The 59,505-nt window shown below is 40.1% G+C and overlaps 2 protein-coding genes across 2 annotated transcripts; one reads left to right on the top strand and one right to left on the bottom strand.

Moving 5' to 3' along the window:
• Window positions 1–23,504: 23,504 nt before the first annotated feature.
• On the bottom strand, window positions 23,505–27,576 carry LOC134286336 (uncharacterized protein K02A2.6-like). Its single transcript, XM_062847941.1, has 3 exons — window positions 26,973–27,576; window positions 25,010–26,915; window positions 23,505–23,897 (listed from the first exon to the last, which is right to left on the bottom strand). The coding sequence occupies exons 1-3, from the start codon at window positions 27,089–27,091 to the stop codon at window positions 23,505–23,507; spliced, it is 2,418 nt and encodes an 805-aa protein (XP_062703925.1). The 5' UTR covers window positions 27,092–27,576.
• Window positions 27,577–31,734: 4,158 nt separating this feature from the next.
• Window positions 31,735–53,734, top strand: LOC115264939 (ubiquitin carboxyl-terminal hydrolase 3-like). Its single transcript, XM_029869088.2, has 7 exons — window positions 31,735–32,400; window positions 43,725–43,866; window positions 45,246–45,843; window positions 45,900–46,400; window positions 46,461–46,603; window positions 46,671–46,817; window positions 52,148–53,734. Exons 1-7 carry the CDS (start codon window positions 32,232–32,234, stop codon window positions 52,365–52,367), a joined length of 1,920 nt encoding a protein of 639 aa, XP_029724948.2. The 5' UTR covers window positions 31,735–32,231; the 3' UTR covers window positions 52,368–53,734.
• Window positions 53,735–59,505: the final 5,771 nt, after the last annotated feature.

Genomic DNA, 59,505 nt, shown 5'->3' with positions numbered 1-59,505 from the left:
AATGTCCAAACAGTAAGTTCATTTTATCCGTCAAGGTAACTTTATCTCAAACAGCTAATTGTATGTTGCACAATAAGGAACAGAATACCAGACACCATAAATGACAGTTTGTGTAATCCATGTCAAGCAGTGACACTATATCATACTATCCAGGCATTGTTGAAGTATATGGAGGTTCCAATTCCTACACAATGGTAGCAATATATCTCCACATTCTATCAAATGGTTAGCTACTCTATTAGCGCAGCACACTTACATCTATACGTCTCACTATTCATTACTTTTTCTCGACAATTTGGCAAACAGTTGTACATGTTTGTATTGATGAGAGGCACCAATATTTGTTTTTCTTTGCAAAGCCTGTTGCAAAGTGCTAAACTGTTAATGAAAAAAAGCAAAAAGCAGATTTCGCAATTATGACCGGTAACCGGTTGGAAAATCCAGCTGAAACGGGGACATATTCCGCCATAAAAGCACTTTCTCGGAAGCGGAGTCGATCTACAATGCTGCCTTGACCTGGAGTAGAATCGAAGGTAAGTTTTCGTTTCCCAACTGGACAATTTTTAATTAATTTCCCGTGTGGAATTTACAGGTTTCAGGTCGCAAACATTTATAATCATCTCGTTCTCTGCAGCCGCTTGAGGAAAACGCCAAACAATTTCAGCACTTTTATCCATAGGGCAAGGCAAAGGTTAGCGAGTTTTGTTGAGTTATTGCTGGCACGGCCTCCGGAAGTATGCTGCTGGAGTATACGGAAACAATCAAGAGGAACTGGAAATCAAGCTCCAAGGAGGAATCCGTGAATGAAGAAAACGGGTGATGTGCATATCCGTACACTGAGGATATTTTCCGTATAACTATTATGTGTGAAACTACATATTTTTTTGCAATTTGTCATCACCTTTAAAAAGTATGTTTGGAAACATAAATTTTATAAATTTTCTTACACATGAAATTTATGCATGAAATCAAATAAAATTTATTGACGTGATGAATAAAATTTATGTTTGAGCTTTATGACATTTATGCATAAGCGGTATATACAAATTATGTGTCAACTTTACATAAAAATCATTATTCGAGCCATAAACAAACGAAAACAAATAATTTTATCAAAATATTATTAATCGTTTATTGGAACAAGTGAAAATAAATAATACAAACTACATATAATTGTAGCCATTTTTTCTTATCCCGCTGCTTTTAACGCTGTATATAGTGTCGTGTAATTCCGGCCTAGGTTCCAGCCACGGAAAGAGGCAAGGCTGGGGGGATGTTGTTTCTCACCACCGTCGTTCCAGGGGATGCTATTTCCCACGAAGTTTTTCTGTTCCTTGATCTTGTGTACGGCTGTCCCATTCTGAGGATGATTCTGAAAAAAAATAAAAATAAACCATTTGAGAAATAACAGTGGCATCAATAGCAATTATCTTAAATTACCTGATAGATATCTTTAGGAGAAAAAAATCCGGATACTGGGACCGTTCGCAGTGCGGTACACCTGTCGTCGAAGTGGGTACGCTGGTAATGAACTTCTCATCTCGCCGTCCCTTTTGTCTCTTAACCGAGAATTAAAGGACAAAGTGTCCTCGATGGGGTAGGCAGCCGATGGCGGATCCGGAGGAGATAACGCTGCTAAAATCCTTAAACTCGTTGATCTCCGGACTGCTGGTGCTTCCTCTGGATTCCGCTCTTGTCTTCCAATACCGCTTTGATGGTTGTCCCCAGCTTATCCTCCGAAGCTACTGCAAGCTGGCCGGCCTTCGCATGATGATTTCCTGAAAATAATTCAAAATGTTCATATATTGGCTAACAATTAATAAGAAATTAACTTTACCTTCCACTCTGGCTGTAATGGCGTTTGCAGAATTTTCAGCCGTTGCAAACTTGGTTAGAAACCGTGTCTGAACCGGGTCTAATCCCATCATTATAATTATGTGTGAACTTCTATAATTTTTAACTATAACGAAATCCGTTATAATTGTTATGTTTGCGCGAACATAAACGATATAAAGACGAACATACTACTTATTGATCAACGCATACAGTATAAAATGCTCGACATAGTGTTTATAGCCACACACATAAAAACAATACTTCTGGAGTCTTATGAATTATATGGTTGGCAACTACATACTCTTTAAGTTTGAAATTTTTTCGGTGTACCGTGATTTGAAAAACTGATCGGCTCAAGTAGCAGCAGTCAGCCCGCCAGCCCATACATCTGGATTCAGGAACGGTTTATTCAACGGAAGTCGGAGTTGTGTTTAATGACTGCAATCAGGTGAAATATCCATCCAGTACGACACGCTCTGACGGGGAGAGAGGGGTTCCAAATGGTGAGGGGTGGTCGAGTCGGGAAGTTAAAATATGCCATGGAATTATTGAGAGTTATTGTACCTGAAGTAAAATATTTCTAGACGTATTCACTTGCTTCACTGATTCTTATTTAATTTGTTCCCTTTTTCACTTACTATCACAGAGAACAGACATCCAAGTCCAGTTCCGAAACTGTGTAAGGAATTTAACGGCCATTTGAAATCGGCAACACAAGTGGCAATAGCGTGGCGCTGCAATCGGTTAATTTCCCATACTAATTTAATTCACCACTTGAAATGTTTCAATTCACCACTGACTGTGGCAATATGGTGTTTGGCGGCGTTAATGTTTTCATCGTATATTGGTTTGCAACCTTACTCAAGTGAAGATTCAAATCCTTACACAACTTTCTGAATGAAATTTGTTATAGCCTGGATGTCTGTTCTCTGTGTTACTATTAACACAAAAGAACAGTACAAAGTAATGTACATAACTAAATATGTACAATACGGTTTACAGGTATTCTACAGTGAATAACTATAAATCACCAGTATCACATACATTATTCGCTTTTTTCCAAATTTATGGTTCAACTGTTCTCTTACTATTAGCTATGCAGTGAATTGTTCGAAAAACTGGATAATATATTGACTGTATCCTTTACTGTATTGCGAAAAATTTGTTCGAGAAAACGAGCGATTTTTTATGGTAACCAATCTTAACCGCCTATTCTACATACTGTAAATTGCCGGCTTACCATTTATCAAACTGGTAAATCTATACATGGAATGGTTATCTTACTGTTATCTCGGACAGTCTGAGAATTGATTAAAAAACAATTGTTTATGGTCATCTACAGTATAAGATACATTACATTAACAGTTCGTGATTATGCGGGACCGTGTTACCCATTCATGAAAGATGAATACAGTAACAAATTTTGAAAACGACGTATAATCAATGCTACACCATTGATTATACGTCGTTTTCAAAATGTGTTACTGAATAAAGGTTCATAATTGAGTCATTTTATGTAAACATTGATTGGCGTTGCGTTCATTTCTCTCTAAAAGTGAGACGTTATGTAGAAACAGCAGCGCCATCATGACACATGCGAGGACAGTCCGAACCACACTGCACTTTCAAAATGTTAGTTAAATCGTGCGACGATTACGATTTGAGTAGCATATCTGTTTGTCTGTGACGCAAGATCATTTTATAACCAAAAAGTTTAATCAATCTTGCATCTTGTCAGTTTAATTTGAAGAAGAGAGGGTCGACGAAGAGAAATCGATCATGTTACTTTTGCCCTTATTAAACTCAGTTTAGAAATCTGAAATTCAATGCAAAGAGTTACGCTAAACATATCGGCAGAAGTAATTAAAGCAAGAAGCAGCAATGGAAGTTTTATCGAGAAGTGCAGCAACAATTGGGTTGTTTAGCGAATTAAATATTACCATTTTCTTTAGTTTAATCGAAAGAGCTCATTTTTCTGAGTCTAAGGTGATTTTATTGCGTTCCAATTCCATTGTTTTGATGGTTAAATTAACAAAAAAAAAATTCAATTTCCGTGGATAGAATGACAGTTCAATTGGCTTTGTTAACGGTGTTGAGATAATTCGATATTCTGAATCTGCATGTCAAACTGAGCCGAAATCCAAATTTTCATGAATTTTGAAGCCCGGGAACCAATTTAAAAATCAATTTGAAGTTTGTATGGGAGCGATTTGTCGAATCACCCCTCGTCGGATTTTGTACTGGGCGGAGCTGTCAAACAGTTGCCCAGCTGTCAAAAGGTGATTTCAAAAAATTGCTTTGAAATTGATTTTAGGTACCAAAATAAGGTTCTAAAATTCTGAAAAAAATCATAGTGGCTCAGAAAAAGGTGCTCTTTCATATAAAAGCAAAAAATCAATATATTTTTTAAAATTTAAAAACCTAATTGATAAAGTGACAGTTCGCCCCGAACAAAAAATTTTCCCCATACAAACTTTAAATGCATTTTGAAAATAGTTCCCGGGCACCAAAAATGATGAAATTTTGGATTTCGACTTATTTTTGGAAGGTGATTCTGCCACCGACTAAACCGACGTGCCACTCGATTCCGAGACTTGACCGAAAACATTACACGGTAAATTCAAATTGCAGTGATTGCTAGTGTCAAATTGAGAGTGACGTTTAGCCCGTCATGACATTTATACAGCCGGCGTCGCGGCGTCTTGATCAAACGCTGTGTAAACAAAAACACGTGATGGCCAGTATTGTCAATCTATAGCAAGGATGGAAATCTAGTGATCATGATAGGATCCCAAATGTGTCGCGGTTGGAAGGCATCGCGCGATCATAGCAACAACGATAGAATTTTGTCGTCAAGCATTCATAGCAAACCATGCACCGCGAATAATGAATCGCTCGGCATGTGCGGTCGCGATGCGATCGTTATCATGAAGCCGGAATGATAAATTTCAATTATCAATCACTTTTTGTGCATTCTTGTTACTGAATCTTCACGATATGTATATGAGTGTAATATTCCTGGTCATGAATTGGGGTTCCGGGTGCATAAGTGGCATTAATCGTGATGAATAAAGTTTATCGCGACTTGTAACATGATCCGATAACGATAGATCCCGCGATAAAGCGTGTATCAGATGCATTGATTGTTCTGTGATGCGGGCACAATGCGAGGGTGTCGCATCATGCTACCGCATGAGCAACAGCTATCTTTGATTGTTCGTATCGTGTATCATTTATCGTTAGAAGTGATTTTCTTCCATCCTTGATCTATCCAGCTTTTTACGCTATGATGAGGGGTGATTTATTTTTGACAGGTGCTGCCGACAGCCCTTGCAGCATCACAGCAACCGAAAATTTCAGTTCACTGCTCCCGAATTGTCAAAAATTTTCACCATCCATGTTACCATTGTTACCATCAGCAAATAATCAGTTGACACCAAGGAACATTTGTTATGGACACAATCAACCCATCACCAAACCGGTAGAATTAGGAACGTTACCTGCATCAATTCCGTAGGGGTCGGTCACGGATCAAGCGTGGCCTGGAGGACACAGTTCTGTGAACTCCGCAAACTCCTGAAATCGTTGACAGATTCCAGGCTATACATTCGTATTAGATTTCTGACAAACTCAGATTTTCGTTACGATCTTGATAGGATTACTGGCAAGGTCCTTCTTAGATTCCTGATGCAATCGTTGATGGATACCGTCCAGCACATCCTGTTAGACCTAGAACCACCCAACTAGGATGAATCTCCCTTAAGTCTGTTGGTGGTTTTGAATTAATTTGTTCATGGTTTTGGGTTGGTGTTTAGAGTTTGACTCACAAATATAACTAACTTATTCCTTCCTGTACATTCGCTACTCATGTGGGCGGATTCAGGTGCATAATTTCTTCAAAGCAATAATCTTTCCTTCCATGTTTCCTTCCTTTGAAAAAAAAAAAATATATGCGACGGAAGTTACTCAGTAGTCAAGCTCTTGGTTGGCTATCAGCTTCGAATTCCCTGCTCTGTATAATTCAGAGATTTGATTTGTCATATTGGGGTGCTGCTATCGTGCGCCTCAAGCTACTCAAACGAGCTTTTCACTGTAATTTTGAAAGGGAATTAAACTTTGTTCGATATTAGTAAGGATATTGAATTCTCAACATTCCAACATTCTCTAAGCTTGTTTTGTTGTGAAGGTAACAATGGTAACAATAGGGGAAAATTTTTGACAATTCGAAAGCAGTGAACTGAAATTTTCAGATAGTATGATGCTGCAAGGGCTGTCGGCAGCACCTGTCAAAAATGAATCACCCCTCATCACAGCGTAAAAAGCTGGATAGCTTCACTTTGCCTCAGAATGGAGCATTACGGCAATTACGGGATGCTTAAGAATTTTAGGAAGCAATTAAGGATGTTATGTATATCAAATGTCCCAGCCTGATAATAAATCTAAACGTTGGTGGCATCTGCACACTATTGGGTGCACTACTGTGATAATTTGAAAATCCACTGAATCATCATTTACCAGCAAAATTTCACACTAATCAAACTTATTTTGTATACCTGTCGTGCATCCGACGCTCCTGTCATGAACTCAACCGAACTTGTGTATGCCAGCCGCTGCGAAGTCGTGTGCGAAATTCGACTGTGATCATAATGAATTTCGGCCGAGTCTAAATGGGTGCATATGTCGCAATACATTCCCATCGGATTATGCCAGCATCGCGACAATGATGCTGCTCCTGCTACCGTTTTAGTGACGCTGACTGGGCTGACTACTATTTCAACTTCTATTTGAAAAAAAAGAGAATCTCCCAGAAGTCAATACTTATATGAATTAGGCCTAATAATAAATTGTGCTTCCCGAAAATTAAGATATGAAATTGTGTTCTGATAAAATCAGCAGAGTGGCTGCAGTATGACGAAGGCATGACCACCGAAGACGGCGACGCCGCGGAATGAGCCTCTGCACGAATCTGGCGTACTGCTCACTCCCACAAAAAAACTAGAAAACAGTTCGCACAGTAAAAGTCAAATGTGACTGTTACTGTGCGCGCTGTTTTCAAATTTTCTGTGGGAGTGAGCAGGACAGGGCAAATTGGTGCAGAGGCTCATACAAACAAACACTCTACGTTTAAACCAATCAAAGTATGCAATTCTGTAAGATTATTGAGTCTTTAACGCTCCTAAAAAGTTTTGTTTTGAACATAGTTCATGAATCTATCTTTTCTTAGTTTATCATGAGAAATTTTGGTAATTATTATGAAATAAACAGCATTATCCAATGTTTAAAAAATCTGTTCATTCTAGCACACCTATGGGTGGCAATATTTAAGAGTGTACGAAATATTTCGGCCAAAATAGTTCTGAACCAAAATCAACAGATGGCGCTAGTTTTCAACGGTTTTTATTTTAAAATTTTGGACGAAAATTTCATGAACCTTTGCATTAGGGAACGTTCAAAAATTACGTCCAACATTTGGGGGAGGGGGGGGTCTAGAAAAGTGTGACAGTACGTGTATTGGGTGTAGGGAAATTGCGTGACAGAGGGGGGGGGGGTCTAGAAATCCCGAAAAACGATGGACGTAATTTTTGAATCTTCCCTTAGCTGGCATGTCGGTTCGTCGGTGATTCTGCTATCAGATGCGGATCTGGACAACAAATTTTGGGCAGAAGCAGTAGCGGTTGCATCGCACGTGGTCAACCGATCACCGACAAAGGGACTGTCGGTAACCCCCGAGGAGAAGTTTTCTCACCGACGAACCGACGTGACAGTGGTGATTCAAAACTGTCCCCCCCCCAAATTTAACGGTCGACCAGCGGAGCGAGCGAACGCTTCTGTCAAATCAGCGCAGACACGAACCTCTTCCTATATGAATACACGGGGGTTTGGAATCATGCTATCAAAACAACGCAAGCCGTTATAGAGGAGGCGGTAGTGGCTATTTTTCATCATGGCGTCGGGGACAACAAATTTGAAATTATTTGTTCTAGCTGTCACGTCGGTTCGTCGGTGGTTTTCTGGCAAGCAGCCGGGCGTGTCCCATCTTCGTATATTCGGAGCCAAGGTAATGGTGCATGTGCCGAAAGAGAAGAGAAAGAAATGGGACAAGAAGTCGGAAGCGTGCATCTTCGTTGGCTACAGTGAAGGCTCCAAGGCGTACAGGGTGTACAACGAGAGAACCAAGAAAGTCTAAGTCAGCCGAGATGTGATTTTCCTAGACGAAGGTCAAGCACAGCACAAGACGACGAGAGGTGAGCGAGAACCGAATGCGGAAGGAAGCGAACTGGTGATTCAGACCGAGCCAGCCGAAGACGACGATGAAGCCGAGGGCGCCGTTGGCGGCGAGAATCTCCTTGACGAGTCGGTCTACAGCGATGCAGATTCGATCATCGATGAAGAACCCCAACCTTCCGTGCTCCCTCCACAATCAGAGGACCCACAATTGTTGGTAAGGCGCAGTGCGAGGGAGCACACCAGCGGCGTCATAGTCGCAATTTTTTCCGCAGTCAAGTTCGCAGATTGTGAACAATCCTCGGTACTCACTTTACGTAATTTATGTTTAGTCCCTTACTGTCGTCATCAGTGTAACACGCTAAATAAAATTTACACAAAAGGCAATTTACACGGAAAAAAAATACACGGTTATGAATATTTATTGGGTACCGGACTGGACACCGAAAATTTGATCGTTTTCTTTGGTACATCGAGGTCTTGAAATTAGTCTATGAGCACACTATCCCAGGCAAGTATCGTGATTATATTATGAGCTGTAGCACTTTTCCTGAGATAGTTTCCCAACCCGAACAGATTTCCGATGGAGCGGCGGATGAACCGGACACGTTCCGAGAAGCGGTCACCCGGCATGACAGCGATCGTTGGAAAGGAGCAATGGTGGAGGAGTATCGAGCGTTGATGAACAATCAAACTTGGGAGCTAACCGATCAGCCAGAAGGAAGGAAAGCTCTCCGCTGCAAGTGGGTGTATAAGGTGAAGACGAACCCCGATGGATCCACCGAGAGATATAAGGCCCGCCTCGTAATCAAAGGCTACTCTCAAGTCAAGGGCGTCGATTATGAAGAGACGTACTCGCCGATGGTCCGGTATGCCACTATCCGCAATCTGATGTCGTTAGCCGCTAGTCTGGACCTGAAGATACATCAGATGGATGCAGTGACCGCGTTTCTGCAAGGTGAACTAGGAGAGGAAGCCATATACATGCAGCAACCGGAGGGTTTCGTCGATCCCAGATGTCCGAGGAAGGTCTGCAAGTTAAAGAAAGCGTTATACGGACTGAAACAAGCCAGCAGAATCTGGAACCAGAAACTTGATGGTGAACTGAAGCGGTTTGGACTGGCACGATCGAAGTATGACACGTGCGTCTACTATCGCATTGAAAATGGAACAATCCTGATTGTGGCCGTGTATGTCGACGACCTTCTGATATTCTCGAATAACCAGCACTGGGTCGACGAATTAAAGAAGCAACTGGCAGAGAAGTTTTTGATGAAGGATCTCGGATTGGCCAGCAGAGTCCTTGGAATCCGATTGACGCGTCAGAAGGACAACGTTTGTTTGGACCAGGAGCACTATGTACAGCAGTTGCTAGAACGTTTCGGCATGGAAGACTATGTTCCTGTGGCGACCCCGGCGGACCCCAACCAAAGATTGACGAAGCAGATGAGCCCTAGTACCGATGAAGAACGAAGGCAGATGCAGAACATCCCGTTCCGTGAGTTGGTAGGAGGTCTCCAATTCCTGGCGCAAGGCACGCGTCCGGACATTTGTTTCGCCGTTAATCAAGTTGGCCAGTTCTGTAGCAACCCAGGAAAAGCGCATTGGATAGCCGCAAAGCGTATTTTGCGGTACCTTAAAGGAACGCGAGATCTACAGCTCATCTACAGCAAGGAAGCAGATGAACATTTCGTCGGATTCAGCGATGCGGACTGGGGCAACGATGTTGAGACGCGACGTTCCATCACTGGATATGTTTTCATGAAATCAGGCGGACCGATTTCGTGGAGCTGTCGACGACAGTCTACAGTGGCCTTGTCAACAACGGAAGCCGAATACATGGCTGTATCGGCAGCAGCACAAGAAGCAATCTGGTGGCGAGGACTACGACAAGAGCTATCTGGAGTATCCGAGAAGAACACCGTGTGTTGCGACAACAAAAGCGCGATCCACCTAGCTGGGAAAGAAGTCGGTTATTCACCACGGAGTAAGCATATAGACATTCGTCATCATTTCGTGCGTGAGAAGGTCGAAGAAAACATAATCGGATTGGCACACGTTGGAAGTCGTCAGCAAGTAGCCGATTTACTAACCAAGGCCGTACCGGTTCCCAAATTCGAAGCCGTCAGACGAACCATTGGAGTAGGAAGGATTCTCGGTTAAGGGGGGATGTTGGCGTAGTAACCTTAGAATGTAATAGATCATAGTAAGCCATTGTTAGATTAGCACTAAATAAATTCATTCTCTTCTGTCATACAAAGTGGTTACCTTAGCAACTGCTACGGCCCATAACCTATTGGGACAAAAGAGTAATAACATAGACTAATTTCAACCCGGATAAAAACTAACCATAGGGTGTATGGTGAAAACCATTTCTGCACCATACAGTGTACCAGCTACAATAAAGTGTATTGTGATGAAATGGTTCGCTATACTATACATTTACATTGGATTTTTATGTAACAATATATTATACTGTTTTTCTTACGTTTGAACCATTCACTTTTCCGAAACATTATTTTTCCATGAATTTTTTATTATTTCTGGTGTTCGATTTGAATAGGTCGTATGTTTGCTGTGATTCATATGCAGATTCGACCTATTCAAATCGAACACCAGATTTATTCAGTTTAACATTTTTTCCGTGCTTTGTTTTGTTGATGTTTGTGACTTTTTTGATGCAAAGGAAAGCTTTCATAGGAAAGAGAAAAAAGTGAATAAGTTGAAACATCAATTGAAAATCAATAACATGTTTATATCAGTGGTAAACCAAATGTCCTATCCTAAGAACTGTAGGTCCAAGCAGGTCCAAGAGATATGGCGGGCTAGGTGTGTAGAGTGCGATGAGAGAAATACGAATGTAGGCCAACCCGGAATGATGCAGGTCAGATTACCGTAAATCAGTGGATGAGTTTAACATCAACACTATTATTTCTGCATTTGCATTTAGGGGAATTTTCTCCTCTTCTCTCATGTGAACTTGCCTTCGACCACAATCGAATCAAATGCGATTGACAAACTTTATCTTTGACGTAGAGCCATCTTTAACACATGGACTGGACTGAACACTGAAATGACTTTTAATATAGGTTCGTCTGCGGGTTCGCTTTTTAACCTAACTTATACTTGCATCGAACTTGACAGTTTTCTCATGAGTTGTTATGTATTTCCGTGTATTTCGAACTTTAGTCAAACTGGAGCCTCAATATTGCAATAACGGTTAAGCACGCTGTAATGATACTTATGTACCTCGTCACCCACTTCATGCAACTACATTAGTGGTCTAATATTGCTTTTTTCACTGAAAATTTTCCTTGCTTCGCTGAACAACATGACGTTTTCTTCCAGCGAAGGCTTACGCGATACAGAAAATCGCTGAATTTCACACTAACACTGCAGAAAATCTGTCAACAATAACTCAATACACATGCATTTTCAGCGAAAAGATCTATTTGCGTGACAACAATCCACTTCCATGACTACCGAGCGGCCGCCGTCAAATATCAGGATTGCCAACTGTCTGGCGACTGCTGTCAGTTTTCTTTGTCGCCGAATCTGGCGCTGGGTCTTCGGCGCGGAAACCCAAAGGTGGGAATAAAATTTTGGGGTTTGCGCGCAATAATGCTTAGCGCGCTCGGCATAGTTACATCATGCCGCTCAAAGTGTTGCCACAAATGGTCGGCGGTCAGTCAGACCGGACCATCTGTTTTTCAATGATTTCGTGAAAATGTCCTGCAAGCACTTGCAATTTCAAACCTCTGGCATTATTTTCAAAAATACTATTATTCTTTTATGTAATGACACATCAGCACCAAAAAAACGTCGAAAAGTTCAGGTTTAGCGAATTCCTCAGCTTGTCTTTACCTGCCCGAAAAATCGCGTAGTCCACTCTGACTGAACGCCGACCAAATAATGCTTAGTTTGCGAAACCCGGTTATCTGGCTGGTGGGGCATGGGAGCCTAAGCTTCAACTGTTAATGCAATCAGAGACTACTCCACGGACTACTCAGACCTCGACTCAGACTTAGACGTGCGCGATCCGATATATGAAGGGTTATCCAAAACGCTCTGGAGAATTCCCAAAGCGCATTCTCATAATGCTAGTAAGCCTATAATGCCATTAACACTTATGTGGCCGGCAGGGTACCCGGGTACCTTTTTCAATTTCAAATTTCGATATTTTAATGGTTATTGAGACTAGGATGTTGGAAATCTGTTAGATCTTAGAACTCGTGAATATACATCTATTACTGGGGTTGACCAAATTTTAAAGTGAGGAGGGGCAGGGGGAGGGGCTCCTGCATTTTTTTATTACGTGGAAGGCCGGCAGGGTACCCGGGTACCCACGAAATTGAAATGATCATATCTCCGTCAATTTCTCATCGATTTTGGAAATTTTTAGCTCATTCAATTCAGAAACTCATCATCTATCGGGAAAATATTTGGTTAGACCGATCTAATCACCGTGGTTTTCGGAAAATCCATATTTTTGGGAGCATGTCCTTATACCATATTGAAACCCACATTGTTAAGGCTAGGATACCTTAAAGTGTTTATGGTCAACCATGGCCGCACGGGAAGCGTGTTCCGAAATCACAGTTTCAAAGTCAACACGTTTTATGATTCCCTGCCGGTCAGATACAATATGCCAAAGCAATTTTACGATGCTTGGTACCGAAATTGCTACTAACCTACCGAAAATCCCGTATATTCTATTGTATAAAAACACGGATCCGGAAATCCGGATTTTCCGGTACCTATAGTGATCGGTATCAGGTATCAGGTATCAGAAGGCCGGCTCCAGAGGCACGTTATCCTCCATTTGGGACATTTGTGCCATCGCCAAAATAACAGCCTATTTCATCATCTACCTGAGGGAAAAGGAAGGAAAAAAGGATTTGGATGGGGATGAGGACAGGTAGGGAAATAGGAAAAATACCCTGGAAGAGGGTACTAACGCACAAGCGTACCACAATGGGTTCAAACAGCGCCCTGAAAAGGGCACTGTAATAACGCATAAAGCGAAAGAGAGCCTATAGCTCTTTACCACAGCGGGTTAAGAACAACAGAATATCCTGAAGATTCAGGTTTCTGAAGTCAGTTTCACTTAATAAGTGTTTACCGAATACTCGGAAACGCAGTTGCGCGAAAACTGGACAGTTACATATCAAATGATACGAAGTTCCATAATCGGATTCACAGCTATCACAGGCAAATGAATCAGCTTGCTGAATATTCGCCATGTGATAGCTGAGTCGGCAGTGGCCAGTCAATGCTTTGACCAGCATGCTGCAATTCTGCTTAGACAGATTAGTTAGATACTTCGCCACCCGTAGAGATGGCTCAGCACTATACAATTTGGTTTGACGACATGACTCCAAACTATTCCAATATTGTCTGTGTTGAGTGACAGCCCAGGTGTGAATCTGAAGCTTAATCCAACACTTCGATATCGGAATAGCTGGCTCAGGGCCAATGAAGTCATGTGATGCTCCAGAGCGAGCTAGCTCATCAGCCAATTCATTTCCAGCGATGGAAGAATGACCAGGTACCCATAGAAGGTGAACAGCGTTTGCTGAATTCAGCTCCTCGATTTGAGTTCGACAAGCGATAACTATCTTCGACCTGGAGTTGGCCGAAGCAAGTGCTTTAATAGCAGCCTGGCTATCTGAACAGAAGTATATTACTTTGCCCATTACGTGCTGCTGAAGTGCTGATTGCACTCCGCACATAAGAGCAAAGATTTCGGCCTGAAAAACGGTACAGTGTCTACCAAGTGAATAAGACTGATACAGCCTTAGCTCACGAGAATAAACACCAGCACCTGCTCGACCTTCGAGAAGGGAGCCATCAGTGTAACATACGATGCCGTCTGAAATACTTCTTTCCAGATAACCAGATGTCCACTCTTCCCGGGAAGGGAATTTCGTGGAAAATGTCCTATATGGAAAATTACAAGCAATTGTAAGATCACTTGGAGCAAGGACAATTTTGTCCCAATTCACCAAAAGTGGAAACAACGAGGTGTGTGTTGAACTGCGGTTCACAGGAGTTTCCTCTAGTAGACCGAGTACCCGTAACCGGTAAGTGCAAGAAAGGGCTTCTTGTTTGAGATGAATGTGTAGTGGGGCAACGTCAAAGAGAACTTCTAGCGCTGCCGTAGGAGTTGAAGAGAACGCTCCAGACATCGCCATTAAGCACATCCTTTGGAGATGGCCTAATTTTGATTGGACCGTTCTCACTTCACCCTTTTGCCACCACACAAGACATCCATAAGCCAATATTGGCCGAACCACAGTTGTGTAAATCCATTTGATATACTTGGGTTTTAGACCCCAAGTTGTACCAAAAGTACGCCGGCATTGCCCGAAGGCCATACAAGCTTTCTTGATTCTGAACTCAATGTGAGGTGTCCAGGAAAGCTTGGAATCAAGAATGACTCCAACGTACTTTACCTGTTCAGTCACATCGATTTCAGAATCAAAGAGACGCAAAGGTCGAACGCCATTACGGTTTCGCCTTTCCGTGAAAAGAACAATAGATGTTTTACTCGGATTAACCGAAAGGCCATATTGGCGACACCAACCCTCAACTACCAGAAGGGCGTTTTGCATCAGGTCGAAAAGGGTGCTGATGCACATACCAACTAACAATGTTAGGTAGTCGTCGGCAAAACCATAAGTAGGAAAACCGCTATTATTGAGTTGCCTCAATAGCGTATCTGCTACGAGATTCCACAAAAGCGGTGATAAGACTCCCCCTTGGGGGCATCCACAAACACTCAATTTCCTAATCCCTGCTAGACGCAATGTCGAGAAGAGATATCGGTTTTTGAGCATTTGGTGAATCCAATTGGAAATCATTGGAGATATACCATGACTCCGTGCGGCTTCCAATATGGCAGCGAAAGGCACGTTGTCAAAGGCACCCTCGATATCTAAGAAAACACCCAAACAAGATTGCTTTTGAGCGAATGCTTTCTCGATATCGTAAACAACATTGTGTAAAAGAGTCACAGTGGACTTACCAGATTGGTAGGCATGTTGGTTCACATGAAGAGGCACGTTGGCCAGATGAACATCACGGATATGATGATCCACAATGCGTTCTAAGCATTTCAGAAGAAAAGAGGTCAAACTGATAGGTCTGAAACTCTTTGCTTCTTCATACGACGCACGACCCACTTTCGGAATAAACTTTACAGTAATATCCCTCCAGGATTTGGGAATATACCCTGTAGCAAAACTGCAAACAAGTAGTTTTTTCAAAACATGTTTGAAATAATCAAATCCCTTCTGAAGCAAAATAGGATAAATCCCATCTGCCCCAGGAGATTTGAAAGGAGCAAAGCTATTAAGAGCCCACTCAATCGATTCTATAGTTACAATACTCCGAGCCGAAGCTAAAGAATCATAACTACAAGAAAAGACATCAGGATCATCCGAAGATGTAATATCCACACATCCAGGGAAGTGTGTGCTGAATAAGCATTCCAGAACTTCCTCATCAGAGGAAGTCAGATCGCCATTTGGCAAACGAAGTTCGTTCACCCGAAAATCCTTAGATTTCGCAAGGATTTTGTTTAACCGACTGACTTCATTCAAGCTGGAAACATTTGTACAAAGGTTTTTCCAGCCGGATCGTTCAGCAGACCGGAGAGCTTTCCTGTAGGCCTTGCGAGCCGACCTGAAAGCCTCCGAACCAGCCGAACGTCGTCTGTTCCAACTCTTTCTACATTGTTTCCTGAGTTTCGCCAGATCAGAGTTCCACCAAGGGGTTCCTCTTGTGATCCTCACAGACCGTAGAGGGCATGCTTCTTCAAAAGCTTCCATGATGAAGGTCGTTGTAGTAGCAACGGCATCATCTAAATCACTTGGAGTGTCAATGGATGGTGAATATCCATGAAATTTGGCTGCAACCAAATCAGTATAAAGATCCCAGTTTGTTGACCGAGGATTCCTGAAACGCAATGTTTGCGAAGTAACATTTAAATGTTCAAAAAAGATATAGCGATGGTCAGATAAAGATTCTTCATCTGACACATGCCAATTGGTCAGCTCGTGACTAATTCTGCTAGAGCAAAGCGTTATATCTAACACTTCCTCTCTAGCAGATACCATGAAGGTTGGGCGGTTGCCTACACTGCAAAAACTGCAAATATTTATTTCATATTTCGTACACATATATTTTTGCAATTTGTCTAGACAAATACTGTTTATGTGTGACACACATAACGAACTGTTTTTTTGTATTTATCGTTCTGATGTGTGATTACACATAAAAACAATACAGAATAACAAATATAATCAATAGATGTGCTCAAATGGTTTTTATATGAGAGAATAGAAGTTTTACCGGGGATTAATGTTGCAAGTTTGATCCCAAAAACTGTATAATTGATTTTAAAGCAAAGCCAAGAGCTCATTTGAAAAGAGCCAAACATAGTAATGCACGGAAATTATGGTTGATTGTTAACCATCCAGTGAGTGACCAATCGGTCAACTTTGCAGCTCCGGCTCCGAGTGATGCTTCGAACTGTGAAAACTCTTGAAAATCCCCGAGTTTCCAATGAGTTTTCCATTTCAAGCGATTGAGGACGACTTTTCCATGCTCCAGTGCATATAGCCGCTATGATTTTGGTACAATAACTTCACTGGGAGTTGCAACTCTTGCAGCACCTTTTTTCTGTAAACGCCTTCCAGTCGCCATTTTTTCACTTTGCACTTCGCGGACGGCTGACACAGACGCCATGCATTGTTATTATGTGTGTACACACATATATTTTTGCTATGGGTGTTAACACATAACAACTATTTGTGAAACTAATCTAAAGCATGGACAACAAATATGTTGATCATATTTTAGGTTATAAAATGTATGTGTGGGAACGTCAATTGGATCGATGTGAATTTTCACATAGAATAAATATTTGCAGTTTTTTCAGTGTATGTTAAGTAATGCAAGATCTGTACTACTTAAGTACTCCATCAAACTGGAGCCTCTCAAGTTAATGTCTGAGCTGCCCCAGATGATATGGTGAGCATTAGCATCACTGCCAACAATTAGCGGAAGGCCTTTTGAAGTGCAGTATGCGATGACTTGTTTGAAAGCATCCGTAGGGGATGGTTCATCATGTGGTAAATACACAGAACAATAGACGTATTTCCTGTTGAGGTTTCCAACAGATACATCAATTGTGATAGCACATACATCTCTGGTGGTTAGTTCAGAGATGAGTGTAGCAACTATTGCGTTGTTGACAAGCACACAGGCTCGAGGCATGACACGCGAGTTTGCCATTTCATGTTTACTGAAAGTGGCAAACACCGGGTTCTCAAGGTTTCCTAGATAGAAATTTCCCTTACGAAAGTAAGGTTCTTGTACCAAGGCCACTTGGGCTGTACCATTTTGCATAAGTCTGCAAAGATTGATCGTTGCTGTTCTTTTATGCTGAAGATTGATCTGAGCTATCCTAACCGTAGCCACTACCCAAACTAGGTAAGATTAAACTCTTCGCAACAGCAGCACAACAAAGAAAAGCAACAATAAAACCAAATCGGTATCGATTGGAAAACGCCAAAGGCGAGGATACACATAATACACTGTGTAAATCGCATAATGCGAAACCATATAGGTGAAAATTTAAACTAATTAACAACATCTTCATAATCCCGCCCTTATTTAGCCTCAAGTGAGACTAAAGAAGGGCAGCTGATTGTCTCGGAGAAACACAAGGTCCACTGCACCATTGCTCCGGTTAGCACAGTAAGGGCTACATACTGTGGAGGGCGCCCTGGTACTCCACAGGCTCCGTTAGCGGTTAGGTTTTTATTAGACCCCCCTAGCCATTCATTCCTAGGCGCGGTTAGCATAAAGCCGCATCACACCATGAATTAGGGGTCACCTGTTGGTGGATTCTTACCACCGGAACAGGCGGTCCGTAGTGTTATTCTTAGCCAATTGAGACAATCGCTACCGACACTACACAGCTATCTAGGCTGATCGAGAAAAGAAGTTAATATTGATGATCAACTTCATACGGACTCGAACAGCCTCAACTGTAAATGCAATCAGAGACTACTCCACGGACTACTCAGACCTCGACTCAGACTTAGACGTGCGCGATCCGATATATGAAGGGTTATCCAAAACGCTCTGGAGAATTCCCAAAGCGCATTCTCATAATGCTAGTAAGCCTATAATGCCATTAACACTTATGTGGCCGGCAGGGTACCCGGGTACCTTTTTCAATTTCAAATTTCGATATTTTAATGGTTATTGAGACTAGGATGTTGGAAATCTGTTAGATCTTAGAACTCGTGAATATACATCTATTACTGGGGTTGACCAAATTTTAAAGTGAGGAGGGGCAGGGGGAGGGGCTCCTGCATTTTTTTATTACGTGGAAGGCCGGCAGGGTACCCGGGTACCCACGAAATTGAAATGATCATATCTCCGTCAATTTCTCATCGATTTTGGAAATTTTTAGCTCATTCAATTCAGAAACTCATCATCTATCGGGAAAATATTTGGTTAGACCGATCTAATCACCGTGGTTTTCGGAAAATCCATATTTTTGGGAGCATGTCCTTATACCATATTGAAACCCACATTGTTAAGGCTAGGATACCTTAAAGTGTTTATGGTCAACCATGGCCGCACGGGAAGCGTGTTCCGAAATCACAGTTTCAAAGTCAACACGTTTTATGATTCCCTGCCGGTCAGATACAATATGCCAAAGCAATTTTACGATGCTTGGTACCGAAATTGCTACTAACCTACCGAAAATCCCGTATATTCTATTGTATAAAAACACGGATCCGGAAATCCGGATTTTCCGGTACCTATAGTGATCGGACCGGTCCAACCAAATACGATCTCGTTAGATAATGAGTTTCTGAGTTGAATGAGGCAAAAACTTTTAAAATCGGTGGAAAAATCGCTGAGATATGATCATTTCCATTGCGTGGGTACCCGGGTACCCTGCCGGCCTTCTACGGGTGTTTTTTTTTGCTGGCCACACTACGGTTAACAGGAGGAAAATGACAAGATGTTATAAATAATGTTATGTTATATTTTACATGGTAATGTAATGTAAACCAATACAACATAACAAAAGAGAACCATTCCAAAACCATTTAATTAAATGTATAACCAGTGGTGAAACTACAATTAAAAACAATATATTTACGGTACATTTTGTTGTTTGAAACCATACGTGTACCATACAATGTACGGTTTATTAAAACCCACGTATCAGTATTTATAACAATTCATTTACAATATAATGTATGGTTTTGCAAAAAAATATATATGGAGAAAAATATTTTTTTATACTGTTACGATACTTAACAACCCGTATAGTATATTGTAAAAATCTTATTTACAATTTACTGTATGGTGTTCTACATTACATTTTATTGTTTTTGTATTTTTATTTTTACAGTGGTTTCTATTGCAAAAATATGGTTTTAAATAGTACTGTTACAATACAACGTTCGATTTTTCTACTGTATTTTTTATTCGGGAAGACCTCGATGTACCAAAGAAAACCATTAAATTTTCTGTGTCCAGTCTGGTATCCAATAAATATTCATTACCGTGTATTTTTTTCCGTGTATATTGCCTTTTGTGTAAATTATATTTAGCGTGTTACACCGATCTGACAGCTCTGACAGTAAGGGACTAAACATAAATTACGTCAAGTGGGTACCGAGGATTGTTCACAATCTGCGAACTTGACTGCGAAAAAAATCGCGACCATGACGCCGCTGGTAATAACGTCTACTCGGTTTGGTATGACAGAAGAGAATGAATTTATTTAGTGCTAATCTAACAATGGCTTACTATGATCTATTACATTCTAAGGTTACTACGCCAACAGATTCCGATTATGCAATAATCTGGATACCCCTAAAGAACCCAATTGTTTCATCACAAGCATGAGCACTTGAAAGCAGAAATAATTAAATTTTATCTTTTTACTAAACTTACATATGCCGTCAATTTCTCGATAAAAAAAAAACAAATAATTTCAATTGATTTGCTGAATAAGTGCTCTGAATATATTGCAACTTGCTTTGCTTTTTCCAGCTTTTTACGCTAGCCTGCTATAAACTTTGAATCAGCCCTCTAACATTTCTTGCCGCCACTATAAATTATATTTTGGTTCAATCGAAGCAAGCTTAGCGATGTTTAAAATCCGCATAATCACTAACTGTAACTGCAGCGTTTCTCATACTGTTGATGACTATTAACTATTGTAATTAAACCATTTCTCAGACTACCCGAGATAAAAGCAAGATAACCATTCCATGTACAGATTTGCCAGTTTGACAAATGGTAATCCACCGAATAACAGTATGTGGAATAGGTGGTTAAGATCGGTGAGACGTCTGTTTCTAATTTATTTAACTGATTCAACTGATAAAGAATATTAGACAAAGTGTATCTCGATGATTTTCATATCCATGTGTAACGGTTTCGTGTTACGAGGTCAGATTGGTATCAACTGCATCCACTTAAGCGCCAAGCAAGCACTTCCAATCGGCTTGCATGTGGATCAGCTTGAGTATCCCGGCCAGACTCCTCAAGGCGAGTCCTTGTCACAAGTTAAGATCAATTCCGAACCTACCGTGCAACAGTTAACTGTTCAAATCGCATACCCAGAACCAACGAACGATGGGGCAAATCTCTGACGAAAACCAACTGAACCAATGATCAAGTTTTCTCTCCTCTTTCGATTAATTTACTAGTATGTGCCATAAAACGGTTCTAAATCTATTCAGGGTGAAAACATCTTATAATGAGGTAGGGGGTAATAAAATCTTACACTCTAGTTATCTCTTATTCCCTAATGCGTGCACGCTTCTTCGACCAAAAATGGGTCTATGGGTGTTCAATGCGAACGATTATCATATACAAAAAAAAACCAAAACGATCTGACCTGCTTGCAGCCGTGAGGGTCCTGGCTGTATCCTTGCGATGTTGCCGTCACTCCGGTGGACTACCGGTCGATCCGTACACGTGACACCGTGCGCGGTACCGTCTCTCTGCTCACTCGTGATGCCGGGTCGGAGAGGGTTCGGCTCTCGGCTAGCGAAGTAATTCGAGCAGTCCGATCGCTCGACCGGGGATGCTGTCAGTCGAACTACGATGACGGGCTATCACACCACCATATGTGCTTATCACTCGTGGCTACGAGCCGTTCTCGTGTTGCTAACACCGATCGATGGGGTTCGACAAGCGGGGTGGTGATGGGCGGTGCCAATGCGCTCACGTGGTGTGAATCTCCCTTCGAGACCGATGGAGCGATATTCGGTTAGTAGCGTCCGAATTCCTCCGGAAGGCGTGGATTCCTTCGGCCCAGGGTGCGCGAGGGTCGAATACTGGCGCGGACGACGAGGCGAGCCTACAAGTCGCCGAGCTTCTGACTCGTCCCTAGAGACAGCGTGGCTGGTCGCTATCCCCTACACCCTACACTAGCACCTTCGCTTGAAGGATAGTAGTGCCCTTCAAGGAAAAAGATATAATAAACGTTCGCATTAACAACGGTTGTCTTACTAGGATTCACATGTGGTCACAGTTACATTATAACGGGTCATTACCTGAGCCTCGAGGGAGGTATTACACGTGCAGTACACTTTTCTTAGTTTTTTTTTCGTTCAGACCATTTAATTCCAGGTTTCTTCTGCGAGAATTGTTAAAAATAGGAAACAGATTGAACAATTATCTACTGGTACACTTTTCAGTCCTAGGTCACTCACAATGTCTGATTAAAACTTTTCGCTACCGGGCCAACTTTTGCTTTCTTAAATTCCACCTTACGTTTCTCAAACTGAAATTACAATTTAGATTTAATCCTGGATTTAATGAATTTTCTCTTAATAGTCACAATCTGGGCTTACACAAACTTTTCGATCGACCTTCAATCACTACTGCTATATTACACTTGATTTTCTCTAATTTGCTTAGACACTTCTAACTGGCTCACCGATCGATTTGAGAATGCTAGATCATCGGATGACTCAACCATGCTAGACCCACGCGACGCCCTCTTTTCAATAGTCTTCTTTTGTACTTTTGAGAAAAACAACATTTCAGTTCCCGTATAAACTGATGAGGCTAATCGTCATTAGTTTTAGTGATGAGATCCTCCCAGTAAGCTTGCTGCATGATAGGTTTAAATTGGTGGTTCTAAATCCCACCACCAGGGGCTCTCGTGTTAGTTAAAGGTCATCGATAACCCTCGCTGGTCCCATATTTTGAAATTGAAAAATATCTTACTTGGCGATTAGGTTTGGATTAAAATTATATTTTTTTTTTGACCTTCTGTAACTACGTTACACATGTATTAATCGATTTGCAATTAACAAGAGATACAATATTCCAGAATATGTAAGCTATTGTTTAAACATTCCATACAAGATTCTAGGAGATTTTGTCTGGCATTTTTGGTATTTAAGCCCATGGTCGATGATTCTATTATGGAAAGCAATCAACTTAATGCCAAATCTACACTCAGAAATAAAAGTATACACGGAATTACTATTATTTATGCATTTTGTATCCGCATCTCTCTCACTCTCTTTCTATTTTCATGCTATCTGCCGTTTAGCCTGGGTTGAAGAGAAGTATTTCGTCAACCCAGGCGAAGTACCAGATAGCATGAAAATTTAAAGAGAGTGAGAGAGATGTGGATACAAAATGCATAAATAATAGTAATTCCGTGTATACTTTTATTTCTGAGTGTACAATATTTTCTTGAATGACCAAAAATCTCAATCAAACATACGAATAATACAACAATAATTTTGATAAGTGTAATACTTATGACACACATGTGATACAAGAATCACTGTACAATTGCGCTTGAAATGAGTGCCATACTGAAAATTCTCTCAGTTCAAGTCAGTCTTGTTAGAATTTTCTTGACACTGCGTACCGTTGTACAGGAATCGCACTCGTATCACATGTCTGTCCGGGGTATAAGGAGGGTCCTGTTCACCATAGGTGGAATTATTCAGGTTTTTATCTTATGACCGATAAACGATATTTTTCATGTATGGTTATCGATCGATGAAGTTGTTTGAATATATAATAGAGTTAAGAAACTATAGAGGACGAATGTTGCTGCTGTTCCCTTTGTTCTCGTTCGGAAACATGTCGGGTATCTATCTGTCAAACTGCATACTTTTTCGCTTTGACACTTGTGACACCGAGGGTTTACTATAATAACTCAAACACTTGTTTAATTACTAATTATGATTTATTAATTAACCTATGATTGAAATATTATTACGCACTGCGGAGCACAACCGTTCACTCGAATGGACTACACTTGATAAAGCGTGGTCTTGTCTTCCACCATGCACGGCCTGCTGTGATTGACCAATCTGTGGGCACGCAACTATCACATCTTCCTTTTTCCACGATTTGGATGCTTAATCTTCTTTGGAAGCACGGATGATATAATCCTGTTGCCACGACGGTCGACGTGTAATGCGGTTGGGACGAGTTGCCTGAGACGGTGAAGAAGCCTCTATTTGAGTATCGGATGGTTCTCCGGCGAAACCGCTTTCCATTTCCGGGGTTTGCACGTTGGAAGATGAAATCTTCTTGATGTGGGCGACGTTTCGTTCTATTATTTTGCCCGACACTGGATGTACGACTTTCACCCTATTTCCTATTCGTTCCAGTACTTCATATTCCGTGTTGTCAAATGTTGGAGTTAGTTTGTCACACGAAATGAGGTTTTGCAGCAGAACCTTGTCTCCTACCTGGATGTTGGACACTTTGGCGTGACGTTTCAAGTCTTCTCTTTCCTTTCCGCGTCCCTGTCATGGACCTCAGAACATGCTGGCGTAGCTGTTTCAAGATCTTTCAAACATGGTATTTTCGATCGAATTATTCTGTTTTGCAGTAGCAAAGTGGGAGGTTTGCCTGTCACCGAATGAGGAGTCGTGTTATACATTAGTAGGCAAGGGGTAGTCACTCTCCACAGTGTGCCTTGGGCACACCCGGCACACCAGTGGCACCGGTTGGCACAGATTCACACAAAGGATGCTATAAAATGACGACTTTTCGTTCGTAGCAATCGTGGACTTTTTTTGCTCACTGTCAGTTCAACGGAATGTTGAAACCGAAACAATGCCTTCAGTTGAACTTTTCTAAACTATTCGAACAAAATACCATTTTAACAAGTCCTTTTTCTTTCAGAATGGTGTTAAATAGCTGCTGTGATGTTTAATGGAAAGTATATGAACCTGTTATAATATGGATGAGTTTTTTGGAAGAAGCAAAAAATGCATTTTTTTTCCATGAGCCCAACCAAGAATGTCTCGATAGGTATTTATCAACAATTGCCGGTGAACTTAGAATCAAGCTTAGAATCTTCAACGCTGATAATTAATATCAGAATTTTGCTGCGAACTCTTAAGAACCTGTCCATTCTCAATTCTTTCTTTTTTCCCAGGGAACTCATATGTACCCATTTCTAATTTCATTCAAAATTTATTCAAAACACCCTAACTTGTTCTTTTCTGTAAGTTTTATCAAAAGCCCCTTAAAAAGCTCAGAAAACTACAATATTTTTACAGCATACCTCCGTTATCAAATTTAACGACCATTCCTCCATCAGACATAATAGAAATTCCTCCAGATTTTCCCCCTTATGTCAATGAAATGTCTCCCAAAACCAAGCACAAAACCTCTTAACATTAGATCTCGGAATCATTCCAGAATCCACTTGGAATTATATCCAGAAAATATTTTCGTTGACATTCTTGTTGAAAAACAAAAACAATAAAGTACTATAAATTCTATGGTTGCTAAGAAAATAATGCCAGTGCGGCGTCGCTTTATTATAGCAGTCACCATAATACATTTGGAGCTTCGGCGCTTCAGCACTTCGGCACACTAGGGCACACCAAGGCACACGTCGAAAAACGTTGGCACAAATGAAGTGTGTAGAGTGACTACCCCTTGTTAGTAGGTATTGGAGCAGATCATTCTTCCAATCACGACCCAGTGAGTGGCTGATTTTAAGACGCTTCAAGAGTGAGCTATTCTGCCGTTCTACCTCTCCATTGGCCTGAGGCCAGTAAGGAGCAGTGTGGTTGAGTTTCATATTTCTGGCGAAACAATAATCTCCAAAGTCTTTGCTAATGAATTGCCTACCATTGTCCAGTGTTATCGACCTAGGATATCCTAGACGTACAAATATCGGTTCAAGTCGCTTGATAGTTTCTTCCGATGTGATTTTCCTCATTACGCATACCTCCTTGTACCGACTATAATAATCGACGACCACTAGCAAGTATTCACCAGATGGAAGTGGACCCAAGAAATCTATTGCTACGTCCAACCACGGTTCATTAGGCATCGTTCGCCGCTGCATTGGTTCTGGGGCAGACGGCCTGCTCACTATTCGACACCCTTCACAATCCCTTACCACCTTTTTAGCTTCGTCATCCATGCCAGGCCACCACACTCTGTCGCGCATACGGGCAACCATAACTGTTTCACCTGGGTGCCCTTCATGGGCCAGCTGCAGCATACGCGAACGCAGTTGCTTCGGTATTACCAGCCGGCATCCACGGATGACACATCCCTCCAGCAGGCCTAGATCTTTTTGGAAGGGGATGTATGATTTTGCGCCAGATTTAATTGTTTCGTTATTCCAATCTTCTGTTATTATGGCTTCCTTAACCAGGATCAATTCTGAATCGGTATCTAATGCATGTCTTATTTCAGATACGTCGATGGCAACAGATTCGGTGATTGCAGCAATGTACAAATCATCGTCAGAGCTGTCAACGTTCTTATCATCATCTGAATGAGAGAGACGAGACAAGGAATCCGCCACATTTTGTTTACCTGGTTTGTAAATTACGCGAAACTTGTATGGTTGCATTCGTAGTACCCATCTTTCAATACGGCCTGGTGGATGAGAACTGGATTTAAAAATTGCAGTCAGAGGCCGGTGATCAGTTTCTAACTCAAATTCTCTTCCGATGAGATAAAGCCGAAATTTTTCAACACTCCAAATGATCGCCAAGGCTTCCTTCTCCGTTTGGCAATAGCGCATCTCCGTTGACGTCAAGCTTTTACTGGCATATGATATTATAACTGGTTTGTCGTCATGCTCATCCTCAAACTGAACTAACACCGCTCCCAGCCCAACTGGTGATGCGTCTGCAATAAGTCTTGTTCGGCGTGTGTTGTCAAAATAACCCAAGATTGGGGCGGAGCATATAGCTTCCTTAAGCTTATTGAAAGCAATTTCGTGCTGTGGTGTCCAATCAAAAGTACAACCACCCGCGATGAGTTGTCGTAATTCGAACGTTTTGGTTGCAAGATCCGGAATGAATCTACCGATGTAACCAACTAGGCCCAGGAAACTTCGGACCTCTTCTGACGACTTCGGCGATCTAAACTTTAAAACGGCAGATATTTTGTCGTCCGTTGGCTTGAGCCCATCACGGGAAATATGATGACCCAAAAATTCAGTTTCTGTAGTTCCGAATCTGCATTTTCTCGTGTTCAGTACCACATTATACGCCTCCAAAGTTTCCAGTACCTTTAAAAGAGACGCGTCATGCTCTTCTTTAGTTCGCCCATGGATGAAAATGTCGTCTTGGAAATTGAAGGTATTTGGACAGTTACTCAAAATTTGCTCAACTGTCCTTTGGAAGTATTCCGATGCGGAACATATTCCAAACATCAAGCGAGTGTACCGAAACATTCCCAAATGTGTTATGAAAGTTGTAATGTATCGGCTTGATTCATGCAACTCGATCTGGTGGTAAGCGTCTTTTATGTCGAGGCGGGAAAACCATTGCGATCCATTCAACCTAAACATAATATGAATATTTTTATCATTTTCAGCCTACTAAACTTGAGCTCATTACCTAGCAAGAAGATCATCCAAAGTTGGCATCACGTGATATTGCCTTTTGATTGCAACGTTTGCTCGCCGCATGTCGATGCAAAGACGTACATTCCCATCGTCCTTTACAACAACCACCATTGGAGAAACCCAAGGGCTAGGTTTATCGACTCTTTCGATTATGCCTGATTTTAGTAAGTGATTGATTTGGTCCTCAACCTGTTGACGGAGCGCAATCGGTACTCGCCGGACGTGTTGGACCACTGGTGTAACACTTTCGTCTATCTCGATACGCAATTTAACCCCTTTAATTGAACGAGATTTATGACTATTTATTTATTTATTTATTATTATTTATACCATACCTTTAATTGTAGGGAACTTTTCGATGGTACTATCTGCAATGTGTTGGACACTTTCTTGCACCTCAGCAACGCTCGGTAGACCAATCAGAAGGACGCCCAGCAACTTCGCGGTATCTCGCCCCAGCAGGTTTTGCTCGCCACCTTTCACCACATAGAAATTGGCTTCCAATGGTTCTCCTGATCCATCGACAACACGAATTTCGGCATCAAAAACACACATGATTTCCAGTTTTCCTCGTTGGGCATATGCGGATAACTGTTTGTCGGATGGTCTTATTTACATTCTTGATTATAGCGTTCTTTCCTTTCATGAAGTTCCATGTCAGTTCGTCGATAATGTTGAACTTCGAACCAGAGTCGATCATCATCTCAACCAGGACCTGACCAACCTTGCACCAAACAATTTCGTCGTGATTGTCGCTGATGGCGTAGATAAAGGAATCGCTTTTGTCATGGTTCACTGCATCATCACCTGGAGACTGTTCCCCGACTGCGCTTACTCTGGATAACTTTGGACGACGTGGTTCCGGACGGTTAGGATAATCCTCCAACTTACGCTTCACTGGCATTGATTGCATCGCTTTCCTGTTCTTCGGATCCGTCCTGCATTTCTTCGCGAAATGCCCGTAGTAGTTGCAGATTCGACATTTCATGTTCTTTGCGGGACACAGGTCCTCTGATCGATGCGGCAGATTTCCACACTTACCACACTCAGTATCTGCACGGTATGGAGCCCATTGATTCTTGCGGTCCGCAGACGTGTTATCTCCAACTTTGTTCACGTATGCGCCTTCGCGGATGACATCCAGGACATTTCCGGATCCGTTGGTATGTTGATTCAGTTCTCGAACTTGTTGTTGTACCGATAAGTGCGAGTTGACAAGTTTTGTCAAATCGTCCAGATTTATATCCGATTTCTCCAGAATCTTACGGCGAAGTTCAGGTGGTGCTAACATTACTACCTTATCTATCACCGCAGCGTCTCTGCTCTCTCCTTCTGTGGAACCAAACTGGCATTTGCTGGCCAACGTCTTGGCTCGTAATAAAAATTTGTCCAGGGCTTCACCAACGGATGGCTTCAGGCTCCAGAACGAGTAACGCTCGAAGGTATCATGGCGCTTCGGCGCAAAATATGCGTCCAATCTGCGGATCACTGCGCTGAACTCATCCTCATTTTCGGCAGCGTTTACATCTACAGGCAGGCTCTCAAATACTCGTTGTAGCTGGCGGCCTCCCACTGCCAGGAAAATGTTGTTCAGCTTCTTCTTCTTTTTCCTGCTTAAGGCTTCAGCCACGTATTCGAACTGTTTTTGTAGTCGAACCATTTCGATCGCAGTTCCGAGAGAGGTACGTTCTCACATTCGAACGGTGGGATTTTAAAAAGCTGATCTTCCATTCCTGAAATGTTAATAATATTTTAGTCATTTATTTTTTTTAAATTTAATTCTACCAAATTTGGAAACTGTTTTGTGTAATCCGTTGACTCGGGTAGGTGTGCTCTATGGTAATCATGAGTTGCCATGACAACACCTCGCAATGTGGCGTTCTTTTTCTCCGACGAAAACCATGCCAAGCGTTGCCATAGCAACCCGTTCCGTTGTTAGTAGCACACATGAATTTTTTTTCACTTTGACCACGTGGTCTATTTGCCTGCCTCAATCGAATTTTTGTTCGCCGCTTTGGCGTTTTCCTCCATGAGGTAAAACATTATTGCCTGCCCCGGCCGGAATTTAACCGCCGCTTAGGCGTTTCCCTCCTCCGAGGCGAAACGTTATTGCCTGCTCCGGCCGGATTTTATCCGCCGCTTAGGCGTCTCCCCAACTAACAATCACTCATTTTACAAGCACCTTTACGACGAACTGATTCAGCATAATGCTGAATAACATTTGGATAATTTTCAGGCACAATCTTTGTTCGGGTTTTGTTCACACAAATTTGGAGAAAATGTAAAGCATAGTGTTGTGTACCAACTGAAATGTTTGTTGTTAAATCGTTTTACAAATATATAGTAAAACTGATATTCAGCTGTAGCAAAAATGATTAAAAATAAAAAAAACGTAAAATTTTTCGATTTCCACGAGAGTTTATGATTGGAACTTAATGATGTGAACAAATATTGTGAAATAATAACTACACATAAATTTACCTAAATCCAGATTTGAACTCGAGACCCGTCGATTGCCAGCCGCATGCCTTCCTATCTGCGCCATCCTAGAGATGATGAATTGCAGCGCTCAAATCAAAACATAAACTTCCCGTGGTTTTATAATGATCAGACTCTGACTCCTATACAGCAGTGGTGAATTAGCACAACATTATGGTTAACGACTGAACAACAGATTAATTCAGCTGTTGTTCGGTAAAAACACGTGTTTTTCATCATGTACTCTGAGTCGAAGTATGATGAAACGAAAGCGCTTATTTGACTTGTGAAAAACACATTATTCAGATACATGTCCTATTTTTTACATGAACTTAACAAGAAGCAGAAAAAAGTCTTGTTAAACTATAATGTAAAGGAATTACTGCGAGTCGAATAAAAATCTTAAAAAACGTTTGAAAAGTGTTTTAAATTATCATTATTGATACCAATACGAAAAGTTGAACATTGGCTACTTTTTCAATTGAAAAAGCATTTGCACAGTAATATGTACAGCATAATTTTAGTTCAGCTATAATTACCATTATAAAGCAACAATTCAGCATGCATGCTTGTTTGCGGCTGGCGATTGTTACTTGGGTCCCTCTCCTTGAGGCGAAACATCATTGCCTGCCCCGGCCGGAATTTTGTTTCCGCCGCTTAGGCGTTTCCCTCTTTTGAGGCGAAACGTAATTGCCTGCACCGGTCGGATTTTATCCGCCGCATAGGCGCCTCCCTCTTTCGAGGGGAGACTTTTCGCTTTCCCTCTGAAATACTTACATTTTCCAAATTTGGCAGTATTTAGGATTCAATCATACCTGCTTTTCTTCTGATTTTTGCAAACGTGGGTTTCTCGTCGCCAATATGTGACACCGAGGGTTTACTATAATAACTCAAACACTTGTTTAATTACTAATTATGATTTATTAATTAACCTATGATTGAAATATTATTACGCACTGCGGAGCACAACCGTTCACTCGAATGGACTACACTTGATAAAGCGTGGTCTTGTCTTCCACCATGCACGGCCTGCTGTGATTGACCAATCTGTGGGCACGCAACTATCACAACACTTATAGCCCGGCCTATCTTCGCCAGCAAGAGATGTTTCGGCAGCGACGCCAGCGACATTCGTCCTCTATAGTTTATTAGCTCTATTGAATATATCAAGCACTAGCTGTCCCGGCAAACTTTGTCTTGCCATGATATGGTGGTTTGACAGCTGTTGAGGAAATCGCAGCAACGCACTCTAGATTGATTTCATTTGAATCACGGCAAATTTCTTCCCGGCCCATGAAAAAATATTATTTTTACATTTTTTATACTCCTGGAATGATTTTCGTAACTTTTTATGTATATAAACACAGCCACCATGAATACGAACCAAACCGTGCAAGAGTCATCCCGATCGGTTCAGCCGTTCGTGAGTTTTGTTGCCTCAAAGGGACTTCAAACTCATTTTTATATATATAGATAATTTTTCAAATCGACGTATCTTACTTTTTCACTGATCTGAGTAAATTCATGGTCAATGTTGACGACCATTTCACTAAAATAGTTTTTTTTTATGAAAAGACTTTTCATAGATTTTTTCGTGCTTAACATCACCAGGGATATAGCACGCACTAGGTAAGAAACAAAACCTACTCATTCCATATCATTTTCACAATGAATTTTGACAAAAATACACATACACCGGGTTGGTTAGAGATACGTCATGCCAGATACGTCGCTTTTGTATGGTGCCAGTTTGGTGTATCTGTTACTTTTGATTTTGGCTAGATACGTCGTTTGGTTTTCTCATATATCAAAGCGGTGCATCTATCAGTATACTATATTATAAAGTATATTATAAAGTTGTAAACATCAAAATAGTTAGATACGTCGTTTCGAAAAATATGCTTAGTTAAAAAAATAAGCAATAAATCATCAAACAGTGATGTGGATTCTTCAATTTGCTTTATGAATCATGCATGCAGTAGTAAACCCGGATTTGTTTACATTCTCGAGTTACGTCGGGTTGAAAAGTTATGCTTGATATGTAACGAAATAATGAGTAAAGAATGGACGACATTAATCTTTATATTTTGGTAAATAATTTTAACGAAGTTAGTGAACTGGTTGACCGGGTTCCGCATATCCTGCAACTTCGAAGTCGCGAATCACGACCTTGCTCCCTCCCTGTCAAACGTGTGGCGCAACATCTCGATGCGACAGTTTTAAGCGCGTGACACATTTTCGTTCGTTGCTGTCGTCGTCCGACTCCGTTCGACTCGACCACCCGCTTCGCATTTGTGTGCGTGTACCAGAACGCGCAGTTAGTCCTCTAGCTAGCAGCGAGTATCGCGTTTTTTCCTCTCGTTTTCCTTTGTACCTCGCTGTTTCGTGTGATTTTTCTAGCTCTCTCAACTACTGCGAAAGCTATAGATTATTGCCAGCTAGCGAAGCAAGCAAAAAGCCACCATCAGCAAATAAATTAGCCGAGGAAAAAAAATCATTCTGCAAGCAACGGGAGTATAACCTGGAAATCGAAGGAACCACAGTGTTTTTCGGGAGTAGAATTTCATCGGAGCTTGAAGGGCCCGTCGGATCCCATCGCAAGTGCGTGTAGTGGAAAGTTTCTGGGGGTTGTGTCAGTCGTGAGTGAAGGTAAAGGTGTGCTGCGGTAGTCCGAAAGTCAGTCGAAGAAGAACGGGAACAGCAGCAGCAGGCTCAAATTGGATATACTGGGATACGAAAATAGCCGTCGTAAATCGTCGGTCCGGCAGGCAAAATGGATTGTCCCCACATAGGTGATAACGTCGTCCTCCGGAAGGATGCGGTGAGAAACCTGAAAATGGCCGTATGTGTACCCCCGATCGCGACGACGGTCCCACCAGAAACGGGAACACCTCCTCCAGCTACTTCTCCAGTAGCGATTTCGAAATTGTGGAAATGTGCAGGTAATTAATATCACATGAAGTGTACAGAAAATACAGTGAAGGAAAATTGTCTGCTCAGCGCAATTGGAACAAAATGGACTATTAAACTGCGCTACCTCCAGCAGCGGGTGAGGGCAATGTCTCGCGTAACCTTGGAATCAGTTTTTCCCTCATGCGAAGCGATTCTCCACCGTCAGAACATCTTCCTGAATTCCTACCATTCGGATCTAAGCTTTTACGCACTGTCCCCCCATCTTGGATCCAGGTTTTGCGCTTGGATAAACAAAAAATCGATATTACATCATAAGGCAAAATAATTCATTGCTGCAGCGCTCTCGGTCGTCAGGGTTCTTTTTTTCCTCGTCCGCACCTTCACCTTGCCAGTGCTCTTTGCAACGAGAACAACGACGAGCAGCAGTCTGCTTTTTTCGGGGTCTGAGACCGTCGAAACGTCGTCATTGGTGGCCCCCCTTATTTGTTGGAGTTGTGGCTAAAGATCTAGACAGAGTGATGCGATGATGATGATGATGATGATCCGTCAGTGATGATTATGGCATAAGGCCTAGCTAGCAGCAGGTCTCTGTGTGAATGGAGAGGACTCCTAGAAGCTCAACATTGCCAATGCTGCTGCTGCTAGTGTAGGTCTACGCATATTCAATTCTCACATCCACCCGAGCGCACCAACTCACTCGCACATGAAGCATAGGCGTATCTTGGGGGTGGTAAGGGAGGGCGATAATAGTTCAGTACAGGGCACCGTATTTTTTTTTTTTTGTAGAGTGACCAGGTGGAGCTGCAGGACAGCTGATAGCAAAGCCTGGACCCTTTCCCAACTTTCCCCCTACTAGGACCAATACTCACGATGGACTAGACGATGTCGTCAACTTGAGCAAAGTGTGCAGTATTTAGTATTGGGTCGTAGTAGTTATCAAAAAATACAGTGTCGCTTACTGTTCCCATCCCACCCGTATTTTGTGGAAGCTCTAAAAATGTAATGTTCTGATACTTTTGAAGACTACTCAGTGACAATCATCAGAACTAGCGTTTTTAGCCGGTATGGGCAACTAGTTTTTCTGACATCATCTCCAAACAATAATCAAAAAATATCCCAAGTTACATTGTGCATTCTGAAAGTTATTTCAAGTTAAACACCAATTTTGTTATGATGAACCGATGTTGGTCATCTACAGCACTGGAATCATCTTCAAATAACTCTCTTTTTGAGCTTCCATTCGATGTTGTGGACAGAACTTATCAGTCGAACGCCTTATGTTAATATACAGTTAATGTATCTTATGTCGTCGCTAGTCGTCTTTTGCTTTTCTGTGTTCATCTCTTGTATCCCTATGAAGTCTGAATTATCCTTATGTCCACCGTATCATAACATAGTTTATATTACATTTAAATTACTACAGTTTTCCATGTTTCTAGATCCTGACAAAAGAACAAAATTAAGTTTTAATTCTGATCACACCATTGTTTAAAGCAACATAACTCCTGCTCTTTTGCTTTTATTGTCATAATATCGTCTAAGTAAGGTTGTAAGGCAAGGTCGGTTAGTTGATTATTGTATTAGCAATTAAAACTAATACAGATCATTCATCAACTATGGTGTACTCATCCCTAACGGAATCTATAAAAATGAGAAATTAATTCATTTTAAAATAATGATTTCCTTCATAATCTTCTAATAGCAGTTAATTTGAATGTTAACATAAAAGCTTCAACTGTAAGCAAACTTGTCTTATTTTTTTAATGCCAACTACATTGAAAACGTCAACGTATAGAACCTGTCACGATGTCAACCTAGTCAAGTAGTGAACCATTTCTGTCGAATTTAGTCAAGCCGCGACGTTCCGGCGTCAAAAATCCGTCTTACACGTGACCAGTGAATCTATTTGATGGTTAATCACACGTTGGAAACAGAATAGTTACGTTCTTACCTTAGGTGTTTTTATGATTTTTACTCACGATTCCTCTTCATTCGATTCCGCTGTTTATGATGCATGGTGTTTTGCCTTCGGGCGTGGTGATAGTAATACTCGGAGAAGTTATTTTGCTCATGTAAAAAGAAAGGAAAAGAATAGAAGGAAAGGAAAGAATATGATTAGTAGTTGTTATTCAGTACAGTAGTTTCAGAGGCTGTGGTGATACACTGGATTCAGTTTCTATATGGCTGGTCGATTCGCAAGATGAAAATATAAAACAATCCAGTGTATTCACTCAATGGCTATTCAGAATGGTTCCACGGACATGGATAGCAAATCATTAAATATTGTAACATATCGGATGTGTTTTTAAAATGGTTCGTTTATGTAATGTACCCTTTCCATAAAGTACTAAAACACGCGATCGCGAGATAATGATTTACATCCCATCTTCAAGGGATCACTACAAGCTCAATGCATCATTCTAGCCCTTTAGAATATCAGCGTTGATGAAGCTGTTCAAATATTACGTAACATGCTTAGGAAAGATTAGATTTTAATTACACAATGAATAACATTACATAATCTTTCAACAACCCCTTACTTGTTCTCCCAAGAATCCTGCCTCGACCGAGTTGGCAGGACGCTGCCCAAACCCTCTCTGAACTGAAGGGCAGGGCACCGTATTGTAACTAAATCCATCGACGTTCTTCATCCCAAAGATGTTGCGGTAATTCTTAGTTTCTTCTGCTGTATCTTCAGCAAGAGTTTATTCTAGTGTTGTAGTATCTTTAGTAAATCTCATTTCGTCTACATAATCTTTAGCGATACCGGCAGAAGTCATGTTGGGTTTACTAGCGTTGGGCAATTTTGAATCGATGTTCGCAACATCGATGTTTTTGTTCCGATTAATCGATTTTTTGAATCGATGTTGAAGCCCCACGAAATCGATCAAATCGATTTTTTAAATATTCAAAAATATTAATTTTTTTTTTCAGATTCCAAATAGATTCCGAACACTTTTTTTTGTTGAGAATGCCTCTTAGGATTCTAGATGAATGTTTCTTAATAATGTGGAAGATCTCCTCTTAGGAGCCTTCTCAGGGTTATGGGGCAATCTCTGGGGATTCTAATGGGATGTCTTCCAATACTACAGGAGAATTTCTCTCAAGATTCTAGGAGGATACCTCTCAGACTTCTGGGTGAACCTTACTCAGCATACTCAGAATTGTGACGAAATTCCTCTCAGAATTGTGGGGGAATATTTCTTAGGATTATGGAGGAATCCCACATAGGATCACTAGAATTCGTCTCAGGATTCTGCGTAAAATCCTTTTAAGATTCTGGGGAAATATCACTTAGTATTCTGCGGATACTCTTTCCCAGATTTTCTGAAAATTCGGCTGTCTGGGGTAATCCCCGTCAGGATTCGAGGGATATTTCTCTCAAGATTCTGGGGTCCTATCTCGTATACTTCTGTGAGAGTATATCTCAGTTTTTTTGGCAATCCCGCCTAGTATTTTGAGTGAACCTTTCTCAGGATGGTGGAGTAATCCTTCTTAGGGTTCTAAGCAGTGCTGAAAATTTCATTTCGACATATCTAAATTCAACCACCTGCATCTCACTTTAGAAGCTGAACCTGAGAACATGGTATATGAAAAACTTGTGCGGCTAGACCAATTCTGCAAAAAAGTCACGGAAAACCCGCTATTTTTCGAATATTTAATGTAAATGTCACGGACTACCTTTGAAAAATACCAAATGATATTCACCGTGAATATCATTTGCATTTTTCAAAGGTAGTCCGTGACATTTACCTTAAATATTCGAAAAATAGTGGTTTTTCCGTGACTTTCTTGCAGAACTGGACCAGCCTCACAAGTTTTTCATATACCATTTTCTCAGGTTCAGCTTCTAAAATGAGCTGTATAGGTGATTGAATTTCGATATGACGAAATGAATTTTTCAGCACTGGTTCTAAGCTACCCTTCTCAAGATTCAGGGTCATTTCTTTCAAGTTTCATGGGGGATTCATCTTAGGAATCCGAATTATGTTTTTGTGAGGATCTCTCACAATTTATCTCAAGAATGTGGAAGAACTGCTCTTGTAATTCCTCTGGGAGAATTCATCTAAGGATTCTGGAACATTTTGGGAGAATCTCAAGGGAAAGCTTCTACTAGGATTCTGAGACAATCTATCACAGGATTCTGGGAGAATTCCTCACGGGACTCTGAGACAATCCGTCTCATAGATATGGAATAATCTCTCACAGGATTATAGAAAAATCCTTAATAGAATTCAGAAGGAATTCCTACCAGGATACCGGAAGAGTGCTTTCTCTTCTGGTGTATTTTCAGCATTCTGAAGAAATCTATCACATAATTCTAGAACAACTCCTTTCAGAAAGGGTTCTCTTTAAAGATTCTGGAGGAGTTTCTCTCAGCAGTCTGCGGGAATTTATCCCAGTACTATATGGGAGTACTTCTCCGAGTTCGAGGGAATCTCAGGATCTCAGGATTTTTCTTTCGATACAATTTTTTTTTCAGAATACTGTCTCAACGTTATTCTATTTTCGAATCAGATTCGCGAAGTGTTTGATGTGCACAAATAAAACATACTTGAACTACATGCAGCAAACGAACCATTTTATAGCCTTGCAATATTTTATAAAATTTATAGTATCGAATCGATATAAAAACATCGATTCAAAGCATTCGATTAAATCGGTGAATCGATTCTGCTGATCCGATTCGAATCGATTCACAAAAATCGATGTCTCAGCCAGACTTGCCCAATGCTAGCAGACGGGGCAAGTGTGATGTTTTCTTTTGACTTGAACAAAAAAGTTGAACATGTTCAACTTTCGTTCAAGTCAAGTCAGTTGCTCAACTGAGATGAACGATGGTGTTTACACGTTCAATTCGCATTCAAGTCACCTGCATTCAAGTCACTTGCACTGTCTAAACCAGGCATTATCCAAAAATAGAAAATGTGTTTTTTTTTCAGTTTTTTCAATATATGAAAGTGCTCGTACGCACAGCCACAACATATTCTTATAAAAAAAATGTCAATCATGCATCCGAGGAAACATGTTTTTGAATATATCATGCCGAAAAAATTGGAAAAAAAATGTTTCGAATTTTTGTAGGGTAGCGAACCACTTGGGCAGCGGCCGGTATTTTAGGCACTCTTCGTTATAACTCAGTCAATTCCAAACCCATTGACTTGACATTTTGTACAAGGCTAGATACTATCGATACTATACCTATCTCATCGCGTTCCAAAAATTGTGTCAATTGGTTCAGAATTAGCTGAGTTGAAGCAGAAAAGTGCCTAAAATAGGACCCCTGCCGAGATGGTTCCACTTCCCTATTTGATAAAATCGTAAAAAAGTATCTTGTACCGACTTTTCGAACCCTCTAAGCAGAATACCCTCTTCGAATAAGTGTAATCAGTTTCGTACCTTTTAATGCCGCGTTAATTGCTTATCCTTTGACAGATACGTGTATTTCGACTACCACTTGTAATCTTCCTCAGTGTCAGTTATCCACTCTCCAGTGTCAAAGGATAAGCAATTGGGGCGGAATTAAAAGGTACGAATTTGATTACACTCATTCGAAGTAAAAAAGTAGTTTTTGCAGGAGTTTAGAAAGTTGTTTTTTCTTTTTAAACATTCTGCATACAAAATCCCGTTTTTCAAGTATGAACTCTTCACATGTAGGGAATCGCGCCACTTGGGCGGTGGCTTCTATTTTCGTCTGTTTTCCACTATAACTCAGTCAAATTTGAACCAATTGACACAATTTTTGGAATGCAGTGAGATAGGTATAGTATCTACCCGTGTACAACATTTCAAGTCAATTGATTCAAAATTGACTGAGTTATAGTGGAAAATAGACGAATATAGAAGCCACCGCCCAAGTAGCGCGATACCCTATCAATGAAAATACTTTAAATAAACATACACAAATATAAAAATAGTTGTTTGTTTGGAAAATTATTGTATATACAAAGTTGTGCCCATACTTTCTGGGACACTCTATAATCAGTTTCGTAATTCGTACCTTTTAATTCCGCCCTATTTTGCTTTTCCTTTGACAGATACGCGTATTTCGACTACCATTTGTAATCTTGTAAACTAATTACAGCTTAGAGGGTTCGAAAAGTCGGTACAAAGATTAGAAAAATGTTTGAGTTTTAACTTTAAATTTCAGTATTTCAAATTTAAACTAACAATTTCGGTGCCATCCTTAAAATTTCCTTGAAGCCACTTCAGGAATTTCTTATGCTACTTTTATATGAATTTCTTCTGGATGGCTCCAAAAATGTATGCTGAGATTTTTTCTGCTTCAAAAGCTTCTCTTGAAACTGCTTGTCCATTTTTTTCTTGGAGATTCTTTTAGTAGGGTGGGGCGGGGCAAGATGGGTCAGTGCCATTTTCGAGCGCATTACTCATGTTTTGATTATGTTGATAATTTTGTTAGATGACCAGCATGAATATACAAAAGTTTGGAGCATTGATTGAAAAATTATTCACTCTCATTGGAAATGAAAAATAAAATGGTTTTTAGCCATTTTTCTTATGCGATACATCCCATATAATCTCCATATAAACGGCCGCGGGGCAAGATGAATCACCTTCAATTTTGAACGTATATTTGGAGCATTCAAAAGTTATTTATTTTTTATTACAAGACTATCTCATAATTGACTTCAATCAAGCGGAATGAACGCTTAAAATTATAACATAAAATTATGATAATTTTTTAGTGAAAACATCGATTTTCAAGTCGCCTGAGGACCACTCGAATCGTAAAGTTTTTTATATTCCAAATAAATTTATAAAATGTTTACTAGTAGCTCTTGTTTACTCAGTATATTCTATTTTACGAAACGACAACAGTGTTGATATTGATATTAACACTCACGGGCTTGGGCGCAACCTCCTGTCAAATTTTCATTCATGAAATGAGCGATCAGCTGATCCGAAACGTCTCGTAAAATGGCTCATGGATATGGAGCATATATGAATGTGGAACAAATCTTATATTTTGACGTTTTTCGTTGAGAAAATGTGAATTACCTAAAAGGTGACCCATCTTGCCCCACCCTTTTTTCACGGCGCAAAATCGATCACTTTTTAAAACTGCTTGTTTAACATCATATTTTGTGTTTAATGATCTTTTTATCGACTTTTAGCATAGCTAACTAGTGTATTAAAGAGTAGCGGACGAATACAAACCAATACGATTTGTATTTACAAAATTATGGTGATGCATCCTTAGGTGACCCATCTTGCCCCGCCCCACCCTATTTCCAGAATTCCCATGGAACACCCCCATGAACTTTTCTTGGATTTGCCTTTGGAATTGCCCTGAAGCTACTTCTGGCATTCCTAATGAATCTTTTCCTAGTATTTCTCCTAGAATGGTTTGGGGATTTTTCCTGAAACTTTTCCTTGTAATTTTCCTAGAGTTTCTTGAAGATGTCAGTGAAGTAATTCCCTAAATTCCTTCTGGAGTTGCTCACGAAGGATTTCATTAAATCTAAAAATTCTTCTGAAGTTATCTATGAACTTTTACAAAAACTAGCATTTTTCATAAATATTTCCCAAAGTTCACCTAGAAATGTCCTTGGAATTCCTTCAAGTTTTTGTTTAAGGCTGCTTCCGTTATTTATCCTAAAACTGCTCCAGATTTTTTTCCTTGAGATTTTTCACAATTGGGTTCTTCGGGGTATCCGGATTATTCTATAATCAGATTCTCCACCCAAACATTAGTCGGAATCCAACATTTCATAATTTTTGGAGTGCGGGAATGCATTTAAAGTTTGTATGGGAAAATTTTTTTGTTCGGGTCGAACTGTCATTTTATCGATTGAACTGTCATTCTATCGATGAAAATTAAAACTGTTTTGTTATTTTAACCATCATAATAAAGCTATTGGAATCCAATAAAATCACGTTATACTCAGAAAAATGAGCTCTATCGACTAGGATATAGAAAATAGCAATATTTTATTCACTAAACAACCCAATTAAGGGTCTGGGACCTTTTGGGCAGGAGCACATATTTTGGGCACTTGCTGTGCAGTCTGCCGGTGGACGCATAAATGTCACATGTGCGAAAACAGACAATCGAGAAAATCGCGTCCAAAGTTCGAAAAAGTAAATTCTCTCAACTATGAAGCATAAATGCCGAATCGTGTTCTAACATCAACCAATTTTGAATTTGAGCACTAATTTTTGTTTTAGAGCGATTTTAAAATTTCATAGGATTTCCAATGAAAAAGGACGCTTATGCGTCCACTTTTCAGAATGTGACAAATCGGCGTTGCATTTTTTCAACAATCTTCGGAACAAACTACCTATTTTTATTTCCCTATATGATAGTAATCCATGATACATGGTCATGGGCTGCAAAATCTTAATATTGCCAAAAATGCACATGTGACAACTATGCTTCCACCGGCAGTGCTGTAGCTCAGCCAATTTTCAGCCAATTGACTTGATTTTTGGAATACGGTAAGATACGCGCAGAATCTAACCCCCAACGAACGTGGGGCTAAAGCGGTTTCAGCGTGGACCAGCGAATCCAGGCTGTACAAACATATTATAAAACCAGGAACATCGTCTTCTCCTTGTTGGTTGCGGACACACGTAACAGGCTGCATGCGAACGTTGTTGGCGCTTGTATTGCTTGATTGCAAAAATATAGGAATGCCAGCACTGAGGATGAGGCTTATCACAAGCATCTGTTGGTTTTGTTCGTTAATGCAACTGTCCTTGAAATAACAGAGGAGCAACTCCTTATCGACAAAAAAGATTGCGACCTCAATGTTGGATCACAGATAACAGACGTTTATGATTATATTGGCAATGTGTGTAAAAATGCTCAACTGCCATTTTGTATGTAACGAGCAGCTGAAACTCATGTGGCAATCATTTAGAGATGGCGCAGTGATCGATAGTCAGTGATCGCTTTCAAGATTACATGCACTACGCAATTTTACATTCAAGATTGTATTTGATCTTGAATGAAAGTGGATCTTTGAACTATTCTTGCATTCAAGTTAGATGTAATGTCGCAATCAGTTGAGTAGATGGCGGTAGTGAGCCAACGTATATCGTTTTGAACATTTACACAGGATTCTGCGAAAAATTTGTACTAGGTTCAACTATATGAGTAAGCCTGGCTTCTTGAAATTTTTATGATGTTTTTTCTGACAATCCTCTTGGAGAAATACCTAGATTCAACACCTGTATTGATCCCAAGGAGGTATTCTCTGATGAATCCCCATACTAATCTAATGTTTCAATATTGTAATCCCTAAAGAATGTTCTGAAGAAATTTCTGTAGAAATTCTCAGTGGGAATTCATAATGGAATCTAGAGGAATTCACAGAAGGTATTCCCCAATGGATTGGATGTAATTGCTGGAACAATCCCCAGAAGCGGGAATTTCTAAAAGAAAGTAATCCACAAGCTGCTTCTCAGCTTAAGGACAGACTTGTTAGAATCCCAAAATGGCCGCCACAATGGCCGACTTTGGCACCTACTCACGATTTCGAGGGCACAAATCTCTTCGTAAACAAAACCAGCACACCTGAGCATCTCATTTTAAAGTGAGCAAGAACAAAATAATAAAATGCTCTGATGTTTGAAGGCTTCTTGAGTTTTGTGCGTCTGAAGTTTTGATGCACTATTGAAGCAGGATTTCAAGACGTCTGTCCTTAACTGTTTTCTGATCATTCGTATAGTTACAAACTGAATGTTTTCTTTTCCTAGCGACCGTTTTGCATTCGTATATCGCGTGGCTGGTACTATGACATATCGAAATTAGCCTGGACCGACCGGAAATCTGAACTCTTACTCTTGCAAAACGGGCCGCTGTCCAAAATAAATCTACTTACGACCAACTGAGACGAATTCTGAAGTGATTCGTATCATCCTAAGAAATATCCATACCCAATGTTACTAGACTTTCATATAACCTTATTGATGTTGAAACAAGGGGGGTTTAAGGTTCACCTACCCTCCTTAGAACTACCACTAGCACCAACACATTCGCGTTATCTGTTTTACAAATAGGCACATAGCTATGACCACCGTAAGGCATGGCAAGACGAAATGCATAATAAATTTGTAGAAAAAGCTTCCTGTACTAGGTAGGTATACATCTGTATCTCTGCCAGTCCGTGATGACGAACTCGGTCCCTCCGAATCCACACCACCTCAGCACAGCAAAAGAGCGTTTGTGCTGGGCTGGGAGACGAATGATAATGGGAAATGTTGCTAATGGAATAGCAAATTTGGTGCTCCTCTGCGGAGAATTAAAGTCGCACTTTTCTCTCATGTGCCGTGCCGACCTATTGACATTTTTTTTATCATGCTTATTTTATACAGCTATCAATAGAACTGTCAGTTCCCTTGTGGAATCTACTATCTGATTTGTTTTTGCATGTTTTTAATCTCTATTTGAATTAGAATTTTAAATTTGTGTCTATCCAAGATTTTATTCGATACCCTGTTTTCGTTTACATTCATGGTATGAATTGTAATTGTTAGATCGTAAAGAACTAACAGCGATAGTGGCTGTATCTTTGTATCATTTTTAACGTTTTATTTTGCTTCAATTTATCAAAAGCATATTCGTTTTTCAAATGCCTTTTTTTTCATTTTTTTGCCTTTTAAAAGTTTGATTCATTTCAATTTGGTTTATATATTTAAATTTACCATAAGAATAAGTTCATTTCGTAAAGAAATCACGTTATTTTAGAAAAGTACTTTGCCAAAAAACTTTTTTATTCGCAAACTTTCATTGCTACGTTCAGATAGGGATGCGTATTTTCTCAAATCTCAATGTTGCTCTATATCATACGCTTCGAAGTGCTTATACTTCACCTAATATACCTTCTTGATATTGGAGTAGGGGGAGAAAGATAACATACCATTCACGGTAGGGTCTTCCATTTAAATCTCATTGAATGGGAATTGCTTTTGTTTCGCTTTGTTTCCTCCGACGTCGAATGAAGTGTTTGCGTCCAGAAGTGTTGCGGGGAGTGCGATGGCTGCAGCCAGCAGTGTAAGGGGGTTTTATTCATCATATGATTGCTCAATGTGTGTTCGTGTATACGATCGAGAAGTTGTAAGACCGAGCTGGAGACGTATACACAACATATACACAACAACCGTGTGAATCAACTTCAAACACACACCCAAATGCATAATCGAGACTTAGAGAGAGTGTTGACTCTTAAGAGCATGAGAGAGACACTGAGAGCAAAAGCTTCCAATTTTGATATTATCAGTTTGATTGGCAGTGCTGGCAGACAATTTTCTGTACCTTTTTACAGTAGTGTTCATCCTTATTTAATTCTATGGTGAGAATTCCTAAAAATTTTCCAATTCATTTTAGAATGTCCCGGCAAAGACAACTGGATGTGTCTGCAGTGTGGATCGGTGCGATGTGGACGGTACGAAAGCGGGCACGCTTTGAAGCACTCTTCGAAACAGAACCACAGCATTTGCATCAACACAGTCAATTTGTCGGTTTACTGGTACGTATTCTAAAGGGAGACTTGGCTAACCCAAGAAACAACAATAACTATTAGGGTTTGCGAGGGGATTTGAGTGACCCATGTATGCAATTGGGACGGGCAGGATGCTCTGTACCTTCTTTCAAAGAGCTTGCAATGATAACCCAGATATTTAATAGAAGTTTTTAAATAAGTGCAACGATGTTGCACATTCAGGTAACAAATGAGCATTTAAATAAGCCATATTGCAGTTTTTTAACTGCATTTTACCTGCTATCTGCTGTATCATAGCAGTTCTACTGCTAATATGATCTAAATTAGCAATTAAACTGCTACTTTAAATCTGACAGCTATTACGTAGCATTTATAATGCACAGTGTTTGGCCATATTTTGGCAATGTAGGTGTCTTATAGTTGGTAGGGATTAAGGACCCTACTAACTGTAGGGGTAGGCGGGGCATAATGAGCAGCTTAAGCATTTTGCCACCAAATCAAGTAAATTAAGTGCAACCAATGTGTAATTTTAACGTTCAATCCTCATTTGAGCCTTAAATGACAAAAGCTAATCGTTGAAATTCCGAATAAAGTTATAAATGTTGTAGAATTTTATGTTATTAAAAACGTATAAAATCGCGAGTTGGGTTTTGGGGGTGGGGCATGATGAGCACCCTAGGTGGGGCAGGATGATCAATATCAGTTTTGTACACAATCAAATGCTAATTGACTATTCTTGTCAATGATAAAGCATACCGGCCACAATCAATGAGAATTTGAAGGGATTACGGGGTTTAATTTGTAGGGAACCGTGGGGTTCCAATGTGTCTTCTATTGAGGAATTTTTAAACGGTGATAATATACAGATACTGAAATTTTAAAGCTAATAAATTAAAAGTTACAGACAAAACCTTACTATATGCATCAAAACAGAGCAACCCAAAATTAAAATTTGTTTGTTGAAGATGTTTACCATTTTCATTATTTTTTCACTAGTTGCTCATTCTGCCCCACCTTACTACCAACTCTTTGAAGCATATGTTTTCAACAAAATAATTATACAAATAGTTGAAAAGTGTTACAAATACATTTCATTGGTCTAGGGAATATCAAGAAAATCGATAGATGCCCACTAAGTAGTGATTTCGATACCCAAAACCTTATTTTAGGTCACCTGATTCTTATAATATTTTCCCAGTACATGACCACTTTACACATTTTGATAAATTTTTCAAGGTAAACGGATTTTTTGACTAATGTTTTGTCATCAACTCATTGGATTTTAGATAATAAGGCTACAATCAAGCAATTTGTTTGGTTAATTTGAAGATTTACAGTGAAAATACAAGGTGCTCATTATGCCCCACCTGCTCATTATGCCCCGCTTACCCCTACCTATCTTTCAGCTACAAATGCGATGAATTCGTTGTAAACGATACACCCGACAACACGCTAGAGGAAATTCGCCAAGAGTTGAAGGACGGCGACGGAGATACCGTATCGGAGACTTCCTCCACGATGGAGGAAATCAGTTCATCCAAATCGGGCCAGGAGTCGGCCAGCAGTACTTCGTCGTCGAGTGATTCCGGCTGGGAGGAACCTTCGACGATTTCATCAGTATCGTCGTCCTCCACCAATACCACCACCAACAGTAGCACCAGCAGCGGAGTCACTGCGTCCTCGCCAAGTATCCGAAAGTTGCGACCACGCAAGCGGACGATCTCCAGCGACAGCAACAACGAAAATGGCACGGCTGGTGGTGGCGGCGGCGGAGGAGGAGCGGCCAAGCGGAAGTCGATGCGGCGAGTAGTGGGTCTGCGGAATCTGGGGAATACATGCTTCATGAATTCAGTATTACAATCGCTGAGTAACATTCAGAAGTTTAGCGATTATTTCAACACAATGCCCTCGCTGGAGACGGGCAAACACAAACAGAAAGCGTACCAATCGCGCAGCATGAAGGAGAACCTTGACGACGTGTTTGTGGTGGAGGAGCTGCGAAAGGTAAGATTTGTTGTTTTTACCAAGTTTCACGAGGCCAACGTCTTCTGTGCTTCCAGGTTCTTTTGAATCTCAGTCAGGGTGGAGATGGCTCCAAAGGAGCGATCTCACCAGAGTGTTTATTCCTGGTGATCTGGAAGGTGGTGCCCCAGTTCCGGGGTCACCGCCAGCACGATGCACACGAGTTCCTGCGTTACATGCTGGATCGATTACATACCGAGCTACAGCAGGTATCATTCCCAGTAGAAATATCGTCCAGCACAGCGGCGCAGAAGGCCAGTGAAACGAGAAGTAACCCGTACAATATTCCGGCCCTCAGTCACCTGCAGTCCAAAGGGCGAAACTCGATAGTGACCAACGTTTTCGGCGGCATCCTGCAGAGTGAGGTACGTTGTCTAATCTGTGGCATGGAGAGCAAAAAGCACGACCCTTTCCTGGACCTTTCGCTGGACATTCCGGAGAAGTTTTACAACAAGGACCCGCCCGAGGGCGCCGAGAAGGACAAAGATGGGAACGTTCCGACGTGCAACATTACCGACTGTTTGGACAGTTTTACGGAAGTATGGTGTTGGTTCTTGTATGTTTGCGAGAGTTTGGTTCGAATGATTTCGATTTTTTAGGTGGAAGAACTCACCGAAACAGAGTTGTACTATTGCAGTTCATGTAAGTGCAAGCAAAAGTCCACCAAACGATTTTGGATCCGCAGATTACCGAACGTTCTATGCTTACACATAAAGCGCTTTAGATGGAACAATTTCTACAGGTGAGAGCGTGACTGAAATAATCTAGATCACTAGATGACCGGCTTACATTTTGATCTCCATTTGCAGAACCAAAATCGATTTGAGGATATCGTTCCCAATCAATGCACTGGATATGTCGAAGTTCGTACTAAACAATGGTCCGGAAACGAGGCGTTCGAATTCCAGCTGTAATATTTACGATCTGGCGGCAGTTATTGTGCATCATGGAAACGGGTAAGTGAGACACATGAAGATACTGATACCTGATGGTTCACCTCTAAGCTGATTGAATTCCAAAAATTGTACCAAATTCCATAAAAAGATCATTTTAATGCTTCGGAAGATTACTGGCAAAATGTGTGATAATATATTTCCAGTGCTGTCATGGTAAAATAAAAGAGTCAAGGTGCCCCTATTTCAGCGCCCCTTCACTGGTACATTCCTATGGAAACAACTCCTGGAGGAATCTTTGAAGGAATCGCTTGAGCGATTCTTGAAGGAACTGCTGGAACAACTCCTGAAAGAATCCATGGAACAACTTTTCATGAAATCCCTGATGAAATTTTAGAAGAAATTGTAGAAATATTGAAGAAGTCTCTAAAAATATTTCCAAAAGTATCGCTGAAGAATTTTCAGAAGGATTAATACAAGTCAGAAGAAAATTCTAAATTGTCGATGTCGCAGAGGTTTGGAGACGAAGAACAAGGCCGGGTTGAACAGGAACTAACGTTTATTAATAAACACGTCTAAACTAATTGGTGGTTCGATTAGGAATGAGAAAATTTTGTAACAACCCTAGTTGGTATGTATCGCTTCACTCCACGGTTGTCAGGGGCGTAGCGGGGTTGCTACATGGGGTGCACGATTGCTTCGGTTTTCAACATAAATGAATTCCTGAAAGAATTTCTAAAAAATAGTAATTCTTCAAGAATCCATAGATGGATTTTCTGAAGAAATTCCAGGAGAAACACCTGGAAACCCCTGGTGGAATACCTACACACTCAAAACAGATTTGCGGCAGATATTTCTGAAGAAATTATTTGTCGAATTTATAATAAAAGCCATGGAAGATCTTCTGAGAGAATCCTTCGAAAAAAAAATGTATAGGAGCCCCAAGGGCAGTTTCTATAGGAATCCCTGCAGAAAATTCCCGAAAGGGTCTCATATTAAAAAAAAAGAAATTCCAGAAAGATTTTCTGATAGAAATTCATATTTTCTAAAACAAAAAATCCTTGGAGCAATTTCTAAAGCAAACCCCGGAGAAAGTTTTGGAATAAATCCTTGAAAAATCGTTTGAGAGAATGCTTAAGGCCAAATCCGAAGGACCTTTTGGGGAAACAATTTAGAAAAGTCCCCAAAAACTAGGGTCAATCTCTGGAGGATTTTCTAAAAAAAAAACTCATACGCAACTTTTTTTACATAATTCTTTGTGAAACTTCTGGAGGAAAGCCTTGTGGAACTTCAGAAAGACGAAGAATCCCTAAGAAGTTCTGGAGAAATTGAAAGTTGCTATGGGAATTCCTGGTGAAATTCTTAGAAGCATTTCCAAAGTAATCGCAGTACAAAGTTTAGAAGGATTTTTTGAATAATTTTCTCGAAATAAAAAAAACTCTGGAATAGTTCCTGAAGACATCGCCAAAGTCTAAATGTGTAAAGAAATTTCTGAAAGAATCTCTGAAACGAATTTTTAAAAGCATCCCTGGAGGAATTCCTGCTCAAATTCATTCATGTATATAAATACCTACCTTGATACCTTGTTGGCTACAAAGTAACTTTACTCTAACGCCGAGCGAATAGCAGAGCACCACCTTCGTCGGTCTTTGGCGATGTTCCTCCAGTTAACCCGAACGTGTAGGGATCGTAGATCTTCTTCAACCGCGTGCAGCCAGCGAGTTCGCGGCCGCCCACGAAGTCGCCTGCCTCTACCGGGTTCTCTGCTGAATATTGTTTTCGCTATTCTTTCTTCCGACATTCGCACTACGTGTCCAGCCCACTGAAGTCTGCCGTATTTTATACATTTTACAATATTCGCATCTTCGTACACTTGGTACAACTCGTGATTCATGCGTCTGCGCCACACTCCATTTTCTTGTTTCCCACCGAGAATTGTCCGCAGCACTGTGCGCTCAAAAACTCCAAAAGCTTTTCGTTCTATCTCCTTCGTGACCGTAGAGGGCAACCGGAAGAATCAGCGTCTTATACAGAGCCAATTTTGTTTGCGTTTGCAAGTTACGGAACCTAAGCTGGCTCCGTAATCCGTAAATGGCTCTATTCGCAGCTGCAATACGCCTTTTCACTTCACGGGAAACGTCAAGATAAACAAATTCTTCATCAACTTCAAACACTTCCCCATCAATCACTACCTCAGCACTAAAACCACTAGCCCTGCTTCTGTCTCTACCCGCTATCATGTACTTCGTCTTGGTAGAGTTAATCGTCAAGTCTATCCTCGCTGTCTCTCTCTTCAGAGGAGCATAAGCTTCCTCCACTGCCCTACGATCGATGCATGAGATCAATATCGTCCGCAAAACCGAGGAGCATGTGCGACCGTGTGATGATAGAGCCATTCCTCTCGCGATCCGAATACTTGATTTTGATCCATCCAGCGTTGTGCGTATCAGTCTAATTAGTTTCACCGGAAAACCAAGTTCTGACATTATCTGCCAAAGCTCATTTCTTTTCACTGAATCGTACGCTGCTTTAAAATCAACGAACAGATTGTGAGTCTGCAAGTTATCTTCCCTAAATTTATCTAGGATCATCCGCAGGACAAACATTTGATCCGTCGTTGATGAGGGCCAGCCTGGTATTCGCCGACGAAGGACTCCTCAGGAGGTCACAGTCTGTTGAACAGGACACGCGACAGTATCTTATACGCCGAATTTAAAAGGGTAATCCCTCTGTAATTGACACACTTCAGTCTATACCCTTTCTTGTAGATTGGGCATATGAGGCCATCCAACCAACTGGTGGGCAATTCTTCATCCTCCCAAATCTTTATAATAATCTGGTGGATTGATTGATGTAGCTGCTCGCTTCCGTGCTTAAGAAGTTCGACCGGGATCTCGTCCTTCCCAGCAGCCTTGCTGTTTTTTCAGCTCCTTAAGGGTCTTTTTAACCTCATCCAGTGTTGGTGGTTCCACTGCTTGACTCGACTGTCATCCATTATGTTAATCCTGTTCCTGGGTGCTCCTTCGCTGCTACCATTCAACAAATCTTCGAAGTGCTCCTTCCACCTGGCTGCCACCATTGTTTTGTCTGTCAGCAAATTTCCTTCCCGGTCATTGCACATGGCGGGCACTGGCGCAGTCTTGTGCCGCGCGCCATTGACAGTTGCATAAAACCTCCGCATATCGTTCCTGTCCATACTTTCCATACTTTCCTGCGCTTCAGCAATAACACTCTCTTCATGTTGCCGTTTTTTTTCTGCGGTGGATTCGTTTTTCTTCTGCTCTTGCAACCCTGTACCGGTTTATAAATATAAGTATATATTTTTTATTAAAATGGAGGAATTACAGAAGTAAAACATGCAAAATCTTTGTGCAATTGGTAGAATAGGAGGAATTTCCAAACAAATCCCTGCACATCCTGTAACCACGCTCTATCAAGTGCATGTCAAGAATCTCTAAATTTCTGAAGATGTTTCTTGAGAAATTTCAGAAGGGATCCTTAGAGGAATTCCATTGATCAAAATATTGGCTTTTGAATCAACCATACATATTTTTGGAGACAAAAGATTTCGATCGTACCAAGCTAGCGAGATAGTGATTTATTGGTTAGTAAAAATTACTAATAAATGTCAAAATCTCCGAAAACTTAGTTTTTATATGTTTTGGAACATTTTGAAATCGCTGCTATTGGTTAGATCTTACAAGATCTAAATATGATCTGAATATGATGTCCCAGGAGTGAATTTAAGATATTATTTTTAGATCTTTTATCTCGTATAACAATCAAACAAATATCATGTTTTGATCTCAATATCAAAGTATGCTATTTCATTTTCATTTATTTAGTTCACATCAAATTCATGATAATACTGAATCAACAATTTGTCGCCATAATACTCGATTTGCAGCTGCAGCTCTCCATCCTCGGTCACGCCCAACACTCGCCAGATCATGCTCCACCTGGTCCGCCCATCGTGCTCTCTGCGCTCCACGCCTTCTTGTACCAACCGGATGGTTAGCAAACACCAACTTTGCAGGGTTGTTGTCCGGCATTCTTGCAACATGCCCTGCCCACCGTATCCTTCCAGCTTTGGCCACTTTCTGGATACTGTGTTCGCCGTAAAGTGCAGCGAGCTCGTGGTTCATCCTTCTCCGCCACACACCGTTCTCCTGCACACCGCCGAAGATCGTCCTTAGCACCCGTCGCTCGAAAACTCCGAGTGCTTGCAGGTCCTCCTCGAGCATCGTCCATGTCTCGTGTTCGTAGAGAACCACCGGTCTTATTAACGTCTTGTACATGGTACATTTGGTGCGGGGATGAATCTTTTTTGACCGCAGTTTCTTCTGGAGCCCATAGTAGGCACGACTTCCACTGATGATGCGCCTTCGTATTTCACGGCTCACGTTATTGTCAGCCGTTAGCAAGGAACCGAGGTAGACGAATTCTTCTACCACCTCGAAAGTATCCCCGTCTATCGTAACATTGCTGCCAAGGCTTGTCCTGTCTCGCTCAGTCCCGCCTACCAGCATGTACTTTGTCTTAGCCGCATTCACCACCAGTCCGACCTTTCACGTTTCAGGCGGGTGTACTGTTCTGCCACCGTTCCAAATGTTCTAGCAATAATATCCATGTCATCCGCAAAACATATAAATTGGCTGGATTTCGTGAAGATCGTACCCCGGCTGTTGAGCCCGGCTCGTCGCATAACACCTTCCAGGGCGATGTTGAATAGTAGGCAGGAAAGTCCATCACCTTGTCGTAGTCCCCGTCGAGATTCAAATGAACTGGATAGTTCACCCGAAATCCTTACGCTGTTCTGCACACCGTCCATCGTTGCTCTTATCAGTCTAGTCAGCTTCCCGGGAAAGCTGTTCTCGTCCATGCTATTATTGAGCTTTTTTCCTCTACCCGGGTATGATTCCCGAGGGAACAAAAGACAATTCCAAGAAAAAAAAACTAGGAGATTCTTCGATATCATCCCTGGAATCTTGGATGGATGTCCTAAAGATTACTGAAAGAGTTTGTGAAAAAAAAAATCCTTAAGGTTAGGCCACCTGATTACCACCATTGCATTGTCTTGTCTGTCAACAATGTTCCATCCCGGTCATTACAAATGGCAGGCACTGGCGCAGTTTTGTGCGCCACACTATTGACAGTTGCACAAAACTTCCGCATATTGTTCCGATTCATGCAACTACACGTTTTCAAGCTGCCGTATCTTGCTGCTGTGGATTAGTGTCGCCCTCTGTTGAGTCGGGTGCCGACTACTACCGTGCAACTCCTGACGGCATTGTTTTCGATCATTACACTCATCGCTCCACACAGATCTAAGGTGTTACCGTTTACGTTACGTTTCAAACGAATCAATCTTATCCAATCAATTCCAATTCCAGTTCCAGCTGCGGTCACTACACCTCGTACGCGATCAACAACGGCGTGTGGATGCACTTCAACGACCACTCGGTGAAGGAAGTGAGCAGCAGCGCCGTGGCCGAGTGCAAACCGTACATCCTGTTCTACATCAAACGGGATCCCAGCAACCCCAGCCGGCAGCTGACGATGGCGCCTTCTTCGACGATGACTTGTGGGGCTCCAACGGCGACCGCGTCTTGAGATTAAGTTATTCTTCTTTTAAGACTGATTAATATAGAAAGAAAAAAAAAAGAGCGCGCATAGCAAAAGGAAAACCAACGTAATTGAGAAGCATGCCCTGCTGGATGCCGACAACATCTCAAACATCAAACTGGTAGGCAGAGACGATTGCATGTCTAACCGCAGAATTCTGGTTCTCTAAAATGGGGTTCTCTGTTTTTCTGGAAAACATCGCCAAACAGATTCGAGAACGGTGCGAGATGGTCACATTACTAGCAAAAATTTTAGCCAACAAAAAAACGCAAATGTCAAAGCAGATGTTCAAAACTAGTAGTAAATTACCCATAAAAACTGATGGAATGCCCTATCGAATCGTTGCTTGGTTTCCGGTCCATCGTTTACTCGGTTTTTTGGTTGGACCGTCAACAAAACGTTATGTTCTCCCCCACACAAACACCCAAAAAGCAGAATTTTAGATTGTGATAGATTGAAGCATTTTAGCATCGTCCTACTTTATCGTTTCCAGAACACATAGGTACACAGACAGTCCACCAGCCATCCAGTTGCAGTGTAAACGAGTGTTCATCAGCGTATGTGTTTCCTTTTTATGTCCATGCTGCATCAGAAATTGTGATTGCGAGAGGAAACTTTTCGTCAGATTCCAGAGTTTTTTCTTTCCTTTATATTAGAGTTTTTTTTTGCATCAATCTAGAGATTCTCAAAGAGGCCGCTGCGTTTTTGTGATTTTTTTTTTTAAATATCTATAGCTTTAGATTATGTGTACTATTTTTGTCCTTATTTTAGATAGTGTTCCCAATTCCCAGTCCAGTTTGCAACTTTCATTATTGCTGGCTCAATGCAATGTTAATTTTATGCTGTGAACAAATTGAGAATGAAAACTATGTCTTAGCGAGGTATTTATTTCGAAATAAATTCCGCAGAAAAATAATCCAATCTAGTGGTAGATCTTATTTAAGCCATTAAGCAAACCATTTGGTTAGCTTCTTTCTGTTCCTGGGAAACACCGACACATAGAAAAGTGGAGTTTTTGTTTCTGGTAGTGGAGTGCTGCAGTCCCCTGTGCATTGTGATCGCAAATGATTTGAAAGGTTATGTGTCGCTTCACACCACTGGCAGAAAAGTCTCACAACGTTCGATTCGTCTTTGGAAATAGTTCTGGTAAATACAAAAACAAAACTAAAAAAAATATCATTACACACCTACACATTCGCAAAATGGAAAGAAATGAAATAAACAAATCCTTTCGAAGAAGAAAGGGAAGCAACAGAGTACGAAAGATTAATTATATTAATAAAATTAATATATTAAGAAGTGAAATTTCTCTAGCTATCCATATGAAAAATGAAAATAAACATTAAAAAAGTTAATCGTTTGTAGTTTTACTTTTTAAATTGCCATAATAGCTAATTTATGTTTTATAGACTATCAGGTGGTTTTTACCAACACGGCTTACCTTCTTCTTCTTCTTCTATATGGCTCTACGTCACCACTGGGACTAGGCCTGCCTCGCTTCAACTTAGTGTTCTTTGAGCACTTCCACAGTTATTAATTGAAGGGCATTCTTTGCCTACCATTGCATGAATTTGTATATTGTGAGGCAAGCACAATGATACAGATTCTATAACATTCCCCAGAAAACCAATCCCCAGAATTCCATTCCCCAGAATGTACCATTCCCCAGAAAACCATTTCCCAGAAACCCATTCCCCAGAATGTACCATTCCCAAGAATTCCATTCCCCAGAATGTACCATTTTCCAGAGAGAAAATAAAACTATTGTTTTATTTCTGAATGGTTTATCTTCTTCTTCTTTATGGTTCTACGTCCGCACAGGGACTTGGCATGCCTCTCTTGAACTTAGTGTTCTTTGAGCAATTCCACAGTTATTAATTGAAGGGCTTTCTTTGCCTTCCATTGCATGAATTTGTATATTGTGAGGCAAGTACAATGATACTCTATGCCCAGGGAGTCGAGAAAATTTTCCCGACCGGAACGGGAATCGAACCCGCCGTCTCCGGATTGGCGATCCATAGCCTTAACCACTAAGCTAACTGGAGACCCTGAATGGTTTATATTAATCGCTAAAAATCAAATATTTAATCGTAAGAAATCACCGAAAGAAACATCCTGCCAAAAATTCTTAAAAACTTTGGAAGTAAGCATGATTTGCCTTTACAATTTAGATTATTGGATTGGTATAATTATTGGCGTCGCAACTGCTTACTTTTTCAACATACATTTTTCCTTCTTTTCTGCATAGGTTGTTCTTTCGAATTGCACTTTTTAGTAAATTATCGACATCAAAATTTCTTACATTTTCTACGTAGTTTTTCCTTCTTTTCTGCATAGGCTGTTCTTTCGAGTTACACTATTCAGGTAATTATCGGCACCACAAGCACAGGTATTTAGAAATTTGAAAAAAATATTAAATTTAATATTTTAGCAATTTTAACACCGGTGGAGGCTGTAATGCCCATAATTTCCCGAAAAAGAAGGGAGAATCTATGTTAAAAAAGTATATACGCAGTTGCGATGCCGATAATTTCCTGAAAAGTGCAACTCGAAAGAACAGACTAAAAAGGCATGGAAATAGTGAAAGTTATGAATTTTGATGTGCTGGGAGCAAATTCAACCCAGATCGAAATAAAATCAATCTAGAGTGCTGTGCTGTAAAAACTGAACCGATGTCAAACCCCCACATCTTGGCAAGACAAAGTTTGCCGGGCCAGCTAGTGCATAATAAAATAGGACAACACATATGAACATACACTCCCGTTCAAAAGTTTGGGGTCACCTCCTCAAAAACATGTCATTTTTTTAGGCCCATATCTCCGCCAATTTGCGTCCGATTTCAAAACCCTAGGTTTCATTCAAAAGATAATAAGTCAAAGAAACTTTGAACATGATTTAAAAGAAACTTTTTCAAAAAATTTTGTATGTAAACTTAACCCAAAGTTGCCAAATTTTCTAAAAAATGAATATAAACTTAAGGCAGTGTCGCTGGAAATTGGGTCGACCAAATTTTAAGATGAGAGCGGTAGTATGACCCATTTTCTATTAGCTTTCAACTGCTTTTTACAGAACTTAGCTAAAAAATCTAGAAAAAAAGTTATAAAGTAAATTAATCCTTGATGTCATCGACCAAAAGTTTGGGGTCACCCCTCAATATGATGTATCGGCCAAAAGTTTGGGGTCACTTTCGTAAAACATGGAAAAGTAGTTTGGTGATATCTTCGTCATCTATAGTTCAATTTTAATTATTTTTGGCTCATTTCAAAGATAATTAACTATATGTACGTTTGATGTCTTCAACTTAACGTATTTAACGATTTTTGTATATAAAAATGTTATGTAAAGTTAGCACATTTTACCATGCTTCAAAAAATGAGGCAACTTTACGTTAAGTTTTAGTATGTAAATTTCAACAAATATGTGTGGTTCAATGTCTATGCAATAAGTATCATTCATTTTGTTTCAAATAAGCCAAGAAGAATTAAAATTGAATGAAAGATGACAAAGATATCAACAAATCACTTCTCCATGTTTTACGATAGTGACCCCAAACTTTTGGCCGATACATCATATTGAGGGGTGACCCCAAACTTTTGGTCGATGACATCAAGGATTAATTTACTTTATAACTTTTTTTCTAGATTTTTTAGCTAAGTTCTGTAAAAAGCATTTGAAAGCTAATAGAAAATGGGTCATAAGACCGCTCTCATCTTAAAATTTGGTCGACCCAACTTCCAGCGACACTGCCGTAAGTTTATATTCAATTTTTAGAAAATTTGGCAACTTTGGGTTAAGTTTACATACAAAATTTTTTGAAAAAGTTTCTTTTAAATCATGTTCAAAGTTTCTTTGACTTATTATCTTTTGAATGAAACCTAGGGTTTTGAAATCGGACGCAAATTGGCGGAGATATGGGCCTAAAAAAATGACATGTTTTTGAGGGGGTGACCCCAAACTTTTGAACGGGAGTGTATACAGGGGATACTCAAAATAACTGGGACAGGTAAAATTTTCACTTTTCAAAAAATGTTCAACTAGCTGTAACTTTTCGTAAAGGGCATCAAATATTTTCAAATTTTTACTGTAACTTCATCAACTAGTTGTGTGTCAGTGGTCAGAATTTGGAAAAGATCGGGCTATTTTGGACGAAGTTTTAAGCAATTTAGAAAAAGGTAGAATTATTCGATAGCCAATTTTGAGCTGTTATATCTCCGGATTCAATGAACCGAATGCAATGAAATTTTGATCATTTATGACTTATACAATGAGCTATTAAAAACTTTTGACTTTACTTAAAATTCTTTACACGAAAGAAATTTTAACGATTAGATCATTTTTATAATATAACACCAATTTATCCGAAACTTTATCATCGTGTCAAAATTCGAGATAGTAATTGTAGTTCATTTAAATTCTCTCTAATTGACTTGAATATATTTATGTTTCAAAGGAAAGTAACCAAATAGCCGGCATTAAATTAAAAAAGTAATGGGATGCATATGAAAAATAGATAAATTTACTAAAAAAACAGAACAAATGAAATCGCTGTAACATTTTTTCTTATTAATAATTTCAAATTAAGTCAACTGTTTTTCAAAGTTCATCATATAAGTCATAAATGATCAAAATTTCATTGCATTCGGTTCACTGAATCTGGGGATATAACAGCTCAAAGTGGGCTATCGGATAATTCTACCTTTTTCTAGAATCTTTATAACTTCGTGTAGAATGGCCCGATTTATTCCAAATTTGAACCACAGATCCACAACTAGTTGATGAAGTTACAGTAAAAATTTGAGAATGTTTGATGCTTTTTTCGAAAAGTTACAGCGAGTTGAACATTTTTTGAAAAGTGAAAATTTTACCTGTCCCATTTATTTTGAGTATCCCCTGTACAACACATAACATAAATTTTGCCCTGTTACGCTAGTGGATAACAATTTATATAACAACAATTATAAAACCTCGTCATCCAGGGTTCGGATGACGAGGTTTTATAATTGTTGTTGGTCCATTAGTCAATCATGCAATCGTTTTTTGTCTGGCAGGTTGCCTTTTTATTCGCAGCGTTACTTGCTTTCTTAGCTTGAGTTTTGTCTAGGAATTTCTAATCTTAAGAGGCATCCTGAATCGGATTTTAAGGCGAAACTGGAAGCATTTTCTCATTTTTACGGTTTTTTGATTTTTTATTAAATAACGAAGCAATATTTTCAAAATCGGTTTTCGTGCACTTGTAGAGTATGGATCAAAGTATCTTCTGAATTTTTTTGAGGTGGAAAATGTTTTTCGTTTTTGCAGAAACCATTTTTTTGCGAAATTTTGTTCAAAAATGGTTTCTGCAAAAACGAAAAACATTTTCTACTACAAAAAAAAATCAGAAGATACCTTGATCCATACTCTACATGTGCACGAAAACCGATTTTGAAAATATTGCTTCGTTATTTAATAAAAAATCAAAAACCAAAAAGTGAGAAAATGCTTCCAGTTTCGCCTTAAAATGAAACGTCTACACTTTTATGTCCCTGTTAGGAAAGGTTCTACACATGTCTTCTACAGTGATAGACATTCGTTTAGCCGAGGCCAAAAAAAAAAAATCAAAAAAGTTTCAGGAAACTCATACAAAAGATTTTATGATAAAACTTTTTTATCGTAGTGACAGTATATCTAGTACTATTTTATAAAAATGTGATACATTACACTTACATTTACACTGAAACAAAAACGAGGGTAAAAACTCATCAAATGTCATATTTTGCCTAGACATTCGTTTAGCCGAATTGTACAATTTTTAGAATTCCATAATAAAAAACTAACATATTTCGAAAAATATCCAACAAAATCATTTTGTATGGTGACCTGCACAACAAATCGACTTGTAAATCATGAATTAGATCGTTTTTGGAAGTGTTGCCATATTAATTTTGCGTGCATCTCATATGAATAATTCATAATATTGTAAATATTTCCAAATTTAGATTTAATGTAGTTATTTTTATCGGAAGTATTTCAAAAGAATCTAATGAAAGTTTCATGACGAGTACAGGTTGAACATTTACGAAAAACAATGTTTTTAACAGAAAAAATAAAGCAAACCATAAAAAAATCACGTATTTAAGTATTGTTTTGATGAAGAATGATGGTTTCACTTGCATAAATCGCAGCGTTTGCTACTATTACGTCTTCTAATAGCTCCCAATATATTCTAGACTGTATTCTGGCTGAAATAACATACATTGGACGGCCCACATTTCGAGAAATGGCACCGAAAGTATTCAAATTTCTAGCATGAACTATTTGTTTCAAAATTTAGACGTTCTTTTCAAATAAATCATGTTAAAAATGAATGTGGTACACAACTAAGACTGATTTATAATATATTTCTTCAGATTGAATGAAATAAGCCAATTGACCATATCTTGAATTTTTGTATGAGCATCTGCTTTTAAATAAACAGGGTACAAAAATTCTGACATTTCTTGCAGTTCTTTCACTTAGCAGTCTTCTAACTCATTTAGTAATAAACTCATTGCAAAATTATGGGTCACTCAAGGAACAATCATTTGATGATATGAATCGTTTTTCATACAAAAATAACACTTTCATTATTTTTATTTTATATTCTCTTCATTGAAACTCCTTTTTATGGTTTTATATAAAAATCTGCTTGTAAAATTCACTTTAGGCGGTGAAAATTACTGAAATGTTGGTGAATAATGAAAACCACAATTATGGGTCAAAATTGGCTGTGTAACAATTATGGGTCAATTTGTTGCCTATTATGGGTCACTCAAGAGGAATCGGCTCAACAATAATGTTTTGTCTATTTTTTCAAAGAATGGTCACTTATTATACATAGATCAACTATAGTGGAATCTAAAATTGATCTCAAACCTCTTAACGAAGCGTGTTTTCACGATTTGGAATCAATTTTTCAAAATTGGGACAAAATCTCAAACACAACCACTGATAAACGCCTAAAAGTATGCAATGCCCATGTACGCAGAACTGTCAATATTATGCTGCACAAAAAGTGACCCATAATTGTGTGATTTTCGGTGTTCCTTGTCACAATAATGAGTCATTTAAATTTTGCCAGAAATAAGCTTTAATTAGCTGCAGTCACATG

The sequence above is a fragment of the Aedes albopictus genome, chromosome 2 (genome assembly GCF_035046485.1).
Source record: "Aedes albopictus strain Foshan chromosome 2, AalbF5, whole genome shotgun sequence".
NCBI lineage: Eukaryota > Metazoa > Arthropoda > Insecta > Diptera > Culicidae > Aedes > Aedes albopictus.
This window is presented reverse-complemented; position numbering and strand designations above follow the sequence as displayed.

What these genes read in the sequence shown, in the direction of transcription:
- LOC134286336 (XM_062847941.1), bottom strand. Translation starts at nt 27,091, where the DNA reads ATGGTGGTTGTTGTAAAGGACGATGGGAATGTACGTCTTTGCATCGAC. An exon ending in TTGGATGATCTTCTTGCTAG is followed by an intron (nt 26,916 to 26,972) that starts GTAATGAGCTCA and finishes TATTATGTTTAG; the next exon opens with GTTGAATGGATCGCAATGGT. An exon ending in CACACTTCATTTGTGCCAAC is followed by an intron (nt 23,898 to 25,009) that starts GTTTTTCGACGT and finishes GGTCCATGACAG; the next exon opens with GGACGCGGAAAGGAAAGAGA.
- LOC115264939 (XM_029869088.2), top strand. Translation starts at nt 32,232, where the DNA reads ATGGATTGTCCCCACATAGGTGATAACGTCGTCCTCCGGAAGGATGCG. An exon ending in GAAATTGTGGAAATGTGCAG is followed by an intron (nt 32,401 to 43,724) that starts GTAATTAATATC and finishes AATTCATTTTAG; the next exon opens with AATGTCCCGGCAAAGACAAC. An exon ending in ATTGTGCATCATGGAAACGG is followed by an intron (nt 46,818 to 52,147) that starts GTAAGTGAGACA and finishes TTCCAATTCCAG; the next exon opens with TTCCAGCTGCGGTCACTACA.